The following is a 72,089-nucleotide window of genomic DNA, read 5'->3' on the forward strand; positions in this document are numbered from 1 at the left end:
TCTGCTCCTCTCCAAAGTGCACCCAGACTTGTCACACAGGACCCAACAAAACTGGGCTGGCCCAATCCAGTGACCTCAACAAATCTGTGCTCTGCTATAGCTGGAAGAGTGCTGAGCTCAAGCATGGTGCATGGAAGTGATCCAGGTCTTCCAGGACCTGCATGAGCCTGAGCTAATGAGCTCATTGGCGTTAAGGTGACAGCACGCAGACATCCCTGGTATCCCCACTGTCACGTCTCCACTCGCAGGAACGAGAAGAGGAGCGCGCGTGGGTGGGCAACCCGGCTCCAGGCACCGGCACACGTCAGCGGCCACAACACGGTGCGCGGCGAAAGGCGCGACACCGTGAGCAGCGCGCGGCGTGCGGGCAGCCACGCGGTGTTTACGGTTCAATGAGAGGCGAGGCCACGGCGAGCTGCGTCAGCACGGGCTGGAGGCAGGCGGCGGGCGGGCAGGGGCGGGCGCGCCCCGCGGGGCGGCCGCCGCAGGCGGGGGGCGGAGACGCGTAGGGCGGGCCGGGGCGGCTGAGAGGCGCGGCTGGGCGTACAGCCCCGCGGCACCAGGGGCAGCTGCCCGTGTCCTGCCCGGCATGAGGGGTGGGCTCAGGTCGAGACCGCCCGGGCGGCGCTGAGCTGAGCGGCACCCGCCGCCGCCGCGCCTGTAGCCCCGCGGGGAGGAGGCCGGGCGGCGGCGGCCGGTGCCCGCGGGCGGGCGGCGCGGGGCTCGGGGCAGCGGGCTTCGGCGCGCGGGGCTTGGGACCCGGAAGCAGAAGCGGGGCTGGGAGGCGGCTGGATGGGAAGGAGCGGCGGCGGCGATGGGGGAGCAGCAGAGCTCGTTGAGCGCCCCGCGGGCGGCCGCCGCCGCGCTGCCGAGCCTAGCCAGGGGCCCGTGGGAGCCCGGGCCGGACGAACCACCTCCGCCACGGGAGGCGGCCCCGGGCGGCGGAGTGACCGAGCTAGGGCGAAGCTGGGAGCCGCCGCCTGCCCCCAACCCCGAGCGGCGAGGGGCCGGAGAGGAGGAGGAAGAAGCGGAGGCGGCGACCGGGCCGGAGCAGCCGCCGCCGGCTGCCGGGGAGTCAGCGGCCCTAGAGGAGGAGGGGCCGGGGCCGGAGGGGGTCAGTGGCCGCCGCCGCCCCCCTCGGCGGCACGTGTACTGCACCGTCTACTGCGTGGAGAACGACCGGCCGGCGGCGGCCCCCGGTTCCCCCCGAGGCGGCTCGGGCGGCGGCGGCCCAGGCGCGGGGCAGCCCCCGACGCGGCGCGGGGTAGCGCCGGGCGACGACCCGCTGTCTGCCGGCAACATCGAGGTGGTGGACTTATACCTGCTGCCCGAGCCTTTCTCCGGGCTGATCGCGGGGGAGTTCGGGCCATTGCTGGTGCTGAGCTGCCGCGTGTGCCTGGAGGAGAAGCCCATCAAGCCCCTGACCTGCTGCAAGAAGGCGGTGTGCGAGGAGTGCCTGAAGCGGTACCTCAGCTCTCAGGTACGGCCCGGCAGCTGCTGCCAAGTTGTGCTGGGGCGGATGTAGTGGGCAAAAAGGGAGCAGTGGTAGCTCCGGCCGGCCCGCCGTGCTGCTGCGGGTGTTTCGGCGTGGGTCGCGGGCTTGAGCATCGCTCCAGGCCCAGCTGCGCGTCTTTGCACGCCCCGGAGAGTTGGGCTGCGCTGCGGAGAGTTGTGATGGTGTGGCGTAGGAACCTTTCCCATCCCGTGCGGAAGGCCCTGGGCAGCTGCCTGCGTGCGAGCTTTTGATTTTAACGAGTATGTGTTCCCGAAGCCTTTGCGCGCTGTTACGGAGTTCATTGGGTTGGGCACTTTTTTTTCAGACTCTTCCCGTATTGAATTCTCTTTGAATTCTCAAGCTCTTTCTGTTACTGGCTGGCACCAGTCTCTTTTTAAAAAGGAATGCAATGAAGAATAAGGAACAGCGTTGGGGAGCGTCAGCAGCCGCTTCTGAGGCGACTCCTGGAATTGGGGGCTCGGGGTTTTGGCAGCCATCCCGCAGCCCTTCACACTGGTCGGCGCCGTGTTTTGCGCGGCGGACCCCGCCTGCAGCCGCTCGCCGGTGCCGCGGAGAAGCCGTTGCGTTTGGTGTTGTGCCAGTTATGTAAGATTAAAATAGTATGTGTGGGGTCTATTCGTGAAGAACCGCAGTTACAGCAGTAAACAGAACCTTATTTGGGGGCGAGGAAAAAAAAAACCCAAACCCAAAACATAGCTTTTCCATCCTTCTCAGATAGCTCAATATCCTGGGTGTAGACAGTTGCTCACACATAGGCTGGTTATGTCTTTATCACTGTTTTGTCGGTCAGAACTGCTGTTTCAAACCGAAATAGGCAGCTTGAAAGCAAAGTTCTGTCCTCCCGAATGTTTTTAGCAGCTAGTTTAGCATCACAAAATTCGCGTGCATTGTTTCTACCACGAGTGTAGGCATGCCCTAAACCCAAAGAGCAGTGGGAGAAGTATGGGTATGTGGGAAAAACAAAACCAAACAAACCCTTTGCTTACCACTTTTATGTTTTCATTCAACAGAAACTTTTAGGATGTGCTTAGTGGATAGCAAGTGCTGGCTTGGTAGTAGAATGAATTTTTACACCTCTTGGGCCTGAGACCTGTGCTGAGGCAGTTTGGCCTCCCACTAGGCTACATGCATAGGAATGGGATGGACGGCTCCAGCTACCCCCACACACTGTAAATAGTTGTCAGCCTGTTCTGACCAGTGAACATTTTGATGCTTGGAAATTGCACGTGCTGTCTGAAGTGAAGCATGTGCTCCTCTCCAGGCATTGGTAGCCTACATAGCATTTCCTAGTGCTGATAGCATTTGTTCTGGCTAATAGTAAACTCACTAGCATTTTGATGGACCACCATCATTGTGTTTGGATAACAAGGAAGGGTTTAAGGTGGGAACTGATGGATAGGAGAAGCAGAGTTGCGTTTTGCAGGACTTGTGTAATGCTGAAGCTTGGGAACACTTAATAAGCCTTCTTGAGACTTTCTACACAGAACCCATAATGGTTTCGTTTACAGTTATGGACTAGAAACCCTCAGTAAGTTTTTAGAGTATGTTGCCAGTGCATGTTTGTGCCACCTTTGTATTTGCCACTGAGGTCACGAGTCAGAATATTGTCTCGCTTTGAAGCTGGAAATTGGAAAGTGGTATGATGTCAGAGTGATCTCTAGCTTCTGCAGGTACCTGCAGCTTACAGTAATTTAACAGAAGTTGCATGATCCAGTAGTTGAAGCCATACCAAAGAATTCTGCTTATTTTAGGCTGGACTTTTGGAGGGTAATCCAACAGCATGGTGGCTGAAAGAGATGGCTGGCCTGGGAACCAGGTATATGCCCCATGAAGTGAGTTTAACATGGGCAAGCTTATGAATGCAGGGATGCCTTCTTTACAGGAGCCACTGCTGTTGCTGAACACTCTGCAAAGCTTATCCTTGCAGCTACTAAAAGGTCTGGTTGGCAGATAGCCATATGGGTACTTATTTCTGTACATGAAAGATGGGATGGGGCTACAAACGCAGAGGAAGGGATATGTGCAGCAAGGACACTAATCTTGAGCAAGGAGATTCACAACGCACTTCTGTGGGCATGTTGTTACAGATGCTGTTATGACCAGGCAGAATTTTAGTTGCTTGATACATTTCTTTAGGGGAAAGGGAAACAAAGGACAGTCAACAGTCCATATGTTGCTCTCCTATTTTCCTTTTTGGAAAAGAACAAGAAAGTAATATGTCTCTGAGAAAAACAAGAAATTATGTACATTTCCTTTGTGCTTTGGAGGGACCCTGTGACTCATCCTAAGGAGACAGATAAGGCTTCTCCATGTCAGTAGTATTAGAGGAGTTTCTGGGAGGGATAAGTGGAAAGGAAGTAAAGGGTAGAAGTAAAGGCGCCATTTATCTTAGCACTTTGGTGATTTTTCTTTCCTATACAAAAGTTCAAATGGAGTAAATGTTGAAAAGATGTTTCTGTTTGAAAATTCTGACAGGTTTTCAGTTTGGATATGGTCAGCTCGATTTAGAAATGTACCTGAAATTGAAAACAAACAAAAACGGCTGAAAACCAAAACCCCAAGCAGCAATATGCATTGTTTAGATCTGGCTTCCTTGTCAGAGAAATAGCAATTTGTACCCTTTGTTTGAGAGGATGCTGGCTGAGTCAAGTCTCTGTAGGAGCAGTGCTCTTTCATGCTGAAAATGTGGGGTATATTGGTAGAAGTATAACACTTAAAATAATTCATGTTGCCTTTAATGTCTGTGTGTTTTCCTACTGAAGAAAGCTGAATTCTTTATGATAGTTTCATCATGATTTCTGAAATGATGCTTAATGGAGTAGCAAAGTAAAAACCCTGTTAATGCACTCTGCACTCTTCTATGCAAACATATAACCATCAAAACTTCTGCCTTGGAGCCCTTTGTATATCAGAAAATCAACTGAAGTTTTAGGTGTTGTTGAAAAGAAGATTATCCAGATGAAAGTACATCAACTGCAGAATTCACTTGTAATCTTACTGGCATGCTGGAAAATGAGGGTAATTGATTTAGGAATGTCACATATGAAGGTCTTTAGAGGTTAAATCCAGTCTTTCTTATCACCAGCACCTTGCTGCATAATCCCTTTCAAAGATTTAATGGCTGGTGCAGAAGCTTAGCAGGCAGGCCTGGAGCACCCAGGCTGATCTGAAGCCTGACTTTTGGCAAATTGCATAACTTTACCTCTGCCTCAATTTAGCTATTCTTTCTCCCCACCTAAGACCTGCAGACCCCTCAGGGCTTTTCAGGCTTTGACCAGTTCATATACTACCACTCACACACACACAATTTTCTATGACTACTCTCTTGGACCCAGAGAAATTGAGGGAGGAGTAAGTATGGGTAACCAATTACCATAAAAGAGATTGTAGCACTCACACCTCAGGACCTGGTGTGGGTCCCACAGAACCTGGATCAGGTCCCAACAAGCCTCATCTGCAGAACTGATGCAGCTTGAAGTTACTGTTTTTTGTTACACTTTACTTGTAGAATGGATGAGGCTGCAAAGTGTGAATGGTCAGTGTTCTTCAGGACTGTAGTGCTCACAGAGGCCATTTCAGATGTGCATCAAGTGATGTCAGGGTCAGAAGAGTGGAAGAACCTTTCCCCTTTGTCTGGAAACTGTGGGCTTCTATGCTCCTGTATCCAGCATGCAAGCTGGGAAAGGGAAGAACCGGAGCACTTAAGTCTCCCAGATGTAATATTGCATTTACGTCTCTTTCACTTCCCTTCTTCCTCTCTATTTAACGTGGTACCAAACCCGAGTTATTCCAGGAACTGTGCACACATAGGTTTGCTAAGTGTGTGATTCACTTCCAAACTCCCCCACTGCTTTGTAGCTCAGAGTAAGACGGAGCATTTGCACCTGGTTTTGTTTTTAGTCCATTTGTTTGTCTGCTGTGAGGCTTGTTTGGAAATTTTCTTTAAAACCAAATAGATATAGGAAGAATTTTGACTTGGTAAAAGAGGGAGAAGACCTAAAGTTTAACTAGGTTTTCGTATTTGACTTATCCTGACTGGTAAAGAGGCTAAGGTTTATGTGTTTTCTCATCTCCCTAATTTGTAAACCTGATGAGCTATTCAGAAGGACAATCTCACTCCTCACCTTTTAGCAAATATTGACTAGATGAAATAATATTTGCAGTTTCCTAACATCTATAAAGTGCAATATGTTCTCTAATAAATATTTGGAGCTATGTATATAATTGTATCTACTTGTTTCACTTTTCTTGTAAAATGACTGTGAAAGTTTTATAGAAACCTTGATAATTTGACTGCTCGCTTTTCGTATATGCAAAGTAGGAAACTTGATAATCCAGTTTTGATCCTGTGCTCATTAGTGATACTTTATTTTGTAAATCTTGTAATTCTCTTGGAGCAGGCAGTTTTATATTAAAGGACTTTGGGTGAGTTAGTTTGAACAGCATACTATATTCTCAATCAGATATTATGGTGCTTTAATTATAGGAACTCTAATGAGATTAGTGGCCATGAGTAAATCAGAAGGGATTGTTGGGGGAGGGGAGAGGCTGTATCCAACTGCATTTTGTACAATTCTGAGTTTGACAGGACTAAAATTCTACTCTCCTCTACTAAGCACAAAATGTGGAGCTTATGTTCCCTCTGCCCAGGACCTCTTAGCAATCGTTTTCTCTTTGTGACCTGAGACCTTGTTTTTGGCCTCTTTCATTACTGTGCATGATCTCTTTCCGAAAGACTGGAGAGAAAAGCAGTAGACTGTTAGAGTCAGGATTTTTGTGAGGAATGTGATTATAAAGCTGTGTAAGGAGGAGTGGAATTTAGGAACAGGCTGCATGGCCTAAAAGTACCAGCTTGGAGCCATAGGGACTTGACACCTGTGTGCCTCTTCAGGTGTCTGATGGTATCATATAAGTGATGCACCTTCAAAGCTGTAGTCTGATTGCTGATAAAAACCAGCCAGCAGAAATACAGGCACCAAGTGCTGAATCATCAGATAGCTAATGAGCTGCTTGTGCCCTGAGTCAAACCAGAGCCCAGGATGGCCACTGTCATTCAGTGGGGTAGAAGCTCTGTGTTTATAATGGTTCTTAATCCAAAAATACACTCCTTAACACTAGCTAAGAAATTGCTAGGATAGATGTGGACTGCCTACCAGGAAGTGATGGCACGGTGAGTGACCACCCTCCAGCTGGTGTTGCAGGAACACAGAAGTTTCCAAGGGAAGAGAAGTGCAGGAGAAAATATTCCCTGGTAGATTACAGGCTTTCTAAACCAAACCAGCCACTCTAAGGTGGCTATGTTCCTGAGTAGGAGGAGGCAAATAGACCTGGTCCATCAGGTGTGAGCAGCCTGGAAGCTGCACAAGCACCCAAACTTCTTTACTGTCATTTTCAGCAAACAGCTTCAGTCCTGTTCTCATGACATCTTGTATGCAATGACAGTGTTGAAATGCTGCTGCATAGCCAGCTGCCCCAGAGTTACTGTCACAGTTCAGGATGAACATTGTCTTGAAAGTTGAGTGGATATATACGTGGCTTTTAGTCCCTCTTGAGTGCTTGTTGATGGGTTCAGTTCAGGCCAAAACTTAAGTTTGGAACAAAGTTTTGCAAATTCAGTCATTGCTGGAAATTCTTTTAAATTCTTTTTAAAGAATTTTAAAACTTAGTTTTGAGCAATGTTCTTGAATAATAATATTGTCTAGTTGTCCTAGTGTGTGTAGGCCTAGATCAAAATCATTACAGTTGGAAAAGACCTTTGAAATCATTGAGTCCACACTCTGTCAATATACCAATGCTTTGTGTAGTACATTTGTTTCCTGTGTACTTATACCCGCAAGCTTGCTCTGCATGGATAGCTATTACTTCTTCTTGTTTGGGTAAGTCTTTGTCAGATGTAGAGCTTTAGTATGTGTCTTGCTTCTTGCTTTAGTAGTATATTGCTTCTTAGCCATGTTGTTATAAAGGGGAAGATCCAAAGGATCAGAGATGTTTGGAATAGAGAAGATGGTATCATCTTTTAATAGCTGCAGGAAGGATTTTGCTAATGGGAGGAAAGCCTGAATTCTTGGTATGAGTATAAATGGTGTCATGAAATTGTTGATGTTGGTAGTGAGGAATTGGAGTGAGTGGCGAGTCACACAATGGTGCCATGAACTTGTTGGTGTTGATAGTAAAGTTGTTTTTGAATGCTAGACTTCCAATGAATGTGGAATTGCAGTGAGAGATAAAGGAGAGCTGGATTTGTTTGGTTGCAATCCAGTTTTTAAAATGAGGAATTTCTATGAAGTGGAAAGCCCATTCATCAGCTGCTTCCCATAGCCAGTGTGTTTTGCACCTCTCGGATCTGTCAGTGGTAGTAGTGTTGATGACCAAAGAGAGGTTAAGCCATGACATGATTGTCTGGTGTATGCCTTCCCTCTCTCACTGTTCCCACCAGCTGTTCCCAGGAGCTATCAGTCCAGGGATTTTCAGTTGAAATGAATTGACAGCTAACTATGGGGTTTTAATTGCCCAAACAAAGAGAAATGAAGGAGTTAAATGGGGGCTGGGAAGGCCTTCAGCTCACCTCATCTCCTTGTCTCTATTTCTTCACCCAGAACAACTGTTCTTCTCAGTGCTCTGTGGCCTGTTGGCCCTTCATCCCTCACTCTTGTGCAAATATCTTGTTTCCTGCTGTCAAAACCTGTCAGGTTCCGGGAAGGTAGATATCTTGTATGGCCAGGATGTTAAGTACATTGTCAAAATTATTTGGAGTTGTAAAGGATGTAATTTCTCCAAAAGAAATTGAACTACTGAAGAAAGTCTCATAACTGAAGTGCTCAGTTATGCTGGTTTATGTCTTTTGAGTATGCTTTAACTGCTTGTGCTTATGTTTCTCTTGCTCTTTTAAAAATACTTTAATGAATTTATATTTTAAAAATCCCTAATTTACAGGATTTTATCAGCTAAGTACCTATGACTTTTTCTAGTATCAAAAAAGTGACAAATTTGTCTAGTGATGAAGAGGCTATTTCACCTTAAAGTCAGTTTTTGAGTGCTTGAGAAATTTGTGGTAAAGCAAAGAAATTAATTTTATTTGGAACTTAACGTGAATGTTAAACTAGCAGCATTCTCATTGAGTAGCCAGTTCTTAAGTGTATTTTTCTACTGTGGCACCCTTACATTTATTGAATAGGTAAATACACCTTGTGAGAGTAGTTGTTTAATGTAAGTGAAATAGGAAAAAAATATAATGAAAAACAAACTCAGGACTTTACTCATGGATAAACCTTTATAGTTTTGAGTGTGGAAGGTTAGAAGTTTAATAGCCGTTTAAAGTACATTTGAAACTGAACCTGAAGTAGCTTAGAGTTCATATTTGTCTTAGTAGCTACCTCACTGATTCAGTTTTAAGATAGGTATATTTTATTGACAAGCTTGTTGGGATGTATGGTTGCTTCTGTTTGTTTACTTAATTGTGAGAAAGTCAATGCACTTCCTAGATGATTGTTTCATTGAAAGCTAAATTTCTAAAGCTATCCCACTTATTTTTCCTTACAAGCTTGCTATTAGACGGTAGTACAGTTTTAAAACTGCAAATGTCTCTTTTCTAAGGAACACTAGATTGAAATAGTAATTGCGGAAACTATAGAACGGTAGGGGTTGGAAGGGACTTGTAGAGATCATATAGTACAACTCCCCTCTAAAGCAGATCCACCTAAATCAGGTTGCATAGGAACATGTCCAGGCAGGTTTTGAAAGCCTCCAGAGATCATTTCCCTTTCTGTGAACTTTTTTTTTTCCCAGTGGTGCTTTTATCAAGTAGAGTACAAACTTTATTGGATATTGTAGAGGAAAATAGAAGGGGCAAATTTTAACTTTCTCAAGCCTAGTCACGTTGATGCTATTGTGTATTGTTTTCTGGTACTGAAATGATAGGAATGGCAGCAAAGTCAGTTACCTCTCCAATTTAATTGTTTTGGCTCCCTGATCTTGTAGGAATAGGGGTGCAGGATAGGGATATGAAGGTCTCTGTCCATTTAGCTTGTAGGAGAGAGAAATCCTGTCAAACTATTCCAGCTGTGGTGTGACTTTGTGGGGTTGCTCACACAGTACACGGAAGGAAGAAATGCAAGAAGATTGCTAAAATGGAAGGACTTGGTGATGTTTTAAGAATTGGTTTGCCTCAACATGAGCTTTCTCAGGTAAATTTTCATGAAAGGAAAGGAAATCATAAAAATTCGTGGCCTCTACATATAAGGGGATTCTTTAGCTTCTGTTTAAACCTGCAGCTGAATAGTGGCCACTTTCTCTGGTAAGTGGTGTCCAGAAAGTGAAGCGAAATTAGCAGTATTTTATCTGTTTTCCTGTGCATGGGGATAGGCGGGAAATAAATGTAACTTTAAAAAAAGAGAAAAAGAAAGGGGAAAAAAAAAAAGACTGGATTTTAAATACAGATTAAAGTATAGAACTTCCAGGAAAATTATGGGTGTTTTTTCTGTACTACTGGAAGACTTTTATACTCTCTAGGCAGCAGAGAGGGGTGGAGTAGGTGGTGCATTGTCGCATCTGTGAGGCGATTACAGAGGTGCTGGGAGAGTGCCCCTTTCCTGAACAAGCAAAAAGAATCACTTCACTGTTGTTAGTGCTATTTCTGCTGTATGGGGGTGAAGAAATGGTGGGGGACGGCTTCTTAACACTTACAGCAATTTTATCATTGCTGTCTGTGTGAGGGCACTTTATGCCTTTCTGTATCAGTGCACCAGTGCAACGCTACATATAATTTGCTTAGACTCAAGTAGAGGCCTTATGGAAGCAACTGCTCAGTGCTTTTTCAAGTGCAGGTGCAGCTCAGTTGTGTAATAGTTTGGAAACTTTGCTTAGTTACCTTTATGGAATTAGTATGCATCTTTAAAAGGGGAAAGAATGTGCAACTTAAAGTTTTTTGAAACGGATACACAAAAGAGCAAATATGCTCCGTTGTATTTGGATGCCTAGTGTTGCGTACTGGCTACAAACTGTAGATGCTAAGAGTTCAGGCACAGTTGTGGTGGTGATAGTATGTTTTATTGTGGTGAACTAATGCTACTCAGATTAAGGCACAAAGTTATAAAACACTAGCATTCTGTCTAAATCTTGTTGTTAGCCACATATGGATATTGACCTCAAAGTATCTGAAGTGAAATATGTTATTAAAACTTGGATGTTTCAAAGTATGCACATATCTGTGGTCCACGTTTTCCTTGCATAGGAGCAGCAGAAATCAAGCAACCTCAGAAGTTTTCACCCGTTTGAATAACTTGTATTTCACAGTAACAGTTATAGGGTAACTTTCAAACTTCTGAAGGTGCCCCTGATTTCAAAGCATTATCTGGAGCTGCAACTTACTAACATCTTCCCCGTCTCTTAATTTAAACCTTCCTTTCAGTGAGTTGTGACTGTTACTGATGGACATTGCTGTGTGCTTTTGCCTCAGTGAAGAAGGTATTCCATGCAAAGGCTTGATTTGTCATTCTTTTTGTGATAGTGACTCGGCAAATCCCACCTGAACTATCCTAGAGTGTAATTGCTTCATGAGGATTTCACCCAAGCCAAGACAGGTAGTCAGACAATGAAGGCCAAGCTATCACTTCCAGTAAATTAAGGATCTAAAGTGAGTTCTGGATCTCATTCTTTATATATCTAGAAAAGCAGGCCTTGTCTAAAGGTGAAGGCCTCCTACAGTCATTTTAGCTAGTAGTATTGCTCACTGCAAATCTGCGACTTGTTCCCTACCATTTCTCATTGACCAGCAAAAAATAAAATAAATGAATTGATTTTAAAAATAACCTTTCACATCCTTTTTTTTCACTTTTTCTTATATGTTCTCTACTTGTCTGATGCACAGTGTGCAAATGTTTATTCCAGAAGTAAGTACTGAATAAAGTGCCATGGCTAAGCAGAGCCACTTATTTTTCCAACTATGACAGCCTATCAGAAGAAAATGATTGAAAAGGACAGAATATGTTCAAGATGATGGCACATGGAGGTTTTCATTGGAGCTTGATGAAATCAAACCTGCAATTTGATCCTGTTGCTGCCTCATTTCCTCTTTCGCAATCTAGATGGAAGTCACAGCTTGTCTAGTGCATGAAGGCGTGTCTGTGACTATGTCTCTTTGACAGATGTGGTGGCATGGTCCAGAGCATTTCTCTGAGATGCTTACAGCACTGAAGTTCCCAGTCTAGCCCAGGCCAATACCCACTGTTCCTGTCTCTGCTGCCTGTGCCATCATTAAATAAGCAGCTCTTAACTAGTTGGATTTTAAAAGCATCTCCAAGTGTTTTGTAATGTAGAACAGATTATTCCTAAGACATCTTTACAAGTGAATTTTTTCATGTGAATATTCTTGCAGATAAGGAACCTCTTTTTTGCTCTTGCATATTTCAACAGCTTTAGTTCACTGCAGCCAAGCAGCGACTAGTATGATCATTTCTTAGATATTTTTTTCCTGCACCAGAGAGCTTTCAAAAGAAGTTCCTTTTTGCTCCTTACTTTTTTTAATACCAGTTGAAAAGATGCAGAGTTCAGAATGACAGAGAGATGTTTGAGTTTTGGAAGTGGGGGTGGTGGGGTGTTTTTTATTTATTTTCTGCAAAGACATGGAATTCTTAAAGACTGGTATTAAATACAATGTTATTTCAAAAGGCATAACAGTACAGGTACAGTGTTGTCATAGAATCATAGAATGGTAGGGCTTGGAAGGGACCTTTAGATATCATCTAGTCCAACCCCCCCTGCAGAAGCAGGTTCACCTAGATCAGGTCACATAGGAACATGTCCAGGTGGGTCTTGAAGACCTCCAAGGAAGGAGACTCCACAACCCTCCTGGGCAGCCTGTGCCACTGCTCTGTCACACTCATGGTGAATTTTTTTTTTCTTATCTTTAAGTGGAACTTTTTGTGTTCCAGCTTCATCCCATTACCCCCTGTCCTGTTACTATCTACTATAGAAAATAGGGATGTCCCAACCTTCTGACACTCACCCTTTAGATATTTATAAATGTTAATAAGATCACCCCTCAATCTCCTCTTTTCCAGACTAAACAGCCCCAGTTCCCGCAGCCTTTCCTCATATGAAAGGTGTTCTATACCCTTGATCATCTTGGTGGCCCTGCGCAGGACTCTCTCCAGCAGTTCCCTGTCCCTCTTGAGCTGAGGAGCCCAGAACTGGACACAGTACTCCAGATGAGGCCTCTCCAGGGCAGAGTAGAGGGGGAGAAGAACCTCCCTTGACCTGCTGGCCACACTCTTCTTGATGCATCCCAGAATGCCATTGGCCTTCTTGGCCACGAGGGCACATTGCTGGCTCATATTTAGTTTATTATAAATCAGGACTCCCAGGTCTCTCTCTGCAGAGCTGCTCTTCAGCAGTTTGACCCACAGCCTGTACTGGTGCATGGGGTTGTTCCTTCCCAGATGCAGGACACTGCACTTGTCCTTGTTGAACCTCATGAGGTTCCTCTCTGCCCAACTCTCAAGCCAGCTGAGATCCCGCTGAATGGCAGCACAACCTTCTGGGGAATCAGCCAGTCCTCCCAGTTTGGTGTCATCAGCCAACTTGCTGAGGGTACACTCTGTCCCTTCATCCAGGTCAATGATGAAGATGTTGAACAAGACTGGCCCCAGAATCAATCCCTGTGGAACTCCACTGGCCACAGGCCTCCAACTCGACTCTGTCATGGAAGAACTGGTACACATCATCTTGAGATGTTTACTGATTGTGGTTTAGGCCCATCAGGGAACAAAGGCCACGATTAGCCTCAAGTACCGAAGTGGCTGAGAATTGCTCAAGGGCAGGGAGAGCTTAATTGCCGCTTAAGGTTCAGGACAAAACAGACCAGGCTACTTGGTTTGGGGAAGAAAACAGAGAAACAATTTAATGCAACATCAACTAAACATACCCCCAAAAACCCAAAACATAACCAAAATGAAACAACACAGAGTAATACATCAATGAAGAGTCCAACCAGCCTTTTTAAGAACACCTTCTTGCCATACCTCCCCTCTTCCCGGGCTCAGAGCACTGATCCCGGTGTTTTTACCCTGTCCCCCCCTGAACGGTTCGGGGGGGCAGGCAGTGGGGGTTTCAGTTAGTCTGTTCCTGATAGCTTCTGCCGTTTGTCCCTCCTCAGGACGGGTGAACTCCACACCAGTCCTCCCTGCAAGTCCATGGGGTAACTCACACGCATGGCAGACCTGCACGGGCTGCTCCGACACACATTTATCCCAAAGGCTGCAGCTCCTCTCTGCCTCTCGTGTGGGGCTGCTCTGCGGCGTACAGGCTCTCCAACACGGCCTGGGCCATGGCCGTCTCCCCACACAGTCCCTCGCCCGTCCGGGCTCACTCACATGGAGCTGCTGGTAACTCTCGGTCCTGCCATGGATCTCCATAGGTTGCAGAGGCACAGCTTGCATTCTCACCACGGCTTGCAGAGGAGTCTCTGGTCTATTGCTTCTCCTTCCTTCCTCCTTCTCTGGCTGAAGGGTCCGCGTGGTCGCCTCCATCTTGTATCACTCTTACACCTCCTGACTCGCATTCCAAATTCCTGTCCCCTAAATAGTGATGGCAGAGACGCCAGATTGGCCCAGCCGGGCCGGAGGTGGGTCTGAACCCAGGAGCCGGGGGAGAGTCCGCAAACTCTTTACCGGGTCTTCACTGCAACCCGCTCCCCCTGTTACTAAGCCAAAAGCTGCTCCTTGCTAAACCGGAACACTGATGAAGGTTCTTTTTGAGCTTGGTCATACAGTCTCTTGGTACAAGTATGAAAAAGTAGACTTATTTTGAAGAAGATGACCAATATAAATTCATTACTATTTCAGTATATTTTTTGCTACTCTATTGACTTTTTATGTTTTTGTAAGTGTACTGCTTTTCACCCATACATACTTCAAGCCTATTTTTGCAATGAATGTAGAGGGGGTTTTTAAGCTGTATATAATCCATACTTCTGGAATGTACTTTGTGAATGAGTTGTAATTGACTTTGACAAGCTAGAAGCACATTTCTTAGTGAGAAGCATTGGGATGTTTCTTGGAGTTTGGGGGAAGAAGACGAGGAGAGGCTCCTCTTTTCTTCCCTCATTAATGAACTGGCACCAGATGGTAAGTTTTCCAATACTAGCTTGCCATTTATCTTCTGTGTTGTTTTGATCTAGGAGAATTTTTTTATCAGTCCTTATGGTGAAAAGTAAGAGTAAGGAAGAGTTTTTCTTTGGTTTTTGTTTTTCAAGTAGAAGTTTGCCAGACTCTTGCAATATTAGTAGGAGGCAGCAAGTCTAGGTTAATGATGACGGATAATACAAGTGGCTAATGGTGATGGGAACCACTGAAAAAGTAAATATAATTTGAAGATGTAGTAGAGAGAGGAGAGCAATGAGGCCATTCTATGTGGTGAGGCTTTAATTGGAATCTCAAGCACCAGGGTTTAAGAAAACTGGCAGGAATCACTGCAAGAAGAGTGCTGTTGCAGAGATGCAGAACTGTTTATTTTAATGTAAGGAGAACTGTGAAGAGAAACAAATGCTAATGCAAGAGGGAGCAAGTTTGGCACAACACAAACTATAAAAATTGCAATGAATGAAGTTAAACTAGAAATCGTGAGCTTGTATAGTTGGGGTAGAAGGGGAGGACCTAGGAGAACCCTTCCAGCCTCTGAATTTGGGAAGAATTTGGGCACAGTGACTGAGTGGCTCTCAAAGCCAGCACCTTTAATGCTGTCAGAAAGGACTTGCTGGATGGTACTACTATGTGCTAAATTTGTCCTGGTTGGATGGGAAGACTGCCTGTGCTTCTCAGAGTGCATTCTGTTGAGAAGCTTGAGTCCAGTGAGGAGATGTTAGAATAATTTTATTATGTGGTGTTATTTAGTTTGAACCATTGAAAACGGCAAAAGTATTTTCTAATGCTCAATGTGTTCCTGCAAGCAGTGCACTTTAAACCATGCTTTGTATCTGACCTTTTTTTGTCCATAAGGAGCATGAAGTCACATATATTGCACTGTTTTTATGATAAATATCTTTTAAACACATTTCAAAAGTGTGTTTTCAAGACTGATTTTGGTTAGACTAGTCTGTCTGAATCAGAGCAATTTCCAAGTGGTTTCCTGGTGGATGAGAGACTGCATCGCTGTTACCTGAGTTGACCTGTGCTATAGGGGATGTTTCTGTAAAATAACTCTCTGAGGGAATTCATGTAAGCTGTTGTATAAAGACACTTAAATGAGAAAGAACAATTAGCAAAGACCAGTGTTGGTTTTAGTTTCCACCTGTTGCCTTTACATGAAAGCAACAAACAGAACAGATGGTTCAGCTAATAATAACAAGTTATCTAATGCTGAAAAACAATCTCTGATGTCTCATTCTAAGGGTTTTTTTCCTTTGAAGTTTTTGATCCCAATATTTGACATGTTTTATAGAAGGATTTTAACATCCTTAAAGTACTTACATTGGCTGACAGGTAGTCTTTTGGTAGCTCAAGATGATTGTGAGGTGATCTATTGAGGATTCTGGTGAAATCCATCCTGACTCGGTGCCTCACCTGGGGTACATAGGGAAGGCTTTGCTGCTGAGATACAATAAAAGTTGAGTTTCTGTATTCACCACAAAATATACCTGCGTGCTGCCTGAATGAACTTGTTGAAGCTGCTGAAATCTTCATAGGTGCTATGTGCTGAAACTAGATCTACTGGGAAAATCAACAAATCTTGAACAAGGATAGAGGCTGGGTAGCCAAGTACATTTGTTTGTGTTATGTGTTTGTGGCTTTGAAGACTACAGCATTAAAGAATATTTTTATTTGTTTTTTATGTTAGATTTATACTAGACCAAACTAGTCTCCTGAAGGGTTTTAGTTTCTCCTAGTATCTCTGAGTTCACCCATCAAGTCTGTCTGGGAAGATAAATTTCATGGAAGCACTGATTTGATTTTTGGCTCTGAAATCAGTATCGAGCAGTAATCTGATTGTGACAAGCCTACTTCTTGATTTGAACAAATTTTACACAAACATGCAGATTAATGTATGTTGACACCAACAGGTATTGAGACATTAAAAATATTTCTGAAAGTAGTGGGATTTTTAATGGATTACTTAACATGTGTAAGCCATAGTGGAAAAACTGTATCTGGAATATATAAAATAGTAGTATATCTTCTATAATAGTTTGAGATGGTTGAAAAATGTAGAAGTACTACCCAAAAAATAAGAAGAGACAGATGAAGTAAATGGCTGGCTGATACGTATTTTGAGTGGGTTATAAAACCTTTATTTATGACAGGAAGCTGAGCTTCTTCAAAAGGTGTATGCTTATCTAATGTGTGCTGTAAAGATCCTGGAGAGTGACCTCTGTTCTCACCAGCCTCCAGCTTTTGCTCTCTTTCTTCATCCCTTTCCTGGATGAGCTTCCTTTCCACTTGTCAGGAGCTTTTTAAAATGGTATTTCCTTTCCCTAGCAATCCATTTGCTTACAGTATTTGCAGTTGTGCTCTGTAAAGACAGAGATTTATACAATTTAAGACTAACTTGGCCACATGTTAGATATTCATTAATGACAATAAAGTGAAAGGTTTGTACTGGAAGAAATGAAGCATCTGCTGTATGCTGTGTGACTTTAGGGACAAGGAATTTTTACTCATCCGGGAACTCTTCTTATCTCTGACGTGTTGTTGGAGTGTTTGCCTGGTGTTTATTTAGTTGAAAATGTATAATTGACCAGGAAAAGAATACTTCCTTGCAGGAGGATCTTTGTAATCAGGTGTCACTCTCCAACTGCTTTCGAGCAAGTATGATTCACATAGCAGATTTCTGAGAGTTGACCACACTTTGCACTGGTGGTGTCTCTCTGTGGTGTTAGATACTATATGAAGGATAAACCTTCACTACACACTAGTTAGAGCTGGCTTACTTTTTTCCACTTCTATACTGCAGGTTGATGGCAAGTGTTACTTAAAACTTGGAGAAGTTCTGGAATAGCCTGTTACTCAACTGTGGTTTCAGCACACCAATTTTTGAAGCCTTGTGCTACAGATTTTTTTGGTGTTAAACCGGAGCAATTGTGAAAGTATAAAATAATAAAAACCTATAACAGAAGACTATGTTGCAGTTGCATCGTGATTATAAAATTTTTTTTAAGACATCTTCCCTCCCTCAAGTAGCAGAAGACTTACTGATTTTGTTCTCTGTTTTCTTACCTGTCCTTTAAGCTTTAGAACTGAGGGAAAGAGGGTGGAGTGAACATGAGATTTAGACTTACTTTGTTTGCTTTTCCTTTTTCCTCCTCTCTCTCTTTAAACATAATTTGCTTGGGGATGGGAAGGCATTGAGAAAAAGAGTTCTCTCTCAAGCAGTAGAGTTCCTATCCAGAGTGTTTCACTGGCACAGGGGACAAGTTAGCTCAGCTGCAACTTTAATGTTTCAGTTAAACCTGTATACTGAGCTGGATATAATAAGGAGTGTTTTGATTCTGTGTAGGTGTTCAAGTGCTCATGCAGGAAGTGAGTAATACAACTGGGCAGGTAGGGCCAGAAAAGAAAATGAGCTTTTTTTAAAAACAAGCAGCTGTCACCAAATTTAGAGAATGCATCACATCTCAGTAGGAAATTTAGTGTCAGTTTAATATACTGTTGCTTTGACCATTCACATTTTAGAAATTCTATTTTGGGGAGTTTAGGATTTAAAGAAGTTATCTGCTTATATCATGTCATGGGTTGTACAACAGATAAATTAATTTTGTACTATATATTGCCAACTCAAGCAGAAAAAAAGCTTAAAGCTTTTGTCTAAACTGGAAAAATACAGAATTAGGATAGCTGATCAGTTTTAGCTGTTCTGTAATGGTGACAGTAGAAAAAAACCTGAAGTCATGCCTACTTCTGACTCCAATTTAAACTACCTTAAAAATCAGTTTTGCCTCAACTTTTGAGGGAAAAGATAGGATGTTTTGATATGGTTTCATCTGAAACTAGTTGCAAGCAGGTAAAATTCCAAAAATGCCTTTTTACTCAAAAACTGTAAACTTAGAGAAGCAGTGCCTCATTCTTGACATTTTCTTGAACCTATAAATACTATATTGAGTGACACTGACTTCTGTAACAATACAAATATCTATGATGATGATTAAGCCTCCACACCAAAGTTAAAATACAGGTCATTCCATGAAAGAGGAAATATATACATTTTGCATAGCTTCCTTTCTCTTTTCATGTTTCCTTTTGGATTTTTATGTTTGGACTCTTGCTTTTACTTTCCTTCTGAATTTGCACATTCAGGAAATTGTAGTATTTCTATAATATAGGCAGAATTAGGATGCTCTCATCTTAGTGGCAGTTAAATAAAGCATTTGTAGTCTTTTCTCTAGGCTTTTGCCTCCCCTTTCAGGTTTTTGTGGTTGGGGTTTTCTTTTATGTTGTTTTATTTTGTTCTGCTTTTCTGGTTAGGTCTCTTGAGCAGTTTCTGCTGGTTGGCCAGGTTTTCTTTGCTGTACTGCACTTGAATTTGCAGCTCAATGAATTTTACTTTCCAAGTGTCTCTTAAAAGTACTTATTTTTCATGGTACTCAATACTACATGTATGCATTTTATCAAGTCCCACGTAGAACATGAATCTGCCAACTTTCTTAAGATTTTTATCTGCTGTCATAGCTAGGAGGGAAAATCATTGAAGTTCCATGTGAATTCAGCAAGTGCATTTTTTCTTGAGTAAAAGTATCTTCTGTGTATCACAGTTGCAACTTATTGTCTGCTGTTAGAATCCAGCAGTCCTAATGCAGATTTCTAGATTTTTGGTTTGTTTTGTTTTTTTTTCCAAATGGAAATGTTGCACCTCATTTGAATCTGTGGGAAAAATCCTTGCAAAGAGTTGATTTGACTGCTTCATGGAGTGAAATTTAGTAAAAAGTGACTTATTTTGTTTTTTCTGCCAGTATGGTTTTTTTTTAATAAATCATATTTAGACTATTTCACTAAAACTCTTTAGTGTATCAGTGGTTGAGTGAGGAACTCAGCACTGCAGGATGTCTGTCTTTATGTTTACAAATGCTACACAAAGGGAAACAAATTATACATGATGTGGTTAAATGTGGAGATTTTTCGTTAGGTGGCTTAACTCACTAGCAATTCTTACAGCACTGAGCTATCCTAGTCTGGTGGGACCTGAGGAAAATTCATTTTTTTTTGTCCATTCTGCTATTTTAGAACCTTGTAATACCCTGCGTGGATCCTGGAGTGAGGTGACACTTTTCTGGTGTGTATGCATGTTCATTTCTTACTGTCTAGGATGAATGAGTTATCTGAAAGGCAGCAAAAACAGTAGGATGGAGGTGGCAGAGGAATTAACTGAACAGGACAGGAGGCCTTGTCTCTGGATGCAGTGCCATAAGGTGGGAGCTGAATGCAGTCTACATCCTGATGGCAATTCTGTAAGGCTTCTGATGTGGAGGATGAGGGCTAACCAGGGTTGACTTGACAGTAAGAGTATGAACAATTAGGTGCGGGAGAGGTCTGGCACAGAGTGACCAGAAGAGATGTGGGAGGCAGTGGGGCAGGGGAGGGGAGAAGTGGGCTGCCTACAGGCTGCAGGGATCTGCCTGCTGCCATCTGCCTGCGTTTGCTCTGTCTAGGGTGAGATCTCTCCTGGGAAGTCTATCTCTAGCAGCTGATAGGCATAAAATAGCTGCCTAGTTTTGATGGTGGTTATTCTCTAAGGTCACCCATCAGATTTTTTTTCCTGTATATGAGATGATCGTCTTCCAGCTTGCTGACAAAGTTTGTGAAAACTGATGCTCTCCCATACAGCTGGCTTTGAGGAGGATTATTACAGCTTTCACAAGTCTAGGAGCCGTGAGATGAGAACAAATAATGTAATAGCTAAGGTAGGAGAATTGCAATGTTGTTTTTTTCCTGGCAGTATTTGAGCCTTCCAAAGCGATCCAGGCTTCTCACAGATGACCACTTATAGCAGTGACTCAATTTGCAAATTCACTTTTGGCACTCAAAGTCACTAAGAGCTATGCTTTGAGATAAAATCAACGTGATTTTTATTTGCAAAGTGCTCATATACTATGATGAGAAATTAATAACTTTAGAGGTTTGTTATGCAGAGGTAGTTGAGCACATGAAAAATGCTTTTGTGATCACTGTTCTTTCTGTGGTAAAATACTCGCGAACCTGTTGTTTCTCACTCATTACGGTTTTGCAAATCAAACAGAGCTGTAATTTGCACTTGGTTTTAAGCATAAGTATTTATACATTGGAAACCTAGCACAAAAAAATGTGTGTAAGTCTTTTCTTCAATCTTCTGTAATTCTTAGTATACCTACACTAAAATATTGTGCTAAGCATATTTTTCAGTAGAGGTTCAAGTAGATTCCAGAGATCTCACTGTTAAAAATGGCTTTACTGTTGGCATACCCTGTGCACCAGAATACAACAAAGGATTAAGTTTATCTTATTAAAAGATGTTTAATTAAGTCTAAATGATACTGCCTTCCTTGACAGCTTTGGCTTTTTCAGACTTGTAATTTTTACCTGAGTGACCCAGTTTTAAAGGAGTGTATTTTAATATAAATTTTAACAGGTTTGTATATTTACTTTTTTTGTTGTTTGTGTAAATTATCCTGTTCTTAAATGAAGTTTGACTAAATATTAGTCTCACATATTCTTTCAACTGTGACATCTTCAATTTATATAGGGAATACATAGGGTATGTGAGGGAGGAAAATCAAGAGTGACTTTTGTTAAGTTAACCACTGAATTTCAGAAGTGCCTTCTTAATGTTAATATGATTAGTTACTTGATGCTAAAAGTTTAGTCAGCCTCTGTGTTTGTAGGGAATGATAAGAATTGCATGAGCACCAGTGGGACGCAAGCTGATCATACTGGGCAGGGAGGAGTTCCTTACAGACTATCTCTGTAAGGCTGCTTTTGCCATCCCTCACAACTGTAGTTAGGAGTAAAGGGCTGGAAGAATCACTGAGCCTGATCTCTTGCCACCAAGGAAGATGCTAATGGATGTTTTAACAAGCTGTCTTAACCCAGGGGAAGTCCTTTGTTGGGGATTGTCAAGCTGTTTTTCTGTCCTACTGGTGCTGCCAGTAATTCTCGACTTTCTTGACAGTTCTGACTAAAAAACCTATACCATATTGTGGTGGTGATGGTGAATCTAAAGTAGGCACATGTGGAGATTAACTCCAAAACTGCTGAATTTACTAGGAGTTGAGTACAGCTATGTTTATTCTCATGCAGCGATGTTTTGATTCTTCTAGAGAAACGTCAGTACAACTTAGAATTTAGTTCTGCAAGCAGCATACTGCCTGGTTCCCTTGCTGCAGGCAGCATTTTGGGGAAAAGTGCATGATAAATGCATCGCTTATCTCGGTGTTTGGATGCACTCCCAAAACCACAGAAGTCACAAATACAAATATTGTTGTCTTTCTTTTGCATAGAAAACGATTGTGCTTTGTGGCAGTGGTTTCCTGGGTGGCAGCAACAGCAGTTCTCAACGGCAGCTTCTGCTGTTTGGTATAGGTGAAGGCCAAAAAGGAGACATTCTAAGTGTGGAACTTTCCCTGGATGAAAGTATGGGGCAGCAGGAGCAGTTCAAAGGGTAGCCAACTTCCTATGTGTGTGTTATTAAAGTGAGGGAAGCTAGATTCAGAACATTTTGAAGAGTAGACTTTTTTTTTCTGCCTTCTATGTCAGGCAAGAAGACATTCTGTTCAGGCAGAAACTACAGGAAAGAAAAGATGTCTTGTGGTAAAACCAGGGACTTTCTAGGAAAGGCTGAAGTAGATGCCTCTTTTTCCTGAATTTTGGCTTCTTTTCATCTTGCTCTCCCCAAACAATCTAGAGCAGCTGTGACTGCTTCCCCCTTTCAAAGGTAAACGACCGTAGCTAGCCAGGTCTCTGCAGAAGCTTGTATTGGAAAATAATCATCAGTGATTGCTTAACTGTAGAGGGTAATTGCAGTTTGCAGGTACTAGGTAGAAGTATTTGCTCTGGAAGAACTCTTGGGTTATTTTTTCTTAACAAAAAATCAAACAACCAAAAAATTCTTATCCCATTAAAAATTTGAAACACAAATTTTAGCAGAGGTCATATTTTGACAGATAGGTCAGTGGTGTTGAATGTCATATGGTGATCTTCTATTTCAATGAAAATATCAATGAAATGCTAAATCAAATGCTTTTGAAAAGTTTTTCATCTCATTGCTAAGAAGGTTTCTGTTTATTTTCCTGTCTCTCACAAAAACTGCTGATCCTTTCTTTTTAGTCTTGCAAAATCTGGAGTTGGAGAGGTGCACGAAGAGATTGTGTACAAGCTCTATCTTACATTCTCTGTTACCATGCTTTGTAACAATTACTTTCTATTCCTGTGCTATTGCAGTTCCTACTTAACCTCTCTCCCACTGAGGGCTGTACATATTCTTTGGAAATAGTTAATAAAACTAGAATGTCCTCAGCTAGTATTAAATTGAATTAGTACTGGTGTCTGTGGCTTCAGAAGTGGATATGGATATAGTTGATATCTCCTTCACCTGAGTTTAGCTGCTCAGTCCCTTGTCCCCAAGCTGCAGTACTTACTGGTGTTCATTTTTAAACTCTGATACCTACTGATGGCAACAAAGCTGCTTGAAATATTTGGTATGCTATCCTGGTTTCTGGAGCCCTGCAAAAGTTTAATGCTGGAAGAAGTAATGTTTCAGGGTATCCAACTGCCCGTTCATCACTTTACAAATAGTCCATAACCCTTGATTTGTTTAATTTTTTTTCTTCATGAGGAGAGGGTGTTTAGACAGATTTGAAGTGTGTGTTTATTTTTTTTAAATAGAAGAGCAGTACAGTACCCAAAACAATGATGAGTAGCGGCTTTACTCTAATTATGAGCAATTTTTTCCTACCGTAACTGTTTTTAGGTTGTAGTTTCTGGAGATATCTTTACTTTTGGAACAGAGAAGTGAAATGTATTTAGAAAAAAATGTTTACAGTGTATGTCAGGTTAATGGGATGTCCTTTTCACAGTGTATCAAAGTCATTGTTTTATTCTTATAGTCAACTGCTTCATAGTGTTTTGTTGCATGTGTGATAGTTGTTGGTAGAGCTCTTCACTGCTTTTGGTGCAAAGTTGCTGAGGATACCGATTAACTTAGTTGTTTCATCACAGGGAATGAATTTCTTCATCTTAAAAAGCCCAGCTGCTTCATAACAGTGACAGTGAAGTGAAAAGTGTGAAGACCATCTGAAGGGTTGCAGAGTAGGTGTCAGGGCAGATACTGGCTTGAGACTTGAAGCTCAGTGAACGATTTCCATGCATGCCACTGAGCATTTTAAGCACCTATACAAAATGTGAAAGTGTACAAACCTAATAATTACCTAGCTATGCTGAAATACAGGCTGCTTTCTGAAGAACGGTAATTTTATGACGTATACAGAAAACACTTATGCATAGGCCCACATGGAGAAGGGATTGGGTGCAGCCCTTCAACCCTGGTACGGCAGTTGCTATTAACTATTTTTACTGAGAGAACCTGAGTATATTTCAGGGTTGTAGCTTCCTAAAGATAAAGTTAACATGAGAGAGAACCTGGTACGTGATCTGAAGGTGTAGATTGACTTGACAGGTAAAACGACTTATGGTCAGCTAACTTCTGCAACAGTCTCTCCTTGCCTGTGTGTTTCCCACTTTTCTCTTGGGTTGCAAACTAGTGATCGTATGTCACAGGGAGAACTAGTTCAGCTGCCTGTTCAATTAGAAAACTAATTTAAAAACACTTCAGTTTCCTGTGTTAGCCAGCAGAAGTTTGTCTCTTTGCAGCCTTACAATTGCTCTCTAAAGCAGAGAGGGGGAAAGGAAAGCTACATTATTCTATAATTTTTTAGTACAGTCTGGGATAATGACAGTCTTTGCTGACTGTGACCTGATGGAGTGGCTGAAGAGGTCTGAGACCTGGGGAGAGATACCTGGACCAGCTGATATGTGAGAAGTCTGACTGAAGCAGCACTCCAAACCTTTCAGGCTCATGTAGGTGTTTGATTACATAACTGGAGATCTTGGGCTAAACTCCTGCGTGGTGCAGGTTAATCCTGGCATAGTACCCAGAAAGAGAAATCTGTTTAGGTAGAAGTTCTATTTTTTCTTTCTATTCCAGGTCAGTGTCTTTAACCAGCTAAAAAAGAATGATTGCAAGAAACTGAATTCAGTTATTACAACAGTTATTTCCACCTTTCTCTTCATATTCAGGCACTTTCTGGGACTATTATTATGCTTAAGGAAGCAAAAGTGATTAAAAACATGATGAGATGGGGAAGGGAAGCATTATTTTACTGTTTTTTCTCATACATGCAAGTATTTTCACAGCCTTATCTGATCACAATAATATTTTTGCAAGAGTCAAATCTATTTCTCGCTAGTAACTTGGAAATTTTAGCTAGGAGTCTAATATGGATCATTTTGAGACATTCGACTGCTATTATTCACTTGTGTCTGACAGCAAAAGCAGACTCTTGGAGTCTGCTCATATCACATGCAATGTGTTTGTCTAATTTGTATAAGAGTTTTAAAAGAGTAAAGAGTTTGCAGTAAAAGTCATGTTATGTTGTTACACTTCTTTAAATTGTAGGTTTACATTTATAAACAGCAGATGAATAAGTAGTACTGGTTTTGGTTTGTTGGTTTGGTTGAGTTTTTTTCTTGTTTTAAAAAGAATTTGGAACAAATGGGAAGTGGTCATTTCTTCTCTTGTGGCAAACCTGGTGTGAAAATGAGTATTTTAAACTCCCAGAGGCAGTTCTGAGCTTGCTTCATGTTTTCTTTGCTTTACAAAAAAGTGTTAAGTGGAATATATTATTCTGAACACAGTTACGGTTTGCTTTTCCTTGTTTAAAACATGAACATTGTCTGTTTCCCCTCCTCTCGTTTTGCTGTTTTTAATGATCTTGTGATGTTATAAAGATTCTAGCTGCTTCTGACAGTCTGCAGCAATCAGTGCACACTCTCCATTGAAGTGATGGCTGCCTTTCATCTTCAGTTGAGACCCAGTTCTGTCAGACTCTTGGGGAGACACAGTAACAATCCTCAAATTACAGCCAGAGTTTGATCAGCAGGAGGATTAACTCTTGATAGCTTGGCTGTTAAATGCACTGTTAAGAAAACCCTATGTGCTAGAGCAGTGGAACTCTGTACTGGATTAGATCAGTGGGGCAGAATTGCTCTTTCAACTGTCTTAAGAGAATTTTTCTTCTGTTCCATAGTTTTCTGATGAGGTATCTTAAGTAACAGGTTAACTGTTTGATGATAGGTAATTTGCTACTAGCTGGACTGAAGTTTTTGTTTTGCTTTCTCTTCTGGTAGAAGAGTATGGATCAGAACCACCACTTACACTTTTGCCTCAGACAGCTCCCTGGAGAAGGCTTTGCAGTTTGCATTTCTTGATCCTATGTTTGTTCCCTGTTATGCAACAACAGATCTAGCCACTAAATTTGTATTAAAATGTGATTTAAACTCAAAATGCATTATGATAAGTAACTTCATAAAGCTTTGTGAAACTGGAGCTTTAGCAGAGTATCAAGGTTTTGTACAAATAACGATATGTAGAGAAAAGCTTGGAAGTCTGTTTTAAGTTAGCCTTTCACTGGAAAACGGCTTAGCATGCAGTCTTGTCTTCCTATTACTGAAGCAAAATTACCATTTGTTTCACTTTGTGACAGTGTTAATAGCATACCTTTTCACCAAAAGCAGCTTTTTGAGGGAGGATAGGTACTGATAAGATGAGATAGGTCTCGTTAAAAGAATTAATAAATAGTTGTAAGTAGCATTGAGAGCAAGCAAGACAGTTTAAGAATGGCTATTAAATACCTGTCCTTTACAGGCCAGGGAATGTAAATGATCGAAGTGGTCAAGGAAATGGTTGAGAGATTTATTTTAGAAGTTCTCACTGTTCTTAAGTCTTCACCCACATCCATGGCAACTCTTGGTTAGGTTTTGTAGCCATCATCTGGGACAGTGTAGTGAAATAGGTGGGAGCATGCTCCTCCTTTCCTACCTCCTTCTCTCAATTGTGAAAGCTTTTCTTAATATTATGCTTATGACTTATACATTGCTTTCAGCTGGTGTGTAAAGGTTTGATTAACTGGTGATGATATCAGCTGGGATGATTTGTATTAGAGGCTCAATAATACAGTTTACTAATAGATTGTGCAAGTATATAGTATTCACTCTTTGTCTTGCCAGGATGTCAGCCCGGAGTCTTGTAGTTTCCTTGTGCTTTATCAGAGCACTCAGCAAGGTTTCTACAAGTCTTATGCTGGCTACAGAACAGTCTATCCTCCTGTATTTACAGCTGTTGAGATTTTTGTTTTAAAAGAATAAGCTGTTAGAACTGGCTTGCTTTGGTTCTGTGTTATTTGGCTGTCATGTTTTTATTCTGATGCTGGAAGACAAACAATCAATTACTATTACCAAGCTTCTTCACTACTTATATTTCCTAATGCTACTGAGCTCTTGTAAGCAGGCCTCCATCCCAAGATGGCCAAGTTATTTGAGTGTATCATAGTATGCAGATGGTTTCCTGGCCCTTGCTTCCTTTCTGTAATCCCTTTCCACACAAAAACTGAGCAGATGTGGTCTTTTGATCCCACTTCTAGGCAGGAGCAGCTGCCTGTGTTTTCTACCCTAAAAGGGCAGGTGTCTGTCTCAGTCTGTTGTCCTCAAAGCTCTTCTTTCATGAGCATCTTTGAGTCTTTTACTAAAAGTGAATGTGTCTTGTAAGGAATAGAAAAATTACTGTAACCTTATTTGTATAACCCATTGGTAATATACACACCTGGACAAAATAAGAAAGCTCTTGTGCATTTCCTTGGTCTCTTTAATCAGTGCTGAGACACCTGTGAGTTTCAGTCAAATTCCTCCAGAGTCTGCAGTTTCTGACACACTTCCTTCCAGGTTACCTTCCTCTGCTGGGATTTCCCCCTCCCTATACCCCTACACACGCCCCAGGAGGAGAGGTGAAAGTTTGCTTTATCTTGCATGCTCCAAGCTGTGAAATCCCAGAGGTTGTGGAAGTGTTCTGCCAGTCAGTCTTTCGGTCTAACTCTGATGTGCTTCTTTGTCAGAGAGTGTCTTAGCTCAGTGGACAGCCATCCAGGTGTACCAGCCCTGGTTCTGTCTGGCCAACCATTGCCTCTGCTGTGGGTTTCAGTTTGCCATGGATGCCAAAAAACTAGAGCAGAAAGCATGTACCCTTCATACCTGCTGATGGATGACATGCACTAGGTTTGATAAGTAGTAGTAAGCAGAGGCATGACTTAATGCAGCATAGTTTTTCTACAAGCATTAGTGAGGTAAAATAGTTTCCTTTAAAATTCACTTTGTACTTGAGAAAGTAACGAAAGAGTGGAGAGGGGAAGCTTATGCAGACTGATAATTACTTGTTAACATCTTGTGAAGAAGAATTTCACTATTTATTTTTCTATAAGTGACTTTTCTGTAAATCCTATCCCTATGTCAACAGGACAATCAAAACCTAAATATTCCCATTGATACCAAATCTACATGAACAGGTAACAACTAGTCTTGTGGAAGGAAGGGAAAAGGAGTAGAGCTTCAAGTCAGCCTGTTGTCAAATGAGAAAGCAAATTAAGAGGACTTTAAGAAAAAGATTTTGGTTGAGTTTAGTTATATTCTGAAGTAGTTTATTCTCAGTAGTTTATTCTTATGGGGTTTTCAGGAGAGTCTACATGGAGGGAAAAATAAGAGTTTGAATAGGAGAACAGATGCTGTGGTTTGGACACTTGCTTCAGGCTGCAGATACCAGTTTTACCAGTGAAGGTTTTCCTTGACTTCTGGGGCTGAAGTCACTCTGACTGCTGGCAGTGCAGGTGGTGTCAGCTGTGGCCCTCACTGGTGTGTGGTGGCACCATCCTGTGGCACCCCTTGGGACGTAGGCGTGCATAAAGCTCACTCCCAAAAGCAGTCCTCAGAGTATTGCAGGTGGTAGTTGTAAAAACTAGGTAAGCTTTGACAGTTTAAATTGATGCCACATTCAAATATGCATTATAAAGCATTCAGAAGATGTGCTTTTGGTGCAGAAAGGTCAAACCTTTGATACACAGGTGGTGATTGGATTGCAGTTGTGTACGCCATGATTCCCCCCAGCTTCTTGCCTTTGAGTGCCTTTTTTCATCAAGGATGAAATCCTAACATATTCTTCAATGGCCCTGAGACTTAGCTTTTCTTTGGTGGTTGCAATGTGATAGTTATTAATTCAATTATTATTAATTCAATGCCTGAGGAGGCAAGCAATGTCTCTGGACTAGAGTGAGGTTATAGGTGGTGGTTGGCAGAGAAGGTAGTGAGGTGATTTAATAAGAAAGGTATTCTGAAGGTAACTTCTTGCAAGTCTGCTGTATTGAGAAATGAATAAAGGGGGAATAAAAGTGAAACATACCCCATGGAGTATAGTTTGTGAAGTAATGAACAGCAGGTAAGAACTTGTATGAAGATGTCCAGTGGAGGAGATGACACACAAGAATCCCAGTCTGTTTTCCTATTTGGTGGTAATACAACTCAAGTAGCCCCTAATTACTGTCGGTTCTAACTGTTCATTCTTACTTTATGTTGCAGCACTGAGGATTTGTACCATTTGACAGTAAGGAAGGAGGATGAATGGACTGAAAAGGAGAATCTGTTTCAAGTTGGGAGAATGCCAGAGTATTACTGGCATGTATCAGATATATGGGATCTGGAAAGAGGAATGTTTCCAGTGAGTTAGAAACCAGGGGGATTTTGCTTATAAATAAAAGAAACTTTAATGCATTTGTTTTTCCCCTGTAGAACACAAAAGTCCTGTACACTAGGCTGTCCCTTCACTTGCATCTGTGCATTTCCAGAATAGCTTTTTTAATGCATAACATCCTTGGTAGTTTACAGGGAAGAATTTGGTGCACTGGTAGAAATTGAATTTCTCTACAGAGGCGCAGAACAGACATGGCAGTACTCAATATTATTTTTTTTTTCAGCTTTAGTAGGTCAGAAGTAAGAACAATTTCCTAGCCTATTTAGCATATGCATCTCTGATCTAAGAGGAATGTTTCAGTTTGAAAATGCATGTTTGTTTGTGTCTGTATTGAAGTAGAATGGTCCTGTTCTTTAGAGAATATAGCTGTAATACAGCTTGGGCCAGACTAAATGACAGGTATAAATCAGTGTTTCTCTGATGTAGTTTGAACTTTGTTTTCTGTGTAGCTAACAAAGTTTTCCTTTAAAAGAAAGCTTAGAGGATGGAAATCATTTTCTGACTTAAAATACCATGCCATCTGTTTCTGTTTTCTATTGCTGGTATTGCTGCATTTTGCGTCAGTAAGTGGACCAGAGTAGAGTCTGCCTTTCCTACATCTGGTGCCACTCCTCCCAGTATAACTCTTTTTCAAACAAATGTCAAGAATTGGGCCAGAATGGGGAAGGTGTGTACTGCTCTCCTATTAGTTTGAATGTTACCTTTCTGTAGGATGAAAGGCACGAGACCCTCCTTTCTTCTTATGAAATGTAAGCAGAGCTAACAGCTCCTGAAATGCTTTATGGAAGTGGAGCACAGCTGGGCATAAGAATTTGATGCTGCCTGACATTTAACACCATAGTGCAGCTCAGCTGCTTTTAGACATATCTGAGTTTTTCCTCATGCTGTGAAAATACACCATACTGTTGTGTATACTGAGAGTTCTGAAGTTCTCCATACACAGTGGTATTTTGAAATTCAAAGACTTCTTAAGACGCAGGGATTGACATTGTGGTAAGCTGATATTGAAGGACCAAGGAAAGTAATGAAACCAGTGATTTGATTTTTCAGTTTTATTTTATTTTTTTAATCCACGTTGCAAGAGGTTGGTTTTTTTTTTTCTTTCCTATTCTGTAGCACTTCCTGGGTCTACAGCAGCAGGTAGCCTAACAAGCTACCTCTAAAGCTGTACTTACATCAATTGTTGATGCTAGAGCACAAAGATGGACTGTTTTCGTAAGACAAGGCTCCATTGAAGCTACTGCTAATAAGCAAACCAGCTCTGTTCACTTGAGTCCCATTCAAAACAGGAAAAGGATCAATCTTTGCCAAACTTGAAAGGGTGAAACTATTACAGAGAATAAAACTGATTTACTACAAGTGGGTGTTAAACCTATTTTCAAAATAAATACTGAAACCACACTTAACTCTTACCACAGATATTAATCATATTCTGTGTGGGCATGAAATTTTTAGAAAGTGTTCAGCTTTGTATTCCTTCGTTTTATAAATGCAGGTTTGTTCTAACTAGCATTTAATATAAGCAGTGCTCTTAAGTACCACTTTATATGCCAGATACAATATGTATTCACACTGTGAACTTACTCTGTTGTAGCTTAGCTTACTCTTATCAAAAGGGCTTACCACTTTTAGTATTTCCCTAATTCTTAGAGGAACCACCTCAAAATGCTGAAGTAGTTGTAGGTGAAATTAATTTGACTTTTTGGTTTTAAGTTGTATCTATACTTTAAACAGAAGCTTGTACTAATTCTTGCAGTAGTACGAGAGCCTTTTAGATTTCTGTAGTAAATTGATTTCTGACTTTACTGTGTTTGAGTCCTCTAGTCCTGTGCTGCTTAAGCACAGATTCATGATGTACTGAGTGATTGTTCTGCCAAGAGTCACTCTAGTGATGTCATTTTTACATTTGCAATTTTCACCTGTTGCAGGGGAATCAGCGTCCTACAGGTATACAGTGTGGACATTCCACAGCATGTAGTTTGTGGGGTTTCATGTTTGGATTCTTTTTTTTAAATACTTTGTATAAAGTCCTCCTGTACTTACTTACATTGGTCCATGTAAAAGCCAAACTGTTTTGAGCCTAGGCATATGTTTGCATGTGGTAGAGCTCAGCTCACCCTTAGGAGCTGGAAATGGAATTCATGGAGTTCCCACCTAAGAGTGAATGTGTTGCTGAGGGAGCCGCCTCTTATCTATGCTGCTGGCAGATCTGCCTCCATCCTAACCTGCATGCACCTCGTCCTGGGGCTGCTCAGGGCACCGTGGCAGCACTTGCTTCCTGAGGTGTTTTGCTGCCATACTCTGGTCTGCATGGACTGCTTTTTGTACACTCAACCTCTTTTTTTTTTTTTTTTTTAAATATACCTAATCTCTTTGTTAAAGTCCGTCTGCATTGCTGAGAGAACAAAGGTAGTGCAATAGGGATTTTTTTTAATATACAATTTTGTTACGAGTTTTCTAATCCTGTACCTCCTGGCAAAATTGTCATTCAGTTAAGAGCCCATGTGGTTCCACTGCTGAGGCAGCAGTGACCCGTGAGTGTTGCTGGAGTTTGTTTGGGTATTTTTTTCCTTTTTTTTAGCTTAAATACTGCATCATTGAAGTCTCTGGCATGTCTTCTGGTACACTGTGCAGCAGCAACATCCAAATCAGAGGCATTCCTATCACATTTGGTTTATTGTTCGGCAGATTCTAATAAATGGAGCATGGTAAAGAATAAGCAGTCTAGAGAAATTAGATTTACCAGCCTTAGTTGTACCATTAAACTCCTTTCTCTCTTCTCAGAGATACTTACTAGGGAAGGAATTGGTCTGGTGGTCAGCTCCACTTCCACAGTCAACACTCATTCATTTAAAATTACTTGAGGCAGACACAAACATGCTCAAGCTGGGTCCTTGCAGACTCTCAAGATCCAGCAGGGTTTATTAACTCAGGCTCAATGCCAAGCAAATGCAACTCTGCTGCTCGCAGACCAAATAGGATCTGCTGGTCTGGCATGGAGTCCAAGCTGTTAAAGCCTGCCAAGCATAAAGGGTGCAGACCCAGGTCCAGCACTGTTCTCACATCGAGGAGGTCTGGAAATGCCTTGTGTGTGTGTGACTATGGATCAGCTGCAGACCATCACGGCTCACTGGATCAACAACAGTTTGAGCCATGTTCACCTTGAGCTTGTCTGTTTTTACTTTGGTCAGTTTTTAAGAGACTTGAGGGGGATTGGTGTGTTTTGTTTTGGAGGTTGATCTTAAACTCCAAGTTCTGTGAACATTTATTAGCCTGGTCAGCCCCAGGCTCAGCTTACACTTCCTGTGCATGCAATGTGATGTGTCAGGAGCTTCTTGGAAGCAGTCTGCAGAGGCACTGAGCTTGCTGAGCAGGAACCAGCTCAGAGCTAGGCCAGAGTCAGAATTTTTAGGCTCTGTTATTCTAAACTGACTTTAATTTCTCTGTACTGTGATTCCCAGCACCCTTTGTAGTGAAACAGTAGACAAATGTTACCTGCTTTCTCACAGCATGTAGTGATGGATTGGTGCTACTGGGTCGAGTGTTTTGGTTTTGCAGACCATGTGGCCATAGTACATATGCTGAGACTATACGTTTAATAGCTGCAGTTGTCATAAAGGTGTTATTAGCTTTTCTGTTTGTTTTTGAAAATACTGTCTGCCAAAAAACTGCAGTGTGCTTGGACCAAGTCAAAAGAATTTTAAGATGATGAGCTCAGTAAGTTTGTGGATTGTTACAGTACTTGAAATTAAATTTTCTCACAAAATTCTCAAATGCTTGCTTAACTTTTCTAAGCAAAATGTCACACAGCTCTTCTGGGTTTTCTTCGTGTTCAGGTGCAACTGGGACAAGCAGATATAAAATGCCCAATCACAGAATGCAGCGAACACCTGGATGAAACAACTGTCCTCTATAACCTGCCCCATGATGACATCATCAAGTATAAATATTTCCTGGAACTCAGCCGCATTGACTCCAGCACCAAGCCATGCCCGCAGTGCAAGCACTTTACAACTTTCCGGAGGAGAGGCCACATTCCTACCCCTGCCAAATTGGAGAACAAATACAAAGTAAGCATTATTTGCCAGGACAATGGATTAGATGGCACTGCAAAAGTAGCATGGCTTTTGGTGGGCATTAATTAGCTTTCTTACATCACTGGGTCTGAGTGCAAACTGTGATTAGAAATATGAATCTGTAGTACGTCATTGATTTAACTACTTAATTGATTTCTAACAGTTCAAGCAGCTGAACTTCAGCCCTTGTTTTTTTGGCAGGTGGCATAATTTTGTCCTGACGTGTTTTAATTAAAGGAATGTTTTCTGTCTGACATGAAAACAATATGGTTACAGTGGGAAAGGGGAATTATCTTTGTAATTGATAATTGTAGACACAAAACTGTAACAATAAGTCTTCACCCAAACTCTGGACAAAGAACTTCTGGGGATTTATGGTATTAGGCTGTTGGCTTGCTTCATCCTTCCTTGGAAATACGGTGGTTATCTGTCCTGCTTCTTGGTTTTTATTTCTTCAGTCCTTCATCAGAGGTTATATTTTATTGTAATCTCATCACTCACAATACAGAAAACTTGAGAAATAGGAAAAAACCCACACTTTTGCAGCTGTTATTTTAGTAGATTTGCTTGTACTGTGATTTCAATCAAAGATAAAAAGCAAGGAATTACACTTAGAAAAAGCTTTGAGCAACTGAAGGTCCATCTTGGTTCCAGAGGATGACGGTTTTATCTGAAGCATTGTGCTCTGTATTAGTTTTCCATCCGGTTATTAGACTTGTGGCTAATTTCATGATTGAGCTAGCCTTTCCTGGACAAACCAGTTCTCAGTAGGAGTTTAGATGACTGTTTAGATAACCTTAATTACACAGCGTAAGATTCAGGCCAGTGTGGAGATTAAAAGGTAAAAGGTTGTGTATCCAGTGGAGTTGAAACCTTTGTAAAGCTAACTCTGAACTATGAGCTAGCTATGTATGTCTGTGCAGTGCATGAATTGCATACCACACTGTCTGTTGGACTCAACATTTTCAGATTTTTGGCATCTTAAGTAGGTGGGGAGAAATTGAAACTGCAGGTAAAATTCCTTCCACCCACAGCAGTTCTCCCTCATCCCCACCCACTTAGCATTCCCTCAGATGTAGGCAGGATGTAGAGTCCAGGGTGGATCAGATGTTGTCATACTCATGCATCCCTCTCTCTTAAGGTGCCAGAAGCTGTTACTGTCCCACCAATGTGGGTCACAGGTGGTGTAACTCTTGTTAGCATAGGCATGCCAACTGTGAAAACATTCTTCAAAGCGCAAAATAGGTCATTCTGCCAACCAGTGCTCTTTTCCTCCTGGGAGCAGACTCTGGCAAAATGTGTTCTTTGAGCTGTTCACAGGTTTTGCCTGAAAGAAAATCTGCTTGATGCTAGTCAGAAATATAATTAGAAAAGTGCTAACAAACAGTTTGGATGATCATAGTCCAGGGCTTCAGGATAATCCCTGAACCTGTGTAGTTTTCTGGCATCATTACAGTTTTAGTGACTTATTTTAAGATTAACACAAGAAAGAGTTTTGCTGCAGGGATAAGGTTTAAAAAAAACCCCTATATGTGAGACTGAGTAATTACATACACACATAACTGTGGACCATTATTATCTCAGTTTTCTTAGGTTCTCATATGAGTATTTGTATGTATCTTGTCTGGGGCTTGAATTATAAGCTCTTTGGAGGTAAAGGCTCATTTTCTTCTACATATAGGATAGGAGGCACCTGACTGGAGACAGGGAGACTCGCATATTCACAAAATAAAAATGTGTGCAAAATAAACAGCAATTGCACTAGATGGATTCTCTGCCAGCACTGGAAGTGCTGCCTTCAGAAGAACAGTCATGTGCAAGAAAATACTACGCACAAGCCTGCTAGTAGGATCACTGCACAGAAGGGCTCAGTGCCAATACTCTCGCTCTCTTGTACACTGCATCAGGAAAACATTTTAAAATCTAAGAGTATATTTGAACAGATACTTTGAAAATGTTACTAATGGCATTCCTGAAATTTGAGACACTATTTAAAATTATAAATAGCATCTGAATTTAAAGAGGTAGCAAAGTTATTAATTTTCCTTACTGTAGCTGTTTATATGTCAGCTAAACTGATCTAAGCCTAGCAGTTCAATTTACTGCTGCTGTTTTTCATTTTTGAGATCAAAGTCTTGGTGTTTTAAGCCTATAAGATTGGCCGATGCATGTGTATTGAAAAAGAATGAAAGGAAGAAATGGAAAGCTTGCTATCTGAACCTTTCTTCTCCCATTAGGGCCACGTTCAGACAGTGCTGTACAACAGTGTAACTAGTTTCCTGTATCAAATAGTTGTCACGAAAGGACTCAGCTTTAAGGAAACACCCTTGCTCCCTTTCTTGTGACCTCAGTTGGGAGTGTAAGACTTGGTTGTAGACAAGATCCTGATAAACGTTTGGTCAAAGCTGTTATGCCAAAAAGCAAAGGAAATGGACAAAAATTGAAAAAATGGTAGTTCAGTTCCTACGCATGGAACAGATGTAAAACTCACAAGAGTGAATTAGTTGGTTTGTTCTATGAAAGAGTTGTGGAGTGTGTTTTTGGGTTTTGTTTCTGGTTTTTTTTCCCCCAAAGCCTTGAGAGCTTGTTCTAATGTTACTTCTTTGAACTGCTGCCTGACATGAAGAAGCAACTCTTGATTCTTGGCCTCTTATCTCTGCCTTATCAAACCTGTGATGTTCATAACAGTGTTCTTTCTTTACTTCTGTCAGGAGATATGCATCACATGGAGGAAAGGCTTGAGTGCTTGGCCTAAGAAACACAACCTTTTTGCAATGCAGTTGTTATATAAACTGTTTCTTGTTTGACCTGCTCAAGAGTTTCTGAAACTCATTGCTCTAGAACTAGTAGGAATCTGTACCTGGACAGATACTGTGATAGAGCAGATCTCTATAGTTCTTATTTCCTGCCCTTTTAGATGAGATTTTAACGTTGACTAGCAGATATCTTCATGGCAACACATCACTGCAATCTGCCGTGTGCCTGAACTGCTGCAAGTGTGGTGATTTTTCTGTGTTCTCCCTCTTTGTTCGTAGTTGTTCATTCCCACCGGCTTACTTTTGCTTATCTTGATGCTTTGGTGTCACATTGGGAGCTGGATCAAAGCAGAGTTCCAGTGAGATGCAAGATTTGTTTGGTTTGTTGTTGCTTCTTTTCAGCTGATACAGGAGAAGGAATGGGTTGCTGATGAGGAGACGGCAGCTGTTTTGGCACAAGCATGTATTTATTTTGAAATAAAGTGACTATGTTAGCCATAGCTAGAGATTGTAATTCATGTGGTCAATCAGTTGCATGGTTAATTTGTCCGTGTTATTATATAGCTAGCATTCCACTAAGCCAGCAAAAATCATGTTACGGTTTTTGTAGCTTCAGGCTCTCACATTATTTTTAATTTGCAGTCAGTATTTATATTTGCAGTCAGTATTGCTATCATGTCACATCAAGCAGTGCTTTTTGTTGAAGTTGCCTGCCAGTTTTGAAAGGTCTTTTTCTGGGAGGTGAGGAAAATGATAGTTTCAATAGTTGTCAGTAAAGACGCTAGCTAAGAAAATGGAAAATGTTAGCCTCAAAGGTCAGTGTTTCAGAAAGCTGAGAACCAAAGGGTTAGTATGAGAAGTTGTGTAATCTTTCTATTTCCAAGGAGACTGACCTCTAGATGGCATAGAAGTTTGTGTATATATCCATCTTCTCAATTAGCATCAACTGAAATGGAAGTCATAAAATAAATGGAAAAATGTTTGTGTGAGGAAAAACATACTTGAAAAAAACAGTAATGTTTGGATTTTTTTCAGATATAGTTTATCCTCTTTGCTGGACTCTAATATATTTTAAATTATATGTAGATAGCATTTCTGTGTCCTCGTTCTGACAATTTCATGCACTAACACTGAAGCAAATCATTAATTTCTTTCAGAAAAGCAGAGAAAGAAGGAAATAATGATCTGAAAGACTGATGTAATTGCCCTGTGTTCCTATTTCTTAAGCACACTGATGTCACACTGCATCTGAGTTTGAGTAAGTTTAGGGTTTTGTTTTGTGGCAACTAGTTCCAAGGAAAATAAGGTTCATAAAAACACACAGGAACATACTTTTCTTTGCCTTCTTAACGTATATTCAGACATTATTGAACAACAGTGAAGTCAAATGGCCCATTCAAAATGTAGAAACTATTTGCTATTTCAGTTTTGAGGAAGGTACTGGCAGAGGTGGTGGGTGGAAATAAAAAAACCTAAGAACTCCAAACCTGATAATGAAGTGGACAGTTCCCATTTGTTTACTTCAGTTAGTCATGGCCATTCATGGTAACAAATGCATTTCTTGGTTTATGTGATTATAGCCTCATCCTGTATTACAGTAATTTCTAAGTAATATATTTGCAGTAGAAACAGAGCCTTCAATGAATTTGTGTAAGATTTTCACCAAAAAAACCCCTCCAAACCAGACACACTAAACTTATGATTGAAATTATGGTGTTATTTTGTTTAAGAAAGAAGCTTTAACTAGCAGCTTCTCAGCTCTGTTACTTGGATTTGTACTTTTTTTAACATTCATGTTGTAACTCGTGTCTGAATACTGCAACTAATAAAAGCTTTCAGGTTGTAGAACACTTAATTGTGGCAACAAGCTCCACCTTTGACTGAGGCATAAGAAATACTGAGTGATACTTGCTATACAACGTGATGCTTGCTATGATCTGTCTTCACAGCAACAGGTCAGTGTGACACACATTGTTGAAAAACCTAAATTCTAAAGTTGGGCAGGAGGAAAAAAAATGATCAGAAGATACTGGGCAGGAGAGTGGCTGGAATTTTAAGCTATGTTGTGCATGTGGATTTCTAAAGTATAGTGGAAACAGATTGATGCTCTGTGTTTGGTTAGCAATAAATATGCTATTATTTCGGTTCCTCAGAGTGGGATTTTTTTCTTTTATTTTTCTTAGGAGAATTCATCGGGGAAGCAGAGATTCAGGGTAGTCTGCTTCCTTTGGTTTAACATCTGGGCCAGAGAAAGGGTACCAGTTAACATTTTTTGTTACTTTTGTTTTGTATACTATCTTTGCCTTGGACATTAGTGTGTTGTTGTGTAAAAAGTAATTTTGTTTATAATCCACATAGTACAGCTTTATTGTGTTGTTCCCCTACCAACAAATTTCATTTGTTGTTCTTTCCTGGTTTTGTGCTGCCTACTTCTGTCTTCAGTAACTTATTTCATTGACAGGAAGCATGTTACAAGTGCAGTTTTCTTCTGTGTGAGGTATTCTGCTGTGTGCCTTAACAAAAATGTCATCTTGTACCTATAGAAAGCACTAAGTCCTACTTGCATGAGATACAGGGCGTCAGAATTTAACCCATTTTAATATTACAGTCTTTGAGTCTGCTTGATTTGAAGAAAATGTGTGTCCTAACACTTAGTGTACATACGTTTGGTTTTTTTTACAAAGATAATCAGGAGCAGGAATGTTACTGTGTTGTAATAGGAAGAAAATATGTCACTTTCTTGATGCTGCTTCACTTATTTGCACTTTAGGCTTCTGATCAGGCAAAGGATCCAGGAGGGTGGAAATGCTGTTTTATGGGCAATGAGAAAATTATTAATTCTTTTGAGTGTTAAATCCCATTGCTTATCTGTAGATGTAGATTGGCATAAAGAGGTAAGCTGAAGCAATGCTTGAGTAATGTCATTCGTCCACTATTCAAGGTAAAATACTTAGTGCTGGACAGACAGAGGTACATCACTTTATACAAGTGAAGTTATTACTGTTGCATGCTGCTGCAGTGTGAAAAAAGGCATTTGCTCTCTACATGTGAAGTTAAAGACAACCACAAAAATATGGGTCAGTGAGGGTTATTAAAATACTCAGCTTGAGTCATTGTGTCAATTACGTTTCTAATGTGAAACATTAAAAGCAGGAAACCAAATAATGTCTCCATGTGTAGAACTTGAGAAATTGCATTAAGGGTAGCAGACAGAGTCATTTCTTGGTCGTGTATCAGAGATCATATCAGCTTTGTGTTAGCATTCAGGTAGTGATGGATGCAGCAATTGCATATATAAATAATAATTTTGGCTTCCACTCCCCGGGAAATACTTGTATTAGAGCACCACTTTAGACTCTTAACTAGGCCAAGGCAGCACACCAGCAGTCAGTATGTCTGAGCAGAGGACATGGCAACTGATGGGAGTGAGGACTTCGGAAATACACTTTGGGGGCTTTCCCTAGGACATAGTTTCCTGAGCAGCAGCCTCAGAGCACAGATGTGTCTGTGGGGTGGTGGTGAAGCAGCTCTGGACAGAAATACAACCAAAAAGTCTGGGTTTTTTAGCTGGTTGAATTCCTCAGTCCCATCCATTAGCTGATATAAAGTCAGGGCAGTGCCAGGTATGGGCTTCAACTGTAGCTGGTAGACAGGGCTCAACAGTCACTTGAGAGATGTGCCTTCCTGTCTTTCAGACTGAGGTGTTTTGCTACCAAATGCAGCAGAAGTGAAGGTGCTATGGGAGCCTAGATGTGCCCATGTCTAACATGGCTTCTAGTTTTTACTTCTCTTAGGCATGATCCAGGTAGCAGGTGTCTTTCATCAGATAAGCACCTGCAATGTGCCTCTATTGCTTCTACAAACACAACAGCTGCCATAGCTTTCAAAAAAAGAATAGGAGGTTGTCCAACTTCCTCTGGAGGAAGACATGATGATGAAGGTACCTGTTTGATTCAGTGATTTAAAACCCAAGGAGTGGAAATAATAGATCCTTTGTCAATTTAAGGAGCTTGGCTTGTAGTTTTTGCCATTAGGTGTGGTCTGTAGTGAGTGGGCTGTTTGGCACGGCCTCGGCTAGTCCTTGCACAATTGCGACCAAAAGGAAGCACCTGACTTCCAGGCTGTAGTTGTGGCCCTTGGTTGAGGCCCTTGCTCTTGGTCACTTTTCCCAGGACTATTTCTGATGTAAATGTCATAACGTTCTCTGGGCTCTGTAGAGACCTTTCAGAAGACCAAGTACCCTCTTGTGATAGCCTTGGCAGTGAAGTTTATAAGGCTGAGATTCACTGCACTGAAAACTGGCTACTGATTTTTAGGTGATTTCACATGTGTATGACGTTTGAGCCATATAGTAAATTTGGGAAGCTGTTCCTATGCTTAAAACCACCTAATTGTGCTTTGTTTGATTGTGACCTTTCCTAGATTTAGCAATTAGTTCTGTATTTTGTCTCCTTGCCAAAGAACAAGTTATCTTCCACAATTTCTTGTATTTTTAAAACAGACCCTTCAAAAGATGTTAGACCTTCTGCTGGGCAGCTGCTCTCTTAATTGAAGGACAGTGGTTTTAAAACGGGCTGTCCAGTTGGGTCAGGGCCCAACTTGCAAATATGTGGTGTTCTCTCATTTGTACAGATCCAGTGTCCATCTTGCCAATTTGTCTGGTGTTTCAAGTGCCACTCTCCCTGGCATGAAGGCGTTAACTGCAAAGAATACAAGAAGGGAGACAAGCTGTTGCGTCACTGGGCCAACGAAATCGAACACGGGCAGAGGAATGCCCAGAAGTGTCCAAAATGCAAGGTGAGCTGTTCTCCCTCGGCTTGCAGGTAGTGGCTTCAAACTGTATGAATGTGTATTTAAAGTATTCATAGCTTGTGATCAGCATTGGAAATGGAACTCACACTTGCTGTGAAAATCCTTTTCCCATTGAGGGAAAACAGGTCAGATGTCTTACTTGATGGTTCCTGCACTGGTTCTGCGTGTAAAAAAAAATATGGAAATTGTGAAGAGGAGGCTTTGCTGTGTGGTCATAATGAATGTGTGTTACTGGATAAAGTATTGTTAAAATAAATCTTTAAAGAAGTGTAAAGCTTTAGAGAAATATGATACTGTTGGTCAAAGTTTTCCAAAGAGCTCGAGTGAATTACGTTTCTGAGTAAGGCAGAGAGTACTCTGTCAGTAAGTTAGCTAAGAGAGACTTACAGATTTGGCAAAACTAGAAGTTTTTTAGTATTTCTCAAGTCTTTCTCATGAATTAGTTTAATTTTCAATACTGAAGTACCCTCCCCCACCCCAAAAAATGTCATTTAGCACTTCTAGGATAAGAAATATTTCTTACTACTCAAATGAGATTCAACATATCTGCACACCCCTTTCCTAGTTTCCCTTAATGAAGGTGACAGTTATGTATATTCACTATTTTTTAGGCAGCACTTATCTCCAGCTAGCAAAAGTAGCAAGTCAGAGGGCATCATGGTAGTGGGAGACTGTCCTTTTCCTTTTGTTTCTGTGCGTTTTTTTGAAAGGGAGTACCTAATCTCAGTCTATCTATTTCTCTATGTCTGCTTCATGGCGAGAACAAAGTAACAAAACTGGAACATTTGATAGGAAGTGAGTACCCAATGGGAAAATTTACTTCTAAATGTCTGAAAAATAGTTTTGTCACACTTTGAGCCTTACCATGTGCAAATAAGAGAATGTTTATCAGTTTACTAAGTATCTTGTTTTGGTCTTGGGGAAAGAAATGCCTGTGATGCCATAGCTTGAAATTAAAAGATTTCAAAACACTAAGAAAAATTCCAAAAGGTCTGAAATCAGCAGTCAGTTGTTTACCCTTCCTCCCCCTCACACATGACATTTTAACAGAGTTTTAAAAGCTTGGTGTTTGGTAAGAGTTGATAGATTTGAGCCAGTTCTAAAAATGTTCCCTTTCTGGGAAGTCTTAGAGTAAAATCCTTAAAACTTTATTCTTTCTGGAGGGGGAAGTGGTATGTCTTTTCTTTTAATTCTCTGACCTGTGTCCAGATTCAGATTTTATGACAATATGAATGCTGTAGCTATTGAACGAAGTTGTCCAGAAAAAAGAAGAAAATGCACTAAGGAAAAAAAAGCAAGGTGAAGAGGGTTGCTAGCTGGAAAGGGAAACAAACTAAAACTGTTAACCCTAATGTCTTTATCCTTAAGCTTTTAATCTACCAAGCTGCCAAATATACGACTTTTCACTTTTTTTGAAAGAGGGTGGACACTTGAAACTTAGGCAGTTTAAGTCAACAGTTTTGAAGCTTGAAGTAAGTTGCATGACTTTGACTATTAATTTCAAAAAGACATTGGGTTTCTTTCTTAATGAAGAGAAAATAACGCGTCCTGTGTGGTGGAAGGCAAAATGGAAAGTTATGGAACCACCACGGAAAAAGAATTTTCTTTTCTGTCCTTTCTGATAATGTGGTATTATAAGTGAGTATTGAAGACAGAGTTCAACCTTTTTCTTAAACTGTATTGTTACCCTCACTCCTGACATTTTCTCTTCAGAAGTGAAAGAATTTCTTCCTGCCTACAATTTCCAAAATGTTTATATCAACACATTGTTTTAAAATCAGATCTGCAACTAGCAAATAATCAAAGGAACCACTTAACCAGTGGTTAGCAGTACTGTTCTAGTTGGCTACTGACTAGTTATAAAAAATGTTTTATGCAGCATCCGCCATTAAAGTGTTAATAGATGTCTGAGCACATGGGGATAAACACACCAACAGTTAACAGTTTGGAGTCAGAGGGATTGAAGCTAATATTTTCTCCACTCTCCAGCCATCCTGCCAAAACTCTCCATAAAACAATGTTGAATCAGATGACTATCGTATTTCCAAGTAAAACAGAGAAAAGAGTGGCAATCGGTAACATCCTGTTAGGATTATCCTTGTTCTAGATCCACATAGGCAATGTTTCAGGTGACAGATTTTGATAGATGCACGTATTCTACTTAGAAGAAAGTCTTTCACATTTTGGTTAGAAATTTGTAGTAGCCGAAATTGACAAATAGATTGAGGAAAAGTAAGGATTAGATTGTGTCAATTTACTAGTATTCAATCTTTGCACTATAACTGAATCTAACAGAAATTAAAAGTAGAAACTTCAACAGAGGTTATATATCTTTACTGAGGTAACCTGTAAAGTTACTGGTAACTTCCGAAGTGGGATTGCAGTATAAACGGTGAACGTATTTTACAGATGCCTTCTGGAGGTAATACACCTGGGCACTTATACACACAGACTGTTTCTGTAAGTAGCTGCATGGCACAGACATAGAGTGCACAATTATCCTATCTGGGTGTGCAGGTGAGAAAGCAGAGCACTCTTACTGTGTTGTCTGTATAGGCAGATCGTTAGGCAAGTATTCACAGGTCTTTCAGTGGTTTTAACTGCTTTGAAAGAGCATAATCTTTTGTAGTGTAAATACTAGCAGGCACTGTTAAATAAGCTTAAACTTGAGTATTTTTCCCTGTAATTGGACACAATTTAGTGCATCTAGTAGGAATAGTTTATATTTACCTGATCTTTCTAAGATATGCTTACAGATTCATGTTGTGACTATACATCAATATGGAAATACCACAGAATGCTACTTCTTGAAAATCTGTATCTTAGTTTTGACATTTTACTTTCAGTAGAGCCTTTTCGAAATTTATTACACATTGTCTTGAAAAACTCAGCATATGCCGCTTTTCTCAACTACAACTGTCTAAAAAGTGCTGGTCTTGTTCCTGAGGGAACTGACTAATGAGTGTAAATTTGCTGCATATTATTAGATACCTTTTTGTAAAATCTATAACTTTGTCTTTCCTCACTGCTGTTTTATGGTTTTATTTTTTTAAAATTTCTTGTGACAACATGTTTGTAGCAAAATGCCTTTTTTCCACAAGTGTTTTTACAGTACGCCAAGCCGAGGAAGTACTTCATGTTGATGTTATCTTACCACAGATTTCAAATACATGGGCTGAGGAAACACTAAACAGCAGCTTTAACTTAGAAATCTTCAAACAGCAGCAGAAGCTTAAGTAATCAAGGATACAGTTGGCAATCAAGGAGTATATGCTTCTTATCCAGGTTCACAGTTCTGATTAATATGACTGTTATCAGGGGACATACCTTTTGAAAGTGCTCTAAAATTAGTTATCAGCATCTGGAGGGAGGAGAGTCCTTGCTTGTATACGAAGGGATAAAGCTGAACACCATGTTTTCTTTGGAAGGGGTGGTGGAGAGACAACTACTCTCATCCATAGATCTCTTGGAAACTATTTCCCTGGAAAACTTTGGTCAGATTGCATGTAACATGCACAGAGGGTAAGGTTAGGGTCTGAAATAATAGTCACTGGGCTACTTCAGTTGTTTCCTTAAGGCTGAGCTCTGTGTGCTTTGCCATTGGTGTGTAATTTTCACCCCTTTTATTCTAGGAGCTTTTCTTGGGTTCCTGAGTGACTAAAGCATTCCCCATAAGGTGAAGGTACATCTTTGGATTTGAGCAGCCTCTGGGTGGAGGATAAAGCCAGTAATACTGACTGGATACTTGGAGACAGAAACTGGGCTTACAAGTTGTGCTGTCTCACCTTGCCTCTTCCTTCCCCACCATGCTACTGGGGAGCCTGCAGTTACAAGGCATTGAAACTCCTGGTGCCTCAGCTAACTATAGCAAGCTGCATTCCAGGCCTCATGCATTCCCCCAGCTGCCTGCTTCCTGTTGTGGCGTTGCCAACAGGAACGCAGGAACTCTCCTGTGATATCTGACCCATTGGTGATTGCTTTCCCAACCTATAGATTTGTAATCCATCTCTGTCAGTGGATTATCCTGAGGGGAGGGAGGCATGCCCATGTGAGCCAGAGCTGAAGTTGATCTGGTGAGATGTCTTGAAAGCACTCTGACTGAATCATACAAAGTTCATCTGGCATTGTCAGTCTGTGTGTCTATGATAGCATGTCCAAGCCCCACATCTATAGTTGAGGTTTTCTTAGTTCCTTCTCTAAATGAAGTCTCTTTTCGCAGAAGTATTGCTGGTGGAAAACATCACTTCTTTAATATGTATAAAATACCAATTTCAGTAACTGTTTTAGTGAGCAATATTTCCCAGATCCAACCTGATCAGCACCAGAGAAAAAACGTACTTGATCCTCTCAGGAATTTTGGATACCCCATGAATCACAAGGCTCTCTTGAGGTGAGAGGCTTCAGTTACACCTGAGCTTTCAGTGTCTCTAGTGCTTGCAGGGCCACTGAGTGATGCTTTGTCTTATCTATACCTCCCTGCAAAATATCTACATCTACATGTATTTAAGAATTTCAGGAGTCATTGATTCATCTGATCATAAGCTTTGACAAATGAAGTTCCAATTGGATGCAAGAGAAAAAAAAAATCCCCAGTGAGAGTGGTGAAACATGGGACATGTTGCTCAAAGAGACTGTGACATACCCATACTTGAAAATTTTAAAAATCTAGTGGAATGAGGCCAAAAGCAATTTGATCTGACTTTGAAGTTAGCCCATCTTGGAGCTACGGGTTAAAATAGATAACCTTCCAATGTCACTTTCAGACTCAATTATTAGGTAATTTTATTTGCCATTCTGCTGTAGAGTTAAGTTCTTGGGACAAATGGAGCAGGGAGAGGGGGTCTTCAGCAATTTTATGAGCTAGGAAAAGTGCTTATCACCCTGTTAGTTGTATTTTTAGTTGACAAGATTTAGAAGTAGCTATGTAATCATAGTGAAATACTCAGCCCCAGGATTACCCTGTCTTGTAAGACTCTCAAAACAATTAACTAAGATAAAATCTGTACCAAATCTGTGCAAAGTAGGTAAATGTGCCAGTTTGCAGAAGAATACATGGAAGTACAAGAATGGAGCTATCTATGCAGATAATCAATAGAAAGATGGATGCAGAACCTAAGCTTTATGCTATACTGTGAGCATTAGGAAAGCTTGGTGTAATTATTTTATATGGTTTGTGGAATCTTTCTTTTTATTACAAAAAAATAAGAGATCCTATACCTTTCTTGAATCATCCACTGTAACAGCAGAGAGCCTTTCTGGTGTTTATTGGAAGACACAAATAAATTTGTGAACGTAATGGGAAAGGGAGTGGGATCACAGGTTGCAAACGAGGGAAACCCATCCATGGTGAGGTCAAACAGAGTTGATAACTATATTTATTGTGCTACTTTAATTTTTAATGTGGTTTGTTGTAGATGTGTAGACTTCAGTAATAAAAACTTTTTTCTGTAACGGCAGGAGTCACTTTGATTCTTGTAGAGTGTTTGCACAAAGGAGGAGGATTATATAAAAGATCATGTATGGAAATCTGGAAACAACTCGTAACTTGTATTTGCTACTCTGAAACATGCTGTAGGAAACTGTTATTATTGTCTTAGGACAGCTGCAATATTAATAGGAATGTAGAGTAAAAGCAGGAGGTTGCTTGTGGTAACTTTTCATCCTATACGTGGGCCGCACTGGGTATTGCCTGCTTTCCTGTCCTTAGGGAGGGGGGAAAAATAATCCTCTTTTTTTTCTGTTTTTTTCCCCAATCATACAGATCCACATCCAGAGAACAGAAGGATGTGACCACATGACCTGTTCACAGTGTAACACTAATTTCTGTTACCGTTGTGGGGAGAGATACCGCCAGCTCCGCTTCTTTGGAGATCACACATCAAACCTCAGTATCTTTGGATGCAAATACCGCTACCTCCCCGAGAGACCACATTTAAGGAGATTAGTGCGAGGCTCTGTCTGTGGTAAGTGGATAAGTGATCCTTGTGGAGAGCTGCACGATGAGGTGATTGAGGGGGAGTGTCAATAAGAGTTAACTAAAAGCCTAGTGGTTTAAAGTATTGTATGTGCAGCCTGTTTTCTAGTTATGTAAAAGACAGTTTATTAAATACATTTAAATATATAGCATTTGCACTCCCTGGACTGTGTATCAATGAGCATTGTGTCCCTTCTGACAGCTTCTATTTCTATTTTTTTGGGGTGATCATTATTCTGTAAGTACACAGGAAGAAATGGATCAAAATGGGAGATTTTTTTTTTTTAAAGAACCTCTATGTCAAGGATCCATTTGAATTAAGCATCGTTTATATTTGACCCTGATCTAGGTTTAAAAATCTAAACTACTCAGGACAGTAGGAGTACATTTATCTCTTAATTGGTAGCTTTCGTTCAGGTAAAATCCAGTTTAAACCAAAATAAAACAATATACATCACTTTCTGTAACAGAAATATGCCTATATTTGCACTCTTGACTTGCTTTTTGAACCAGGTCTTAATCTATTTTTCTTGTGCTTCTATAGATTGTTCTCTGATGTGGTATCTTACATATACATTTAAGTTCAGCCATTGTAGTGAGTTCACGGCATCCATAGCTATCTGTAACATTGTAGGAAATTATTGTTATTAATTGTCAAAAACTGGGGACTCACTGAGGAAAACTGGACTTTTTGTACTTTGAACTCAGACATAGAAATTGGAGATGACTTGGAATTCACCTAGGATGAGGAAATGCTTTGAAATTATCAATTGGTGATATTCAGTGTAGAGATAAATATAAGAGCCTGAAAGTGTGGAAATAGAAGTCATCAGACCTGCAGTGAAAACAATACTCCTGAGCCAAACATTTTGAGTTAGAAAACTGGGTGATTTCCATTTTGCAGTAACATAAGAGCTGGCACACAAACTGAGAGGCCTGGCAATAAGAATGCCGATCTCGCTGCTTTGCAACGTTGTGAGAGACTTGCAGACCTGTAATGCTTATTGAACAAATGGCAAGTCATCTAGGCTCATTAGAATCATAGAATGGTAGGGGCTGGAAGGGACCTTTAGAGATCATCTAGTAACCCCCTTGCAGAAGCAGGTCCACCTAGATCAGGTTGCATAGGAACATGTCCAGGCGAGTCTTGAAGACTTCCAAGGAAGGAGACTCCACAACTTCCCTGGGCAGCCTGTGCCACTGCTCCGTCAGTAAAATAGTTTTTTCTTAAATTTAGATGGAACTTTTTGTGTTCCAGCTTCATCCCATTACCCCTTGTCCTCTTGCTAGATACCATAAAAAAAAGGATGCCCGAGCCTCCTGATGTCTACCCTTTAGATATTTGTAAATATTAATGACATCCACCCTCAATCTCCTTGTCTCTAGACTGAACAGCCCCAGTTCCCACAGTCTTTCCTCATATGAAAGATGCTCTATACCCTTGATCATCTTGGTGGCCAGCAGTTCCCTGTCCCTCTTGAGCTGAGCAGCCCAGAACTGGACACAGGACTCCAGATGAGGCCTCACCAGGGCAGAGGAGAGAGGGAGAAGAACCTCCCTCGACCTGCTGGCCACACTCTTCTTGATACATCCCAGGATGCCATTGGCCTTCTTGGCCACGAGGGCACATTGCTGGCTCATATTTAGTTTATTATCAATCAGGACTCCCAGGTCTCTCTCTGCAGAGCTGCTCTTCAGCAGTTCGACCCCCAGCCTGTACTGGTGCATGGGGTTGTTCCTTCCCAGATGCAGGACTCTGCACTTGTCCTTGTTGAACCTCATGAGGTTCCTCTCGGCCCAACTCTCAAGCCGGTTGAGATCCTGCTGAATGGCAGCACAACCTTCTGGGGAATGAGCCAGTCCTCCCAGTTTGGTGTCATCAGCCAACTTGCTGAGGGTACACTCTGTCCCCTCATCCAGATCATTGATGAAGAGGTAGAATAAGACTGGTCCTGGAACTGATGTCTGTGGAACTCCACTGGCCACAGGCCTCCAACTTGACTCTGTTGATCACCACCCTCTGGGTTTTGTTATTCAGCCAGCTATCGTTCCACCTCACTGTCCACTCATGCAAGCCACACTGCCTGAGCTTTTCTATGAGAATGTTATAGGAGACGGTGTCAAAAGCCTTGCTGAAGTCAAGGTAGATGACATCCAGTACTCTCTCCTCATCTAGCCAGCCAGTTATACTCTCATAGAAAGCTATCAGTTTGGTCAAGTGGGATTTCCCCTTGGTGAATCTGTTTTGACTCCCCCTTATAAACATCTTTTCCTTTATATGTTTAGTGATATCATTCAGGATTAGTTTGACCTCAGGAACATGCAAGACTTTAGAACAAACTATGAGAGAGGTGAATTAAAGAAAGAAATAAATAGGGAATTCGATGAAAATTCAAAATTATTTGGATGTGCCTACTCTGATATGTTTTGTAGAAGTTAATTCCAGTGCCATGAGGAGATCTAGTCTAGAGTGAAGTCTGCACTAGACCACACAGGTATAAACTGTTCATGAATAAGCTTAGGCTTAAAATTCAAGAACCATTTTAAAGTGTTTAGTAACGTTTCAGAAGAGCTTCTAGTAAAAGCCCCAGTGTCAAACAATATAAGCTATTTTGAAATGAATCTTGGTGTATTTGATGGGATTAGTATTTGTGATTACAAGGGGCTGTATTCTGAGACATTACAATGTCTGTCCTGTGCTCACATGCAGAATTGCAGGTAACCTTTATTACAAAATTAAACCTTATATGTTCAATAGAGAGACAAATATAAAATAAGTGGGTTATTACAACATAGATCTGAAAAAAAACCACTTTTTTTGTTTTGCAGTGGTTTACAAGTAAGATATCTAAATATACAGTTGGCATGTTTTAATGCAACTTGAAAAGTCCAAAATACAAGTGCATCTACTACATGTGCTTAATTCTTAAAATTATTTCCCGTTTGTTTGTTGATCTAGGAAACAATAATACACAACCTTTTCCTTTGTAAAATAAACAGCTTTTATTAAAAAGAAAGAAAATTAGTTTATTTACAGTGACTTGGAGACTGAAATGTAGAAGTGTATATATGAGTTAAAGTTCAGTGATGAAGGTGTATATGTTGATATTTATTTGAAAATGTGTAAGATATTTTAATTTCATTTCCTGTGTGCAAGTTCACTTGTGGTTTGGTCTGGCTCCCAGAACTACATCTGTAGGGTGTTGTTTCTCACAGCAATAATCATTCGAATGGAGATAGAGCTATCTGAACCTGCTAGCACATGTAGTAAGGCACTCATTTTTACAGCAGTTTGCAGATTCAAAGAATTCTGCATAGATACTCCACATCTCTGTCATCTCTAAAACTCTAGATTTTTATGTCAATCCTGATGCACTTTACAAGTAACTACCAAACCATTCCAGAGCCCTAGCAGAGCTCATGCATAAAAATCAAACCCAAGCTTCAACAGTTTACATTAGATTGGAATTCAGCTCGCTACTCTTCCTCCATTGGATTAGATTTTGGCTATGATTGGCAGATGTGAGCCACTCTAGATTTTTGTATTTTTTTCCACACAAGTGTTATGTGTATTTTAAAACATTGCATTATTGTAAGACTAGATCTTCTGATATTTTTCTTTCAAGACAGTGTATTCCCAAACTGTAGTACTGTGTAAATTTGTTTTGTGGATTCTACCATCTTGGATGGTGGAAATTTGTCAAGATAAACTATCTTTGTAAAACTGCAGCAGAATTGATCTGTGTCAGTTAATTGGGTGTGTGTAAAGGTCTACCGAGTGAGTTTTTCCTCAGCAGTACTCAGTTAGAAATACAATCTCACTCCCTGCCTGTTTCTTGTAATCATTGATTTAGACACTTCCTTAAGTAAAGTTTGTATTCATAACTTTAATTAGTTTTATTACTTAGTAGCTGTCAATAGACATATCCTTCAACAATTTATCCAGTTTTTCAGCCTTTGTTTCCACATCATTGCTGGTAGGGGCTGTAGGATTTCTCTCTGTGTTGTATGAAGAAAGTACTTCAGTTCCGTTGGTGAGGTTTTTTTATTGACTCCTAGTAACTTCATTAGTTATGTCTGTTACCATGAAATTGAGTAAATGGCAATAGCTTTCTTACTTTCTTATATCTTTTTGTTTTATAGCCCTTCATCAGAATCTTCTTTGCATGATCTTTGACTGTTGCTTTGAATTGATATTTTGGTTTGAGCTGAAGCTTCTTACTCTTAATCATTTGAGTTGAAAACTCAAAAATGGTTCATTCCAGTTAGGGTTCCTTCTTGGATTCACATGTCCTGGTATCTAGAACTGTAAAAGTAAATACATTAAAGCTTTATCAGGCAAGATGGGAGCATTTTCATCAGTTACTGTACCAGCCTGGATTTTGGTTCTGTTCTGAGAGTCAGCAGAAGATGTTAGAAAGAGGAGATGCTAGCAGAGGGATAGGCCACTAAAAGGACAGTCCCTGAATTTTAGTAACGTGTAACCAAGAAGTAAAGGTTGGATTTCCTATAGAAAAATGCCTCTGCTAATTAGCTGAGTAGTGGAAATGGAGAGAACATTATCTTGGCTGTCAGTGGGAGATTGGTGAGGTATTTATAGGTACATTTTTTTCTGTGAGGTTTTTTTTACTTTCTTGCTGTGGAGGAGAAATACTTAAGTAAAAGGTGATTCTGTAGCCATGTGCAGTGAAGGCTTTTTGGCTTGTTTCTACTAAATCTGGGTGGATGGGATGTGTAGAAAGGAAAGAACACTTCATGGCAGGCTGGCATGCTGTCATGGTTTCTATTGAGAAGCAAGTGTTTGTGCCTACAATCACAAACTGTTCTGTAGTAAAAATAAGGGAAAAGCATTTATGGCAGCATAAATTTAACCATACTGTTCTTCATGAACCAATGGGTTTATAAAGGTAATAGAAATCACAGAGATAAGAAAATAACCTGGGAGCAGAAATGGTGTCTGAATTTGATGACATTTCTCTGCCTTTCTTAGACAGCATACTTTTTAGAGAAACTTTGTCCTGTGACCAGTACAATAAGGTGAAATTGCTTTTATCCTTTGGTCCCAGTGGACTTAAATATTTCATTCTCATAGTAATTATTTGGCTAAGTGGTTGAAGGCAGAACATTTGCTTATAAATGGAGTTAGTGATGAATTGCACAGAAAGGAAAAACACATTCAACAGTCTCAGATGCCCTTATGATGCCACTTAAGTACCACCTGAATTCAATTGAGTGAATTACATTTAAAATCAGTTGGTAGGTACTTCATGGATACCTAACAGGACACAACATATAATGATGCTGTTAAAAGTAAATTAAATTTTTGAAATGGTAACCAGCATTTCAAATAGAATTCTGAAAGCAGCATGTTTTCAGATCTGACATGCACTTCGTCTTGGGACAGGAGCGCAAGATTCACTTTATGCATGCATGACTCTGAGCACTGCAGAAAGAAGCATGCGTTTCTAGGACCCATTTCTTCATTTTGCAGAAAAACATCATTCTCTCACGTTACAAGTAGTACAACCCCTATGAGACACCTGCAAATACGGTTATTACATTAACATAAATGTCTTTGTGTTGAGTAACAGTACAGAAATTTTTTATGTTAATTTGAGCAGAATTGTAAAAAGAATTCTCTTTAGAGACTTGTTCAGTTTACAGCCATTTCTTTTTTAGGTTAGCCTTAAAAACTAGCTTTAAAGATTACCAAACTGACTATCATAACCTACTGCTTGGTTTACCACGTGGATTAGTGACTCAAGATATTATTATCTATAAGGCAAGTTTTACAGTTGCTCTCTCTGCTGGCAGTCTCAAATAAAGAGACATAGAACAGTAGATCTTTGGTGGGAAACTTAGTGCCTGCGATACCGGTGATAAACATCCTTAATCGCAGTAGCATTTTTTAGTGTGTCATGATTACCTCTCTCATTAAGAGCCTCACAATCCTTCATGCTGTTACAACTGGTGTGTGCCAAACTGGAACTGAATATAAAGTAATGTTCAATTCAGACATGTAAAACAGACCATTTTGTAATTCTTTAATACAGTGCTTTAAAAAAATGACTGGAGTAAAAGGTAATTGCTGCTGTTTATACTCCTTACTGATGGTGAACAAGTCTTGTCCATCTTGTGTTAACTTGTTCCTTGATTTTAGTTTATGAAAGTAAAGAAAGCTAAAGAATTTAAATGTGGGAGATATAGACGACTAGGTGGGTTTAGCCTGTAGAAAGAATTCATGGGTAACCAAAAGAAGATGTTGTCCCGTGACTATGAAAGGTTATTTTATCCTGTCTTGGAACTGTGCATTACTCATAATGTCATATTCACAGGCAGAAGGAAAAAGCTTTATTCCAGCTCTGAGTTAGTCAAGTGCAAGTAAACAAGTTGATAAACTGAATTCACTTAGGAACTATTCTTTGTGTCTGCAAAGAAATTACTTCAGTTATAAAAGCTAGCTTAGTCCTTTCTGCAGACTCTGTTTCTGTGTACTTAGTCTCCAGCTCAGTGATTGAAGGTTTCCATAATTTTGTTACCAAATGTCACTTTTTAATAATTTTAATTACATGATTATTAATAAAGACAGTTAATACCTTAAAATAACCTTTTATAAGCTTTACTTTTAGATTGTTAAAGGCTCTGGTAATGTTTTTAAGTGGTTTTAATCACTCATTTTTTGAGTTTTCTTGATATTTGCCCTCACTATTCTTTGTTTCTCTTGTCTACGCTTGAATACTTTATTTGACAACTTCTGTGTTTCTAGAGTACAACGCAGTGGAGTCGCAAAAAGGCCTACCATTAAGATGCCTAGCAACTGGAGTAACACCAATATTTGCTAACTCTTTTTCTTCTAGGAATTGTTTCCCACCCACTTCTGTGAAATTTAAAAGCTATCTTAGCATGAAAAGGATCTGTTCATTTAACTGCTGTAAATATTTCCAAAGTATCTCATTTTTCCTTCAGACTGCGCAAATTAGTGGCTCAGGTTATGGAGTGATTTACATCATTATTGAATCAAGTAATCCATTTTGCTGAAATCTGATACAAGTGACTTGAGAGAAAGAAGGGCAGGGAAAGAGAGAAGTAACAAACTCCCTTTTCCTCCCTTTTTAGAGGTGAGCTTTCAAACACATGCTTAACTTAGAAAATTGCTGAACTTCAAATCCTTGGTTAGGCTGCTGGTGTACCAGTAAAAATGCTGCATTTTCAAACAGCTGAGACTTCTGACAACTTTGATCCAACCTCTCAGAAAACACAGCCAGGAAGATGCAGCCAATGAGTTGAAAGCATGCAGCACGAGAAACATCTCTTGGATTCAAAGTGCAGTTTCAACTTCAGTGTCTCTGAAGGAGTCCTACCTTCCCTCCATGCATTTCTACAGATCACGAACTCATCAGAAGTAAACAATGAGCACACTTTATTTCTTCTTAGTCTTATGCTGTAGCCAATGTGCTGCACAAACTCACTGCCATACTCATGTAGGAGCAGTAACATATCCTTTTAAATGTCAGTCTGAAATAGACTTGACAGTGGTTTGATTGACACGTGAATCACAACTGTACATAAGGACTTCACCATAGCCTTTTAAAGCAAGCAGAAGCGTGTTTAGAGGTGATGGATTTGTCACCTTGAGCTAACCTAAACTCTCCAAGATGCTGGCTAGCTTGGCATCTCGCCAGGGTGGCTGTGGTAGGATTCTGGAGAAGCTAAATGATAGTAGCTTTATAGCTATCACATTCCTGTCGATGCCTGAGGGATTTCAGAATGGAAACAGAAGTAAATGCAAGCTAACTGTTAAGGTACAAAATGAGCTATGCTCAGAGAGTTATGGTGGATGAAGAGGGCAGAGAGAAATGTGTGCAGGGAGCTGGCTGAGTGATGATAGCTCCTAGTTGGATTTGTGGGATGGACTTACAAGTAGGAATCCTGATAAAGTGTTAAAGAAATAGCCAGCTTTTGAGAAACTGATATTGAAGTTGTTATGGATGGGCTTGTAAAGGGAAAAAAAGAATACATCCTTTAAAATGTTTAATGAATTTTGCATTTCAGCTGGGAAACTACTCATTACACCTGTAATACTGGTTCTGGGACTGGCACTGGGAGCCGTAGCTGTTGTAATAGGTAAGAGTTGTTTTTGCAAGGTAGTCGAATTCTGATTATTCCAGTGACTTTCTGAATGACATCTCAGTATTTTCATCTCACAAATGGACAAAGTACAAATTTTGTACCTGTCATTTTAGTATAAAGGACATGAATTCTTTCCAAAAGAATTGTCTTTAGGATCCTTTTTTTTTCTTACTTGCATTTTTAGGCCTATTAGCTTTATATTTTTTCCTCAATTATTTGGTTTTCTGAACCAAAATCTTTACTAATTCAACTATGCTAGTGAAAAGGCCAGAGTAATTTAAACATAGTTCTAGGGACTGATGGTCTCGGACCCTCCCCTTAGTCACACTGGTGGATCACAATTCTAAGATCTTGGCTACGTGCATGACAAGATTTCTGGGGCACAAGGCATAGTCCCAAGAGCCTTCCAGATTGAAGATGTAACAATAACAACAAAGCAGCAAATTGGGATGAGTCAGTCTCAAAATCAAATTCAGTGCATAGGCTGTCAAATTGGATTCCATCACAAAAAAACAATACTGTGAACTCATTTGATAAGTATCAAAGCTCTGTTAACATTGTTGTTTAATGTAGATGTACTTATTTTAACAGATCTGTTATTTTCCTGACTTAGATGAGTTCTCCCACAGAAATTAGATAAGCTCTAACAATAAACAGATATTTTTCGTCAATTAACTGCATATTTACTCACTTCACAACTCTTCACCAAACTACTTACTCCATTGAAAATTTGCAGTGTATGCTCAGCACTGAAACATATTGGGATGTGGCACCTTTATTTTCATGTGCTGAAGACAAAGGATACCAGAATAGTTATATTAATAAGATGATATGTAACAAATCAGCATATCATAGAACCAAAATACCATTACAGGTTTTCCAGGTGACATCTGGCCAAATAAGGAATGTTGCTAATAATTTCAGTGTTTAGGCTAAGAATACTTCTCTTTTTCCTTTTTCATGTTCTGAGTTGGATTCACTGCAGGTAGATATCGATTTTAAATATTTGGTTTTTTAATGTGATTTTTATGCCAAAAATATAGGCAATAGGGATTTGTTAATAAAGCTTATTTTGCTCAGCAAACTAGGATAATGTATACTGGAAAAAGTCCACTCTTTCACTTACATTAAAAATCACGAGGATTTTTCAGTAATACAATAGCAATAATTGCCATTATACCCAGTATACCATTGAAGTCCCGTCTTGGGTATGGCCAGATAAGATACAATCAAGAAGAGCAGTATGAGCAGTTCCAAGAACATTGATTATTTGTAGGAAGGTTTTGGTTTTGAAGTAATTACAGAAATATTTACTGCCATCACAACTGTTGAAGTAATCTCAGTATCATAGCTGAAAAAAATTTTTTTTTATAATTTACAAGGCTGTGAAGCAAAACAAGAACCTTAGTTGACTGTAGTAGTCTTTTGTATCTCGTTATTCTAGTGATGTTGGGAAAACAAATCTTTCACCATTTCAGTTAGCTGATGGCAAGAGAAAGGAGGAAATGCTTCTCATTTGGGTTTGAGGATGTACCTCTTACAATTAACTTTTTCACTTGAATAAATCTGATTATTTATTTTTCCTTTTACAATTTCCTTTCTCTCAAGACTTTTAGGAATAAATAGTTCCCTGCCCAGGCAAGGATAAACATTTAGTGTTACCTCACAATGGAGGCAGATATTTGTAATAATAAACAGTAGTGTTTAAAAAAAAGTAACACTATAACATGTTGCCTCTATTGCATGTGAAACTGTTTGAAAATTAGTTTAGTTAAGCGAGCCTTGGATTTAGATCTATGGATTGCTAAAGTTTTAAGTTTGTGTCTTATGTAAAGCAACATGGTTCAGGAATTAATTTTTCAAAGACAGGAGTAGGATTAGCAGGGATTTTGTTGTAAAGCAAAGAAAGCATAGCTGAACTCATTACTGGTTTTCTGCTTGTCCAAATGCCTTATCTAAATTACCTTAAAACATCAAAAACTGCATCAGAGTACTCTACATCTATTGAAAGAACACAGTGCACACACAAATGATTGCAATTAATTACGATTTTCTTCTTCTTTTCTTCTTTTGACAGGTTTATTTGTGTTCCCTGTCTATTGCCTTTGTAAAAAGCAGAGGAAAAGGTCACGGACAGGTATGCCCTGGTAAGGATGGACCTTACTCACCTGAACTGAGCTGATCTTTCAAGGGCAACAGAGCAATACAATGCTGATAACAGCATCAAAGCCACCGCCCTGGAAGAAGAATGGGGGTTCTCCTGCCATCTTCCCTCAGCCGAAAACACTACTGCAGACGAGAAAAGCCTCTTTGCTCTGGTGCACTCTGAACAAGATGGACCCCCTGACTGCTGCTTTTTAAATGTTTTGGGGTCTGTTTTTTTAACTTTTACTTTGGAGGTTTTTTCCCAGTCTAAGTTTCTGAAGTAGACAATCAAAGTCTGTATTGTAGCCACAACTCTACTACCGATTTGAGCTGTGAAGAAAGCATTTAACTGCTAACATGTGCTCCGTTAAAAACTTCAGTGTCGGCCTTTAAGTGGGAAATGCTTAGAAGTGTTTGGACTCTTACTGTATCCTGAGCATACTACTTTTGGTATTAAAAAGTACTTCTGTAAATAACTTCCATCACACAGCGTTCTGTTCAGCATACCAAAACCTCGTCACATGCCAGAGCACGACAGCTGGTTATCTTCTGAGACCTCCTGCTAGTGGGCAAGTGTAGATTGCCACCGCCAAACTGCCGTGCCTCAGAGTGAAACATCCTTAGTATTGAAGCTCTGTGATACTTAACCAATATCCGCTTTGGTTTCACTTCAGTATTTAATTTATGCCGCCTATTTATATTGATTGGGGCCGGAAGGGTGACAGATTTGTTAGAAGAGTACAGCATTTTGAAACTCTCCCTGTACAGGAAAATTTTGGAAGATTTAGATAACAAAAAATGTCAATGCCCTGTTCTATCCCAAGATATCCCTGAATTGTGTTTTGCAGGGAGGCTAGCAACCTGCTCTTTGTTCTGACTTGGCATATAATACACATGCTATGTGGCAGTTGTGTGAAGAACTGAGTTGATAAAATGTTATAACCTAAATAGCACGTTTTCTTTAAGTAGGTTACATAAGTCATAGAGCATCTGCAGATGTCTCATGAGGAAAATCTATGAATTTAGGGTAAGGGAGGGATTGTGAATTCTTGGGAGGTCATTTCATTCTTATTCTCTGCTTCCAGTGTTTCTCTTCCTGGCGCGTTACAGATGTGAAGAGAATATCTACCCTTGCTCTTTTTTTCCTAACTTCAGAGTATCACTGTTTGCTACCAGACCTGTTTCTCAACATATCGCCACAAAAGCAATGTAATTCAGTATGAGGAATCAGCTACTGAGATTTTTTTTGCTTTTAGTTATAATACAAATCTATCATACAAATAATAATTTAAAAAAATGTGTATGCAGAACACTGAAACAAAGAAAGGAACTGAGTAAGAAATATCTACTTCATACTTCAAAAATACAAGCTGATGTTAAAGTAAAAAAGATTGGATTTGTACTGTTAAGGTACTTTTTTTTTGCAGTGTGTATGTTTGAAGATACATATATGTTGGTGTATATATATATATATATATGGGGAAAAGGGGAAGCAGGGAAATGGGCAATGTCCTAAAGACTACAGACTTCAAAATGTAGGCCTGCAGATAGCATATAATTTGAGAGAATGTACTTCATAACACATTCTTTGAAAATTGTTATTAAATTTGATCTAGTTGTAAATAAATTGTATTCTGCCCCACCAACATAATACTATTATAAGATACTCACTTTGACTTTAAAGCCTCAGTGGAAGAAACTGATGAATTTTGTTTACCTGGAAACACAAATATCAGGTTACCATAGTTGGCTAGGATGCTTGTTTTCTGTCTGCTTCTGGTTTTTCTTCTTTTTTTTTTTTTCGTGTGGAAATACTGTATACAAGCACACCATAGTAATCAAAAAGTACTTAATACTTCCACTTGAATTTAAGGGCATGTTGTCCCTGTTGTATGTTTCTAATATTTACAAAATAAGCAGCGAAGCAATGACATTTAGAAGTACAAAGCCTATTGTCAGTGGAAATCCACCCTTTAATTAGATTTCTTCTTCTGTGACACATCGGTTTTCTATTTGTGTTCTGTCTGAGATTGGAAGCTGCCTTAAACTCAGTCATGTTTTTGAGTGTTTTCTGAGGCTATACATATTAGTTGTCTTTTAACTTACTCAGGGATTTATATTCCTTTCTTTAAATGTCAAATACTGAAGATATTTTTGTATTATTTAGAAAAACCTTCAGACCTCAGAGAGAGAGAGAGATAGGTAGCTAGATAGATCTGGGTTTGCAATGCAGTCTGTAATATGGTGTCAAACTACTCCACTTGAGAATGTTTTACTACTTGAGATTATTTGTAATTAATTATACTAGTGGATTAATTTCCTTTTCCTGGCTCTTTATAAATGTGAGATACTCTTACAGTCTTTTTAGCTGTTTTCACTCAGCTATGTTTGCCACTTTCAGTTTCTGATGGGAATTCAATAAGAAATTAAGATGCTAGAATAAAGAACATAAAAGGGAAGATAATAGATCCGCATTTATTTATATTCAGAAAGCATACCATTGTGGGTGAAGGAAAAGAATACACAGCTCTTACATTATCATTTCATCTAGGCCCTTTTGATTTTATCACAACAGATGAAATCAAAGGGAAATTGTTCTTCATTTTCTACACTTGGCAAAATGAGGCATCTTTGACCTTGTGAAGAGGAAAGTCTAATCTTGTTTTCTCTGTAGGAAAAAAATGAAAGAGGAATGAGAATAATATTTACTTTTCTATAGAATGGGAGAAAATTCCAAGGTCCAGGCAGAGTAGGGATATGGAAGTCTTTTTCTATCTAAATAAAAACACTCCAACTTGAATAGTGCACAAATAGATTTTCATTAATATTTTGTAGCATAACGAACTGAATTATGAGACAAGTTTTGGTACAAAACTTCATTCGATAAAATGTTAGCTTTCAAACAGCTTTTCTCATAACACAGGAACACTTACATACATTAAAGTCATGTCATTTGTTTTACATGCATTAATTTATTGTCTTAGAGGGATTTTGTTGTAATGAAATTCAAAGATGTTTTATTATGTAAATGCTGGATTGTTTAGGGTGGGGTTTTTTTGTTTGTTTTGATAACTGTAAAGAAACCATCAGACTCTTACTCCATCCTTTTTAGCAAAAAATATCAGGCAGCTGAATTAACCTGCTAAAGGCAGATTTTTCACTACTGTATGCTAATCGGGTTTGCTTTCACTGGTTTGATATTAAAGATTACTTATCCTTGCATGAAGTTGTTGTTCACCAATACCGGTATTCAGACTAGGAAATTACAGCTTAGATCCATTCTACGCTAGCTCTCTTATTTCAAACTTGCCTGGAAATGCCTGCAGGCTTAGCCCTCCTTGGAGGCATGGACCTAGAGCTGGTGCCCTTCCCTCAATGCCGCACTGTGTGTGGCTGGTCCTGCTCCTGCTGGGGAGGGCTGGCTGGACATGCTGGGCCTGGGGAGACCGCTGGCCTTTTCTGTACTTTCTCCACTAAGAGTAATTAGTTGTACTTCATTAATTAGAACAAGTTTCAGGGCTGCTCAACCATGTCGGTGTCAGGATGATTCTGGCTGCTGCAGCATCTCAAGAGTGTAGTTGGGTAGGTTCACAGAGCTTATCTAGGAGCTTGTGACTGCAAAATCATTGTTCCTTTCCTTGCTGCAGACTACTAAGCAGTGAGAATAAGAAGCTGAGTAGGAACACAAGGGGAGAAACAGAAGTGTAATTTTGAGTATCCTCATGCTGTAGCTGACCCATCAGCTTAAAGTCTGTTAAGTCTTCCGTTCTTAACATCTCTTTAATAAGTAGCATATTTGTATCTTTCAGATGTCATTGAAATACAGTGCATGCACTTTGATCTGTTATCTTCCCATGGGGCAGTACAAATGTCTAAGTAGGGGAGGATTTTGTGTTTGATTTTGATGTTACTAATGCTGACTTTGTAACTTCTGGTATGTTAGGGTTTTTAAAATTTACGTCTATTTATTGGTTCTGGAAGTTTAATCAATGCAAAGTTTTACTTTATTAAAAATAATAATTTTCAGGGACTGTTGCCAATTTAACTAGAATGCTCTTTGGATCACTGTCAGGTATTCTTTTAGCCAAGGGGCTTTCTGCTCTTCCAAAGACTGCAAGTATGGTATGTGATGTTAAATGCCACATAGGTAGGGCAGTAATTCTGTCAGATAAAATACAAATTCTCCGGTGTTTGAATGGTTTCTTTTGCCAGTCAGACCTGAGAAACTGTTGAATATTCAATGGCCAAATATTTTACCCAGTGAGTTTTTTTAAAATTGTGTTGTGGTGTTTTGTTTCTTGAGCAAACCTTGGATTGTTCATAATCACAGAATATGGTAGGGGTTGGAAGGGACCTCCAGAGATCCTCCAGTTCAACCCATCTCCTAAAGCAGATTCAACTAGATCAGATCACACAGCAGTGTGTCCAGGTGGATTTTGAAAACCTGGAAGGAGAAGGAGATTCCACAACCTCCCTCACCTGAACAGTAAAGAAGTTCTTGGTATGATAATTGTGTGGGTCCAAGTTGTGCATAAGAACTGTGGATTACTGTTACTTTTTATCATCTGCATTAGATCTCTGATTTTACTGATGGATAGAATCCTACCTGAGGAAATTATGAGGAAAGTAACTTCTTAGGTTTTTTTTTATTTTGCAGTGGGTCAGCTCCATTCCTGACATCAGTCATAGCCCCATTAAACCAGAGAGATCATGCCCGTTTTTATACCAGTATGGAATTTGGTTGAAAATACTGTGATAAAAATATCAAGAAGTGTGTTGATGGCCATTGTACAGCAACTTGAAAGTCTGATTTGTTTCTGAAGTGCCAAGTGCTGTGAAGCTGTTCCTCTCACTCACAGAGTGATTCCAGTGCTGTTTCATGAGCCTGGGATAGGACAGAGAAGAGGGAAGACTTTCCAAGTGACATGCTTACTAAAGCAATGTGTCAGCAGAAGGAATAGTAGCTTTTGATATAATAAAGAGACTTTCTTAATGCTTCAGGTCACTAATACAGTTAGAAATGATGTCCATGTAGACAACATTAAATAACGTATCTTAAAATTCTACTTTCTTCAGGGTAACAGGTTTTAGCACAGTTTTAGAATTTGAATTAAAACTGCTCAGTATTTTTCAGACTTTACACATGAGCTTGAAAAAGAGAAGACACAAAATTTAGAAGGTGATACTGCTGATGTATCTGGTGGTTTGTCTTGCTACTGTTACATGAAAAACCAACTGAGCCTATATTCAGCTACAAGATGAGCAGTGTTTTTACTTAAAAGTGCTGCTGAAGCTGTAGCACCACACCTCTAAGCTTTTTTCTCAGTAGAACTAACAAATGCAGCTTGCTGTAGTTGCAGCAGACTGTAGCTTCCTGGCTGATTCTTCCTTCATCTTTCTGTGCACATAGGCTCAGGATATATCTACATCTCTCCCCATTAAGGAGTGGAGTGCTTATATTGGGCAGTTAATCACGAATGCTCCTCTTAGCCTGTCAGTGAAATACTGTAAAGTAGGAAAATGAAAACTGATCTTGAGTGCATGCTGTCATTTCAAAGGCAAAAAATATTTAAAGTCCTTTAATTACTTTCTCCCTAGTAAAAAAAAAAGAAATAATAAATTTCTGAACATAATTCCAGGTGTTTATTTCTAAACACATCTGTTAAAAACCAGAGCAAGTAATGATAGCAACTAGTTTATTTTTAAAAATGCATATTGTGCAAAAGAAAATCTTTTTGGAACTTATTGGACATATCACAATTTGAAAAATTAATCTGAGGGTTTTTTGGATCAAAATTGAAAGAGAAACTGTCTAAAAGTATTTTCTGTTTTTAGCATAAATGTGGATTTTGCATGTACCTGCTTGAACACAGTAGCATGGTAACCCTGTTCAGTGTTCATCTTGTTGAAAACTTGTCAGACTGAAAACGATATTGTTGAAGTTTTAACCTACAGCCACTGAGCAATGCCACATTTACCTCATTTTTAGAAGGAAAATCTACTTACAGAATATAGTCTAGCTGTTCCGGTGTTTTAAACCGGTCATGTAAAAGCACTGATGCGGTCAAGAAACATTTTTATGTCTGATTCCAGGCTCTGGATAAGCAGATGGGTTCAGTCTTTAGTCATGGACTGTGTTTTTTGTGTACAAAATGCGCTTTCAAGTGGCATTCTATCAATTTTCATTCTTCTGTTTCATGTCCATAAATTGCAAGGACAGTGGTAGACTTAGATTTCACTGTGTTTACCATCTCATAATAAAATGTTTACTGTATTTCCATTTGTTATACACTTGGTTTCTAATGCTCTCCTTTTTCTTCTAAATTTTATAGTTTTAAACTGACTTGTGAAAACGGCTAAAGGTTAAATTGGAACTGGAAAATGTGATCTCATAAGAAACCATTTCAGTAATGCTTTGCTGCTCTGTAAGCCGCAGGAGATTAATTCCGTTGGATTGAAACTACTTAAATGCAAAATGCTGAAGTCTGTTTTCTTCTAGGCTTTTAATTTTGCATTTTAAAAAATGTAATGAAACGAAACAGCACAGTCTTCTCTGTTACCTAACTAACCATCTGAGTCCAAATAGGTTTTTAAGGTATTTGTTAATTCTTGTGACTGTGGTAGAGATGAAAATAACAGATGCTGAGGAAAAGAAAGCATGGTCTCTCAGGAGGTTGTCCAAGCTGAACTTTATCTTAATTCCATGACAATTTAAAAGAAGTCTTCCCTTGCCTTCATCTCTCTTCTTTTATATATTTTAAGGTGAAGAATTCCCTTTAAAATAGAGTTAATTTGAATGGTAGGAAGTGAGGGTAGTGAGATGATGGGTCACATCCTTTTTTAGCATGCAGGCTTCTGGCACAACTAGAGCACTGTCCAGAAGACGGCAGATTCATTAAGAAAGTGATTTCTAGCTTGTATGTTTGGGCTGTGTACAAACTAGATGCAGCACTGGTTAGAACTTTCTGTAGTCTATTTATTTGATGACTAAGAAGTAATAAAAACTGGAGGAATTCAATACCCATGTAACCAACACTTGAATTCCAGTGTTCAGCATGTTTTATATAAAGAGGAATTTAAAATGTGTAAGTGCCTTATTGCTTGAAACAAATGAAAGATGTTTGTTCTCCTCCATACAGCAATATGGGAATTTTCTGTTCTGTGAACTCCCTTACAGGCAGACCAGTTAAGCCAAAGTAACCAGTACTGGTTTGCTCAAACAGCTGAAAAATGTCACGTTAGCGATAAAGTTAACTTATCAGTTATAGTAGTAGTCTGGCATGCCTGTTTGGATTCTGATGATCTAATTTCTGATTTTTTTTTTTAACTTATTGTTCACCCCTGGCTCCCATTTCCCTTCAGACTTCTGCAGAATTTGGTCTTCCAGCAAAACCAGCTAGTTTTGAAACCAGTAGTTTTCAACCACTTAAAGAAATGCAGCTTTTTGGGGAAGTAATTCAGCTGAAGTTAGGTTAGACCACAACCTGTGGTACATTGTACCTTCAAACATTAGGCCTCAAACAGACCCCATTCTGCACTGCCTCATGAAGATGAAAGCATTGAAGAGCACAGTGCAAGGATGTGACACTATAGCTAGTGTGAGACTTAGAGCACTTTAACAGCGTTTCAGTGGTATCCAGCTTGGACTAACATATCCTGTTAATGTAAGTTAGTGATTCTGCTGAAGTGAGTATCTTGATGGTCTAAGCCCTTAAACAAGTATGGTGGAGCAGGTCTGGGATCTCTGCCCAGCCCTTCATTGCCTAGCAAGAGGTATGATATGAAAAAGGAGTGCTCATTTTATCGTCTTCACATAGCTTCAAAATGGATATTAGAGGGTTTGTTTCCTCTGAGATTACTTCCTTTCCCAGAGGACAGTGAAGTTTTATCTCTTATGGTCTCGATTTTTCTAAAGGATCTGTTTTCTCTTACTAATGCTGCTCCTACTTTTGTCTATCTACTGGAAATCAAGTGAATAAGCTACATTTCCAAAATTATGTTAAATTAGATGAACTTTTGGTAGAAATAATCTTAAAAAAATTAACGTTATAAAAAGGTAATAATTCGAAGGAAATTGAGTTGTTAATGGGAGCTATAAGAAGGAAAATTATGCTTAGAAGATATATTTGGTTTAGATTCATGGTCGTAAAATGGTTTTACTATTTTCAGTTTCCTCTGGTAAGAATTTTTGAAGGAAAGAAGGAAAGATGATACGAGTATCTCTTGGAACCTTCTTTTCCTCCTGAAATTCCTGAGGGTTTCAGAACTGTAGGAGATGTACTTTTTTTTTTTTACCTTTCGGAGTTCCTTGTTGGTACTATAGCTGTCACTTGCAGTGTTGTTTCTTCATGAAGCATCACACACGAGTGAAGATTCAGCTTGCATATCTGAAGGCTTTGTTGATAGGGAATTTTTAGAGCCATACTGAAATCAAATTATAAGTAAACGATCACTCTTACAAATATCTTAATTTTATTTCAGTATTATCTTTCATTTTTAGGCACTACCTAAGTCATTCTATAACCCATTGGATAAGAGGCATCATGTATCAGAAAACTTCTTTAGACTTATGAGTTACTTGAAAAAAACTTATCTCCTTATGAAATTCTTTCTTAAAACCAGCAGACACACAAACAAAATGCTGATTTTTATTATTATTATCTTTCTCTTGCATTTAGCTGATAACTACATGTTTTCTTGTGTAGTATTGTGACAAAAGTCTTCATGCTGTAATAACTTGACAAAAATACTCAGTTGTCTTGGGCAATATTTTACAAAAAAATCCATCTTCAAGTTGTTATTTTAAATGTTTACCAGTAATGGCTGTTGAGTGTGCTACCTTTGTGGCTGCTTTAGCTGGTGTCAGTGTTTTCTAAGGATTATTTCTTGCTACCCTCCTCAGAGTGCCTTTTAATTTTGGAGGTCTAGAGATGGTTCACTGAAGTCCTCTGTTGACTCTGCCATAGTAATGTCTCACTTTTAAATTTGTCCTGATTGAATGTATAACTAAAATCCTGTTCTTAAAAAAGCTGTAATAGACACAGGTTGTATATGCACATGTACATGCATGGATACAAGGGAAGGTGTTCTGCCAATGTTTGTCCTGCTGGACGGGACCTTTTGGAAGTAAGTGAATTTTTTAACACTTTTATTTTCAAAATGTTACCTCACTGGTGTTCAGTAGTAGATATGTCTCTGTACTGCTTCATTTTGCTACATACAATCACGGTCATGGTAGGCAATTTAAATTACAGGCTTTGCAATGAATCTGATGTCTGTATTGAGAGTGAAGTTTGTAAGTCAAAACTTACATTACTTCCTTTCCTTTAAAGGCATTCCTTTCACTTACATTGATACCCCAGGCCCCTCTTACCAACAAACTGAAAAAGTGCTTCCCCATGATGAAGTGGAAGGATGTGAAGTAGCATGTGAATGCACTCCACCTGTCTTAGAATCAGTATTCAGAATCGGGGATGAGGGGTGGATTTAATGACTTGTGGGAAGGCATATTGTAGCGTTCATTCACTTGCACAAAAGGGGTTTTACAATGTCATCTAGTAATGTCTACCTAATAAAGTTTTGAAAAAGAAAAGCACAAGTTGTCTGCATGTTTAACTCTTTTTTTAATGGTGTGCACGAATGAGGGTTGACTGTCTGCAAGGTCTTGTGCTTAAATCTGTAATTTTTCATGATTCTTATCATTTGGTGGATTTTTTTTAGGATTATATTTTACAGTTCAGAATGTTTGGGTTTACAAAACTGTATTACATTCACTTCAGTCGTTAACTGCTTTAACACTGAAAATTAAACCAGAGTGGAAAAGCCAGTTTACTATGATGAATATTTTTATATAAAATGCTCCCGGCCATGTGGTCTCAACCTGTGGTTACTGCTTTGATTTTCAAAAGGCAACACAAATTTTACCTTCTCGTGAAATGTTAAAGTGTAAGCTTAAAACAACCCAATACTAAATGAGGAGAAAATATGCTGGAATCCAATGTTCCCCTTCTCTTGTTAGGACTCCATCTCTTTTAAAGACAGCTTTCAGAGAAAGCAGTCTGTAGCTGTAAACTTGAAATACGCAATCCACTAGTTGAACCAGATGTCCCTTTCTCTGGAAGGGAACTACTTTCAGTTTCTGTGCTTTGTGAACTGACAACATTGAATATTTTGGGAATTCTTAAACTATGCCTAATTATGAAATTGCATCTTCATGTTCCTGTACCAGCAGACAAAGTAACACACTTACCTACAGTTTGTTTCTGTAGGAAATAAAGGTGAAAACCAATACACTGCAGTGAAATACACAGCAGAAGTCGTGAAGCCTGTGCTGGATGCCTCTGGCCAAGGACATGCCTTTCAGCCTTCTACCCAACCCCATCCAAAACAGTCAAGATTTGCAATCAAATGTCAAGGGCATCATAGTAGAGGTTCCTTATCTGCAGGAATTCTAGCTTGCAGTCTGCAGCAATGGAAGCATGGTCAGGAGGCCAAAGAAACTGATATCACTAGAGCTGAAACTGAAGTTAAAGGCTAACTTCTCAGATGCAGTCACAGAATTATAGAATCTCAAGCTGCTCGACAGAAGACAGAAAAACACAGTTTAATTTATAAATGTGATACTTCTCTAAGTAAATAGGACTAATGTGCTCTACATACGTTACAGATATACAGCCATAATTTTTAGATGCTTCCTTTCAGGTGCTTGACATACGCTTTTGTGGGTATTTGGAAAAGTGATTATAGGAAATAAAAGACTGGTATTTTCCCCAAGTCATTAGGGCATTTGTACCTGCTTATAAGAAATTACATTTAACCATTAATAATTAACATTTAAAAAACATTACATTGAATTTCTCATGCACTTTCTTAGTAGTGTGGTTTCAGCAGTAAAATGAGGGATCAATGTGTCGGAATATGGGATATATGAAATACTGGCTAATGGGAAGAATTAACAGCCACAAGGGTAAAGCTGCCATGCTTTGGAAAAGTCAATACGAGTTTTATGAAGGAGTCTTGCCTTACCAACCACAAAGTTTTATTTGACAGGTCAGCAAGTCATCTTGTTCATATAGTCCTTTTGAATTTCTAGAAATCTTTATTGTAATTCCATGTAATAGCCGCAAATGAAACTACGTGTTCATGGGCTAAGAAAGGATCTCACATGGACAATCTGGACATCGTATGGTCAGAAGGTAAAAAACATTTGAAGTAAATGGTTTTTGCCATGAAGGGAGGATGCAGAGGTCTGTGCTTGGATTTAAATGTATTTGCAAAGGATGTGAAGAGAGGTAAGGAATGGGATAACAAATGATGCTGTTTATGAAGAGTCACCCAGGACTGTAAAGTTGAGAGCTAGTAGTGATTAAATGGACAGGATTTGGACAGCAATCAGCCTGGGAGTGATACGCCTGACATCGTGTTTGTAATATCACATCTGTAATCATAGAATCATAGAATGGTAGGGTTGGAAGGGACCTTTAGAGATCATCTAGTCTAACCCCCCTGCAGAAGCAGGTCCACCTAGGTAAAGGTCTATATTTGGGTGACGCAGGAAAGAAAAAAAAATAGTGGGAAAAAAAAAAAGGGGGAATGGATGCAAACAGCGAAAGACTGGCATAATCTCCTGCTAAAGGATACCGTAGATTCTGAGAGATGCAGTGGCAATGAGCAGTTAAGAGAAATTTGTGGCAAGTCACCAAAAACACAGATTGTCTAAAGAAGTCCTTAGGTCACAAATGTTTTGAGGCCTGGACAGTAGTAGATGTTATAATATTTGTCTTACCTTGAATGCTTTTGCTTACTGTCAGAGGATATTGGGCTCCCTTGAAGCATTACTCTGTCCCAGTAGTTCTAGATCAAGCTCTATTCTTATCCTGAAGGTTGCTAGGTAGGGAGAATTTCATAGTAGATCCCAGCAGTGATCCACTGGGGTTGGTGGGGAGATATCCTCTCCCATCCTACTTGGCTGTGGAAAACACTTCTCTTAGGTGGGGACACTGAGAGGTAAGATTTAGATTTACTAAGCTGAGAAGTGACGCAAGCCTGTCACCACTGTTCTCACCTAATTTTATTCCACTTGATCTGAGCAAAATTCTTGCCTCAACCTAATTCCCACCTAGCTTGTTCACTTATCCTCTTGTAGGTACTCAGGTCACTTCAGCCTTTTCCAGGGTGTTTTTCCACTTTCTTCATTCTTCCCCTTCTGGAATACTGAAATGATCTGAAGCTGAGCTGTGTTTTCACAACTCTGAAAGAGGGATGGACACATCTAAGTCTATGTTCTGTGCGCAGACATCGCCTCCTTGACCAACTTGGACATAAATAAATCGTACTGGTTCTTTAGAAACATTTCTCTAAAATGTGACAGCTGCATTTTTAGGTGCTCATTCCTTGTTTTTGTCTGCCTTCTATCTCATCAGTCCCATTTTATTTCATATAAAGGGTTTCTGTTCTGTTCTCCTTGATGCTAAAAATGCTGGATGGTCTCCCAAATCTCCTAGCAGACAGGAGGAAGAGTGCAGTAAATCAAACTCAATTATAAAGCCAATTAAACATGAAAAGCAGCATTTTTATGATCAGATAGGACTCTGCTAGAGAATCCCCTGCTGATATTTGTAATTTTCACTTGTATTTTTTAGCATCTATATGATGCATCTAAAAAATTGCCTGAATGCTTTTTGGGTGGGGTTTTTTTTGTGTTGAGTTTCATTTTTTGAGTTAACGGAGATGTTTTTTGGTACATTTTTTGTTGGTTTTTTTTTAAGGAATCCATATGAACCTGTTGGTTAGTGAGGAGTGGTGTTGAGTCTGAAGTCCCTCTGAGAGTGAGTTTTAGGGATGATACCAGTGATGCGCTGCCTCTTGAGTCACAGTCCCAACAGCACAGTAGGGTCTAACAAAGCATCATTTCAGTATCCCATGCCTGGCACTTGAGGCACTGTGGCCTGCAGGGGTTGAGAGTGTGACTGTCAAGGACAGAGACCTGCATGTGATCCAGGTGATTGTGCCCAGCCCTCCTGTGCCTGCTCCTTCCTGCTCAAAACTCCCATGCAGATTCTCTTAACTCACATCTTCTCCAATGAAAGTAATGGCAGGCTCAAGTCTTTGGTGCATCACAGCAAGCCATTTTGTGGAGCAGAGGCTGTTATTCTGATGGGGAGAGCCCTGGGAAGGATGGTGTGTCTGAGCAGCGTGCTGTGGTACCACTTGGGCCTAGTGCTGGCAGGCCTCTGGCTTTTCACAGCAGCTTTCCTTAAGCCTTCTTTATGGTTTTCAAACAGTATCTATTTTAACCTCTAATTTGACTATGTGTTTATTGTTTATAAAAAACACTTTCAAAAGCATGGCTTCATTTTAATGTCATCTGACTTTTATGAGGTGATGGACAAGTCCAAACTCATAGTAAATGGTTACTGGCTAACCTTTGCCAAGTCAAACAAACACTAATTTAGCAGAACTTTATAACAATACCTTCAATGTTTTGGACCTTTGGTGTCTGCTGTTGCCTTTTTCTCAAATTGCTTTACAGCAAGCACTCTATGTCACTCCTCCCCTTATGTTATTTTTAAAAAATAACATAAAATAGGTTACCTTGTTTACAGGCAACATGCAGCTTCCATTAAACTACTATTTATTTATTCATTGTAATCCTGAATTAACTATTTTTGCAGCTTTGGAGCTGAGAAATGGGTGTAATAATGTTTTCTTTCCTGTAGCAGTAAAAGGAAACTCATTAGAAAAAGGCTGACTTTTCCTCATGACAAATATCATTCAGGGACTAAACATGATTGTCAAAATTATACTTCATAACAACCAACCTTCATGGGGACCCCTCGACAGCCCGATTGGGAATAAATGGAGCAGCTGCCTCTGCCAAAGCTATTAATTCATCTGACAGCCTGGCTCTCAGATGAGGAGTGTTCTAAAAAAGGTAGTTGAACATGAGCTGCAGTAATTGCTTTGGTTGTGGCAACCTGTCCTGAGCTGCTGTTCTCCCACAGCTGCTTGAGATGTAAGTATGGGATATGTGCATGGGAACTCCAGCAGGCCCCAGCAACGTGGACTTGGTGTGGATAGGGTACCTGCACCCCCTGAGTGGTAGGTCTGGTTAAGTCATGGCAGAGCTCTGCACATCCCGTTCTTGCTACTGGAAGAAGCTGTGGAAGTCACTCCTGTCAGTACGCATAAAGGTAATATATTACCGAGTATCACATTTTGAACTGTCACCTTTTCAGAGCACTATCTAGATTAAGAAAAAGTGCATCCTTCAGCATAGAGTGTCTCTATCTACTGTAAAGTCAGCTACCAAATATTTCCTGAGCCAACACACATAGATTTTTCAAGAACCAGTTTACCTAATTCAGCTTATGATGCATGTGCATGATCATGTTGTTATGGTGTGAAAGCTTTCACACTATTTTTTAATATTTCTAATATGTAACAACAATTTACATGTTACAAAGTAATATACCATTATATATATTCAGATATAGATAGCTAACAAAAGCAAACCGATAGCATTGTTCATTCCTTGCTGGTTTGGCATGTTACAGAAAAAAATGATTGCAGTGAAATAATTTATTGCTGGATTTCTTGTTCATGTACACTTCTAGGGATTTTTTTTTAAATTATTTTGCTAATTTGCTTATCTCAATGTCATCCTTTAACACTAAATTATCTATACTCCAATGTGAAGATGTAATGTCTTTTCATGTGATTGTTATCCACTGTCTTTAATATAACAACAAGGAACTGGGAAGTTGTTGTAGATGTACATTTCTGTATAGTGAAAAGTGAAATGAGAGCTGAGGAAGGGCTTTGAAGTTATAAATGTGATGGCAATATAGGACAACCAGGAAAAGAAAATTACTGTTATG

At 39.8% G+C, this 72,089-nt stretch overlaps 1 protein-coding gene across 3 annotated transcripts; it reads left to right on the forward strand.

The window, feature by feature from the left end:
• The first annotated feature begins 800 nt into the window (after positions 1-800).
• RNF217 (ring finger protein 217) lies at positions 801-57,793 on the forward strand. Of its 3 annotated transcripts, XM_061991012.1 has the most exons (6): positions 801-1,480; positions 33,154-33,387; positions 40,782-40,946; positions 46,723-46,924; positions 54,988-55,059; positions 57,143-57,793. In XM_061991012.1, exons 1-6 carry the CDS (start codon positions 815-817, stop codon positions 57,214-57,216), a joined length of 1,413 nt encoding a protein of 470 aa, XP_061846996.1. In that variant the 5' UTR covers positions 801-814; the 3' UTR covers positions 57,217-57,793. The 3 variants fall into 3 exon arrangements, with proteins under 3 accessions (XP_061846996.1, XP_061846997.1, XP_061846998.1); XM_061991013.1 differs by lacking the exon at positions 40,782-40,946; XM_061991014.1 differs by lacking the exon at positions 33,154-33,387.
• The last annotated feature ends 14,296 nt before the right edge of the window (positions 57,794-72,089 follow it).

This window comes from Colius striatus, chromosome 2 (assembly GCF_028858725.1).
Source record: "Colius striatus isolate bColStr4 chromosome 2, bColStr4.1.hap1, whole genome shotgun sequence".
Classification (NCBI taxonomy): domain Eukaryota; kingdom Metazoa; phylum Chordata; class Aves; order Coliiformes; family Coliidae; genus Colius; species Colius striatus.

Bases quoted from the DNA above. Each gene is read 5' to 3' on its own strand.
- RNF217 (XM_061991012.1), top strand. From the start codon at position 815: ATGGGGGAGCAGCAGAGCTCGTTGAGCGCCCCGCGGGCGGCCGCCGCC. The intron at 33,388-40,781 runs GTAAGCATTATT...TCATTTGTACAG, and splicing joins AATTGGAGAACAAATACAAA to ATCCAGTGTCCATCTTGCCA. The intron at 55,060-57,142 runs GTAAGAGTTGTT...TTCTTTTGACAG, and splicing joins AGCCGTAGCTGTTGTAATAG to GTTTATTTGTGTTCCCTGTC.